Source organism: Neoarius graeffei, chromosome 6 (genome assembly GCF_027579695.1).
Source record: "Neoarius graeffei isolate fNeoGra1 chromosome 6, fNeoGra1.pri, whole genome shotgun sequence".
In the NCBI taxonomy this organism is placed as follows: Eukaryota; Metazoa; Chordata; class Actinopteri; order Siluriformes; family Ariidae; genus Neoarius; species Neoarius graeffei.
In genome coordinates, this window is record NC_083574.1 from 77,986,581 (window position 1) to 78,058,669 (window position 72,089).

Genomic DNA, 72,089 nt, shown 5'->3' on the forward strand with positions numbered 1-72,089 from the left:
CTACTGAACAGTGGCACTTAAATGATTGTTGTAGAGGTGGATTATTATTTTATGGATGCTTTTACTCATGCCTTTGTTTTTATTACATGTTGCTATGGGGTTTAGGTTGTCTTATTTTTGATTGCTTGATTATCTAGGTTGTTTTTGAATGGTATTATTTTATAGAGTTTATGGGCAAGAGAGCCAGGGCAAAGTACATTTCATTGCATTTTTATTGCACATTGTACTTTTTAAATGTATATGACAATACACTTGAAACTTGAAATTTGAAACCAATCTCCCATGGAACTAAGAACAGTGAAAAAGAATTCATGAACTGACCACTTAATAAAAGCTTATACCTTTTGACCCAGACTCAGCCTTTTTATGGACATCTCTACCATAGTTCAAATTCTAAAAAACATTCTAAATGCTCTTGTATTCAAAACGAATGTTGACCTGAATTGAAACAATGGAACACTGAGGAAATGTAAATATGTGAATATGCGCACACACACACACACACACACACACACACACACACACACGGTCACCACATTTTCAGAACAAAAGGGTACATATGTGAACAAACTTGTTTGTATCCTTACAGCTCATTGCAACAATGCTTTATTCCTCCTGAAAAGTAAGGAAATTAAAAGCTATTTTCTCATTGTAGCAGTTCGTACGTATGGGTGGAGCACAGAAGACGGCAGGACAGAGCTCAGGTTGGTAAAACCGTTTTTATTTTTCACTTTTCAGTGGACACTCAGCAAATTGCACACAGACAGACACACACACAACTGGCGTCTGGTGCAGGGAAGAGCTCCCTCTGCTCTCACTCTTCCTCCTTAAATAAGGCGCGGTCACTGGGGAACACACACAAACATTAATTCACACCAGGTGTAGTGATTCTGCCACTTACCTTCCCTGACTCCGCTCTCCGGTCACAGACTGATGCTTGACCATGCCCCCGCTGCCACATACCCCCACCGTCCGACTCAGGCCAGGCGGCCGTCCGGCCTGCAGCTGACTCCCCCCCCTGACGGGAAAGGAAGTCCGCCACGACCATCTGCGCCCCCGGCCTGTGGATCACCTTGAAGTTAAAGGGTTGGAGTGCCAGATACCAATAGGTGATCCGCGCATTGGCATCCTTCATGTGGTGGAGCCACTGGAGGGGCGCATGGTCCGAACAGAGGGTGAAAGGGCATCCCAACAGGTAGCAACGGAGGGTGAGGACCACCCACTTGATTGCCAAGCACTCTTTTTCAATGGTGTTGTAGCACCCCTCACGCACCAACAGCTTTCTACTGATGTATGAGACTGGGCGATCCTCCCCCTCCACCTCCTGGGACAAAATAGCCCCCAGCCCTCTGTCCGATGCATCTGTCTGTAACATAAAGGGGAGAGAAAAGTCAGGGGAGTGTAAAAGTGGCCCCCCACACAGTGCAGCCTTTACCTCAGAAAAAGCCCGCTGGCATTGCTCCATCCACTGGACCAGATCTGGTGCCCCCTTTTTAGTCAGATCAGTCAGTCTTGGGCCTCAGGCAGGCCGCAATTGCTGCTGTCTTGTTAATTTGGGGACGCACCTGCCTGTTGCCCAAGTGGAAGCCCAGATACCGTACTTCCACCTGCCCAATCGCACACTTCTTCGGGTTGGCTGTGAGACCCGCTCGCCTCAGCGACTTAAGGACGGCCCTCAGATGTTGGCGGTGCCTCTGCCAGTCATTACTATAGATAATGATATCATCGAGGTAGGCGGCTGCATAGGTGGTGTGGGGGCGGAGGACCCTGTCCATTAGCCGCTGAAACGTAGCGGGTGCCCCAAACAGCCCAAAAGGAAGTGTGACAAATTGGTGTAAGCTGAACGGTGTGGAAAAGGCCGTTTTTTCTCGGGATAATGGAGTCAAGGGGATCTGCCAATAACCCTTTGTTAAATCCAGTGTCGAATAAAAGCGAGCCGTGCCTAGTCGATCGAGCAACTCATCAATACGAGGCATTGGGTACGAGTCGAATTTAGACACCGCGTTGACTTTTCCATAGTCTACACAGAACCGGACCGACCCGTCGGCCTTGGGTACCAATACCACAGGGCTGTTCCAGTCACTGTGAGACTCCTCGACGATGCCCATTTCGAGCATGGTCTCAAGTTCTTCCCGAACCACTTTTTTTTGGTGTGTGTGTTCGGGTAGCCTGTAAGGGCGGCTACGCACTACCACCCCCGGGGGCATCTCAATGTGGTGCTCTATGAGGTTGGTGCGGCCGGGCAGGGGCGAGAACACATCCAAAAACTCGGTCTGCAACTGGGAAACCTCCGCAAGTTAGGTCGGGGAGAGGTGGTCTCCACAGGGGACCAGAGGTACGTGATGTCAATGTTCCTTTTTGAACCTCCGGCCCCAGCTCCGCCTTCTCCAAAACCACCGACACCAATGCCACGGGGACCTCCTCATTCCAGAGTTTGAGCAGATTGAGGTGGTAAATCTGTAGCGCCCCACCCCTGTCCGTTCGCCCCACCTCATAGTCAACATCCCCGACTCGCCGTGTGACCTCAAAGGGTCCTTGCCACTTAGTGAATAATTTGGAGCTCGATGTGGGCAACAGTACAAGAACTTTATCTCCCGGTGCGAACTCTCTAAGGTGCGTACCCTTGTCGTACAGGCGGGTTTGTCATTCTTGGGCCTGCCGCAAATTCTCCTGGGTTAGGTGAGTGAGCGTGTGGAGTTTTGCGTGCAGGTCCATAACGTATTGAATTTCGTTCTTACTTTGGGAAGGTCCCTCCTCCCAATTTTCCCGCAGCACGTCTAGGATGCCATGCGGCTTATGCCCATATAATAATTAGAATGGGGAGAACCCCGTGGAGGCTTGGGGGACCTCTCACACTGCAAACAACAAGGGCTCGAGCCATTTATCCCAATTACGTGCGACCTCAATTACGAATTTTTTAATTATATTCTTGAGGGTGCAATTGAACCGTTCAACTAAACTGTCCATTTGTGGGTGATAAACACTGGTGCGGATCGGCTTAATACCCAACAACCCATACAGTTTGCTCAGTGTACGTGACATAAACGAGGTGCCTTGGTCAGTCAGAATCTCTTTCAGGATTCCAACTCGGGAGATAATGCGGAAGAGTGCCTCCGCAATACTGCGTGCTGAGATATTGCAAAGAGGCACTGCTTCCGGGTATCGCGTTGCATAGTCCACCAGAACTAATATAAAGCGGTACCCTCGTGTTGACCGATCTAATGGCCCGATGAGATCCATCCCAATTCTTTCAAACAGGGTCTCGATTAATGGCAGAGGGCGCAAATGCGCTTTTGGAATGGCCGCTGGATTTACTAACTGGCATTCACGGCATGCCGTACACCACCTACAGACATTGCCGCGAATCCCTGGCCAATAGAACCGGGCCAATATTCGGGCTAGTGTTTTATCCTGCCCTAAGTGTCCAGCCATGGGATTAAAGTGAGCCGCCTGGAATACCAATTCCCGGCGGCTCTTCGGAATCAAAAGCTGCGTGACTTGCTCTTTAGTTTGAGTGTCCTGCGTCACTCGGTATAATCTATCCTTCATAATCACAAAGTAGGGGAAGGACAGGGTGGCATTTGGCTGGAGCATTTGACCATCGATTACTCTCACTTAGTCAAATGCATGCCGCAGAGTCTCGTCTCGCGACTGCTCTAATGGAAAATCCACGAGGGATTCTCCAAGAGAGAGAGGAGGGGCCGGCGGCTCCTCACTCTGACGCAGAGATGACATAGACAGCTATGTGACAGCTGCTCCCGCCAACGCGACACTGGGACCTCCCCCTGTTAAACTATGGCAGGACCCACTCTTCACTAAGTGTGTCATTAAATCCCAGCCAATCAGTCCCCAAAATTATTGAGTGGGTGAGGCGAGGATTAACCGCCGCCTTTACTATAAATTTTTCCCCTTGAAAAAAAATGTGGACCGACACTAAAGGGTAGTTGAGAACATCCCCGTGCACACACAACACCTTCACCAATTGTGCTCCCCCCAAAGCCTCGTCTTGCACCAGGTTTTGGTGGATTGAGGTCTGATTACAACCAGAATCCACCAATGCCTGATATGTATCCCCTTGGATACTCACCGGTATGCGATACACTCCGGCCCGATCGAGGGCAGCTCCTGGCACGTCGGGGATCCAAACCACTGCGCCCACCTCCATTACCATGCACTGCTGTTGGAGGTGGCCCGGCTCCCCGCAGTGCCAGCAAATCGGCCCGGGCTTCCTCTCTGCACTGGTGTTCTGGGGCTCACTCACCTGAGGGGGGGAAGAGACAGACACAGAAGGGATAAATGGGAGTGCACCGCGGGTGCGGCGGGACGGCTGGGGTGGCGCCGGCCCCCGCCTCCGCAGTGGGGGAATGGGGCAAGGATGAGACACAGGGGGAGAGCGGGGGAGAGAGAGAGAGAGAGAGGAGAGAAGAGAAGAGGCTGTCTGCTGTCCTGCCATTGGGACAGCCGCCAAATGGTCCTCTGCCAGCTTGATTGCCTGATCCAGCGATGCCGGGCGGTGACACTGGACCCGCTCCGCAGTTCCAGCTGGTAGGCATGCGATGAATTGTTCCAGTACCACCTGGTCGATGATCCCCTCGGCGTCGCGGTTGTCAGCCCTCAACCACCACCAGCAGGTGTCCCGGAGTTCCTGGCCAAATGCGAATGGCCGGCCGACTTCCTCCAAGCGCAAAGCGCGTAAACGCTGATGTTGCTGCTTGGGGGTGCATCCCACACGCTGGAGGACAATCCCGGTGAAGGTCCGCGTAGGCCAGCTGGCGGTTGGCAGGGAGCTGTAGCGTGGCCAGCTGCATCTCTCCCATTAGCAGGGGGAGGAGGCGTGCCACGCACTGTTCCATCGGCCACCCCGAGGTCTCTGCAACTTGCTCAAAGAGCGTGAGGAATGCCTCGGGGTCGTCCTGCAGGCCCATCTTTGTTAGGGTGAGGGGGGACGGGCCCACAGTGGGAGAGTTGGTAGACCCCGCCGACGCGAGGAGGTGCCGGAACGCCTGACGATCTTCTTGCTGGGCCAACACCAGGGCCTCGAACCACTTTTCCTGCTCCTTTCGGAGGGCGACTAGCGCCTGGTGCTGGCTTTGCTGGGCCGTGGCAAGGGCGTGGACCAGGTCGGCGAATGGGGAGGACTCCATGGGGCTGTTCTGTTTCTGCGCTCCAAAGTTCCTGGGTTTCGGGACCACTGTAGCAGTTCATACGTATGGGCGGAGCACAGAAGACGGCAGGACAGAGCTCAGGTTGGTAAAACCGTTTTTATTTTTCACTTTTCAGTGGACACTCAGCAAATTGCACACAGACAGACGGAGACACACACACACACAACTGGCATCTGGTGCAGGGAAGAGCTCCCTCTGCGCTCACTCTTCCTCCTTAAATAGGGCGTGGTCACTGGGGAAGAAACACAAACACATTAATTCACATCAGGTGTAGTGATTCTGCCACTTACCTTCCCTGACTCCACCCTCCGGTCACAGACTGATGCTTGACCATGCCCCCGCTGCCACACTCATGTACAGTATACTTGCATGCCTTTGGTATGTTGTAGAGTAAAGCAAAAAAAAAAAAGATGTATTGTTTATTTTACAAAATTATTCTAAAATATCCTGGACAGATTTGTTGGTACCCCTAGAAAAGATTCTAAATAATTTTATTATTGTGATATTTCAAACTAATTGCTTCACCTTAATTAGTATCACGATTGTCTTCAATCTTGTACTCAGTCATTCAGTCTATTTAAATAGCTACAGCAGTTTGCTCAGGAAGAGTGGACCAAATTGCCTGTTAGCAGATGCAGAATTCTCATTGAGAGCTACAGAGATTGCTTGTTAGCTGTAATTGCTGCTAAATGTTCTGCAACAAAATATTAAGTTAAGGGTACCATCATTTTTATCCAAGCCATTTTCATTTCAGATTTTTAAAAATGATCAATTCATTCGGGCGGCACGGTGGTGTAGTGGTTAGTGCTGTCGCCTCACAGCAAGAAGGTCCAGGTTCGAGCCCCGTGGCCGGCGAGGGCCTTTCTGTGCGGAGTTTGCATGTTCTCCCCGTGTCCGCATAGGTTTCCTCCATGTGCTCCGGTTTCCCCCACAGTCCAAAGACATGCAGGTTAGGTTAACTGGTGACTCTAAATTGACCGTAGATGTGAGTGTGAATGGTTGTCTGTGTCTGTGTCAGCCCTGTGATGACCTGGCGACTTGTCCAGGGTGTACCCTGCCCTTTCGCCCGTAGTCAGCTGGGATAGGCTCCAGCTTGCCTGCAACCCTGTAGAACAGGATAAAGTGGCTAGAGATAATGAGATGAGATTCATTCATTCTATTTATTTATTTATTTATTTATTTATTGTCATGGAAGGGTATCAACAAATTTGTCCACATCTGTATCTTTCTTAGTCAGAGAAAAGGACTTATTGCTAGACCAATGTGTTTTATTTGTTTGGATTTTCCTCAAAGGTTAGTATAAGGAGACACTTAGGCAATATTTCAGAGATCAGAATTCTTGTTTTGGAGTTGTTTGCCACAAGTCTTTCTTGAGTGTTGGCATTTAATCTACAATATTTCATCTTTTCTACAAATAATTTTCCACTGTCTTTTTCATTTTTGCTTGTATTTTCGCTTTCCATTTTTCTGCATTTTTTTTTTTTTTTGAGAGAACACCAAAGACCAGAAGTATTTTTTTTTCCCCTTCTGGTGCAAAGACTGCAATTGGAGGCCATCCACATCAGATCTGCCTTAATATGAACAGATCTTCAATTAAGGTATGTAAACCATTTTTCATGGCACACATTCAGGCTACATCCACACGACAACGGCAACGAGATGTTATTTAAAAATATATCGCGTCCAAATGGGCAACAATCAGTAAAATATCAGGTCCATATGGCAACGCAACGCTTGCTGAAAACGATGCAATACACATGCCACACCTCTAGGGGCGCTGTAAGACGGTCCCTTCGGAGACACCAGAACAATAGAAGAAGTAAGGATGCATATTAGCCACAAAGTCAGGAAAATCTGTTTGTAAAATTACATTATAATGACCAAATACAATGAAAAGTATTTTTCCAGTCTTACCTGTGAAAGGTAATCCCATGTGATCTCGTTTGGATGGCAAACCTGTTGGTACAGTTAAACGCAGCTAATCTTTATTCTCCGCTTTGACCTCTCCAAAATGGCGGCGAGGATGACCTATGATTCTACGCGGAAGGCGGTGTCTTTAATGGTCCGGAATAAATTGAATGCTAATTAAATAATGATTAATTTGCTCCTCTACGCCCTTTTTGAGGAATGTATTGTAGGACTTAAACCCACATCTGAAGAGGTGAGATTGCTCTTTTTTTCTCTATTTTTGCTGGCGGGATTGACTCTCTCTCTCTCTCTCTCTCTCTCTCTCTCTCTCACTTTGCACCATTACACAATAAATATTCACAGTGAAAATATTTTGTAAGTGCGTTTCATGAACCAAGTTATAGGATTTGTTGACAACTCGCATCGCAATGAGAAGCTCATTGGCACTACTGGTGTTAAGAATCAGACCATTTCATAAATGAATATTTTGCTGTAGAGCTGCAGTGTTTGTACAATTGCATGTTTTTGCTTCACTATTACTGTCACTATTCTGCTTCTTGCATTACTACTGTGAACTAACACTGAACATAATAATAATAATAATAATAATAATAATAATAATATCTAAGCTCGTGTTTCACTCTCACTAGTGCTCCGTAAGGCTTTTTCCTGGTGATATTCGTTACACTTCTACCCGGCGTGAAGCACTCACAGTCATGTGGTTGTGACGTCATCGTAAACAAATCCGTTTTACTCATCCAGACGACTTCACAACGGCAACGTTGCCAGATCTTTCCACTCTGGAACCCGTTCTCAAAAAGATTGCGTTTTGGGCACCCAAAACGCCGGTGCCGTGTGGACGCCAGGCCTAAATGATAAGCAATTGTATCGGAGTCACCTGAATCCGTTGCCGTGTGGACAGGGCCTCAGGTTGTTCAGTGTGCTGATTGGTCACCCTTTCTCTGTTGTTAGTGATAGCTTTATTTGTGTTAAGTATAGATGAGTCAGCTCTCTGAAGGAGAAGATTGCAACTTTAAAGGTGCACATCCAGACTCTAAGGAGAGTTCATGAGAAAGAAAGTAGTGTAGTTTCTGCAGGGGACTCTCAGGATGCCCTAGGTGGAGTTAGCAATCCTCACACTCCAGCATTAGAGCCCTCACAGCAGGGCAAATGGTTGACGACTCAGTGGCATAATCATGGAGCCAAAGCTGTCACTGAGGCTCGCTCATGAGAGCAATACTCTCCACTTCACGTGTCAAACAGGTTTGCTCTCGGTGAAGCACCCACTAAGAAACCTGAAAGAGCTCTCTTTATCGGAGACCCTATTTTATGGCATGTGAAATTAGCTAGGCCTTTAGGGGCACCAGCATCTTTAGTTAGGTATATACTGGGGGCCACGGTGCCAGACATAGCAGGTAATGTTAGGGTCTGAGGTCCTCAAAGATGGTTATCCATGTAGGAGCTAAGGATATATGCCTTCATCAGTCTGATGTTAATAAGAGTAACTTTGTAGAGGTGTTTAAATTAGCAAAGATGATGTCTGATGCTGTAGTATGTTCTGGCCCCATCCCAATGTGACGTGGCAATGTAGCGTACAGCAGGTTATGGTTGTTGAAGTGCTGGTTGTCTAGGTGGTGCTCTGAAAACAATGTGGTCTTGATAGATAATTGGAGTAGTTTTGAGGGCAAGGCTGGCCTTTTAGGGCAGGACAGTATCCATCCCACTCAGGAAGGTGCTGCTCTCATTTCATACAGCATAGCTCATAGTCTCAGAACAGGCCTAACTTGTGACAATCCAGAGCCAAGGTCAGGGAGCAAATGAACAGGCTAAACCGACTGTCTCCTAGCTACAGAGTTGTCACTCAGGTTCCATTATATCGAGACTGTGTCTGTTCCCCAAGTGATACAAAAACATAAAAATACTCAGTTTGTTCTAGGAATCTAATTAATATAAAATTGGATCATACTGACGGTATAGCCACTGCCAGCACCTTTGATTTAAAGGTAGGACGATTAAATATTCAATCTCTTACATCTAAAGTGTTAATTGTTAATGAACTTATTACTGATCAAGAGTTTAATGTACTGTGTTTAACAGAAACATGGATTAAACCAAAGGAGTATGGAGCATTAAATGATTGATTGATTGATTGCTTTATTCTGAACAGTAAAGAAGATATAAAAACAAACAAAAAACCCCAACAAAAAATAAAAATAAAAAATGCAATCATCAAAATATCATCATAAACAAACAGAATAGCATAGCCACAAGGCAATAACATAATAATGTTCGGAAAGGATTAGGAAGAAGTAAATAACTTATCAAGTCCTAACCCTCTATACCACCGTTAATCAAACGTCACTTTCCACCATAATAAACTATATATACATAAAAGAAAGCAAAATCAACAAAAAAAAACAACAACATACCAACATACCAAGACATACCAACATGGTATAATATTTACCAAATCAAATCATATATACAAATACTTATGCATATATACGCACATACAATACATATATATAGTACATACATATACGTACCGTACACATACCTATAATTATACACATCCATACATACAACAGCACTCATTTGCCGTGAGGTTGAGTAGGCTAACACTGATATCTGTGCTCTGAGTGAAGTTCGACATCCCGGTACTGGTAATGTTGTAGAAAGGAGTCACACTATTTTCTGGAGTGGAGGAAGTGAGAGAACAGCTGGAGTCGGTTTTGCAATCTCCAACAGACTTGCAGCTCAAGGGATTTGCCCAACACCAGTCAATGACAGGCTCATGCGAGTGCGTATTCCGTTGGCAAACGGTAACTATCTCACCCTGGTTAGCGTATATGCTCCTACCATGCAAAGAACATCTGAGGAAAAAGAGTTTTTCTACGAAAAGCTCTGTTGCTGCCTTGCTCCAGCTCAGAATGACCTTATTATTCTGGGCGATTTCAATGCTCACGTGGGACGAGACTATAAATCCTGGCCTGATGTTATCGGTAAACACGGTGTTGGAAAGATGAGCTACAATGGTCTCATGCTCCTTGAGTTTTGCACCTGACTTCAGCTAAGTATCATGGGCACAATGTTTCAATTAAGGGATAGCTTGAAGAATACATGGCAACATTTGCGTTCCAAGTACTGGCACCAACTTGACCATGTGCTAGCTAATCAAGCTGCCAAGCCTTTTATCAAAGTAACGAAAGTCAATCAAGCTGCAGATTGCTTCACTGACCACAAGCTGCTAGTGTCTAAATGTGTCTTCTCTGTGAAGCGGAAGAAGAATAGTACAAGACCCCTGAAAAAGTTAGACACACGTCTAAATGACGATAAGAAAGTGAAGCTTGTTCAGTTTTTAGATGAGAAGATCTCTGCTTGTAACACTGACTTCGCAGAACTGAAAGACATTCTTCAACAAGCTGCAACCCATGTTTGAAAAGAAGAAAAGGATCCAGAATGACTGGTTCAATGATCAAGATGATGAAATTCGAAATCTACTTCAAGACAAAGGCCTAGACAGGCACTCATTAAGAACGCATATCAGAGAACTCAAGAATGCATGGTTTCAAAAGAAAGCTGAAGAAGCTGAGCAGTACTCTCAAGCAAAGAACCCAAGAGAGTTCTATGCCACCTTGAATGCAGTCTATGGCCCTAGATCTAGAAGTTCACATCCTGTGCGCTCAAAAGACGGCATTCTCTTGTCTGATCCTGCAGAAGTCAAGGGCAGATGGGTGCAACACTTCGGTGATTTGCTAAACCTTCCCAGTGATGTTGACTTTACAGTTGTGGACAAACTAGATAAATTACCAATTATGCAATCTATGGATCATCCTATTGCAGATCAGGAGCTGGACAAAGCTATCTCTAATACCAAACTAGGGAAAAGCCCTGGCTCGGATGGTGTCCTTCCAGAAGTTATTGTTTATGGTGGTTGCTGCCTGAGGGCTTTTCTTCTTACCCTTTTTAATATCATCTGGGTGACTGAAATGATTCCTCAAGAGTGGAAAGATGCAATCATCACCATCTTATTTAAGAAGGGTGACAGAAGCAAGTGTGGAAATTACAGAGGGATATCTCTACTAAGCATTGTGGGAAAAATATTTGCAGATATCATCTTGCAAAGACTACAGTTGCTTGCTGAATTTATATATCCTCAGTCTCAGTCAGGGTACCGAGCTGGTAGGGGCACTATTGATGGAATATTCACCCTTCGTCAGCTTATGGAAAAGACCAGAGAGCAATGCAAAAACTTGTATATAGTCTGTGTAGACTTCGTAAAAGCTTTCGACACCATCAATCGTGAACTTCTCTTTATGATCCTAAGTAAATTGGGCTGCCTGCCCAAGTTCATAAGAATAATAAAGAAGATGTATTCTGATGTTCATGCCAGACTAATTGTAGACGGAGAACTAACCCAGGCATTCGAATACAACTGTGGTGTCAAGCAGGGATGCAAATTAGTACCAACTCTTTTTGGCATCTATGCAGCTGTCCTGCTCTGGCTAGCCTTTAAGAAAATCGAACATACCTGCAGTATTCAGATAAGATTCCGGTTTGATGGTGATCTCTTTGTCTTCACAGACTTAAAGCAAAAACAAAAGTCCTTACGGAATTTATCAGAGAAGCACAGTATGCCGATGATATTGCCATATTCAGCGATACCCCAGATGGCCTGCAGTCACTACTTACATCCTATAATCAACTTGCTAAAAGAATGGGGATTCGCATTAACACGACAAAGACGGAGACCATGTGTATTGGTAATACTGCTGACTTCTTTGTTGATGGCAAAAAGCTGGCCAATGTCACTCGCTTCAAGTACCTTGGTAGTTACCTGTCAAGTGACTGTTCAATGAGAGCAAAGTTCATATCTCGCATCCAAGCGGTATCATGTGCCTATGGTCGGCTCCGGAAAAGAGTCTTCGACTCATGAGATCTCACTGTACCAACCAAGATCGCTGTTTACAACCAATGCCTAATGCCACTCTTATTGTACGGTTGCGAGGCATGGACTATCTATCAGCATGAAGTTAGGGAGCTTCGTTCTCTGCAACAACGCCATCTACGTCTCATTCTCAAGATCAAGTGGGATGATTTTATAAGCAATGAGGAAGTCCTCCAACGTGCAAATGTCGAAGACATCGAAATCAAGTTAGTTAGGAGTTGTCACCGCTGGCTGGGACACCTCTGCCGCATGGATGATAACAGAGTCCCAAAACAACTATTACTCTCTGAACTAGCAAGTGGATCGTGACCTGTCGGCCGTCCCAAACTAAGGTTTAAGGACATTTTGAAAAAAGATCTGAAAAGTGGAAGCGTGTTGGGTACGTGGAATCTCTCTGCACTCAATAGAGAGAAATGGAGAGCGGTTACAAAGACCATCTGTAAGTCGTACTGCGATAGAAGAGTTGCAACGTACCACAAGCAAAGGGAAGCCCGCCGGAAGAGAAAGAAGAAATGAACTGTGAATAGCCCGTTTTGCGGGTCTTGGCGTGTACCATACGTACATAGACACCCATATCATAATTATGCATATTATGCTTATATTTTATATACAATTTTTAATATATACACACACAAAAAACACTCACTTTTTATATAATATATCCGTATGTACCCATACCCACATCTCATCTCATTATCTCTAGCCGCTTTATCCTGTTCTACAGGGTCACAGGCAAGCTGGAGCCTATCCCAGCTGACTACGGGCAAAAGGCAGGGTACACCCTGGACAAGTCACCAGGTCATCACAGGGCTGACACATAGACACAGACAACCATTCACACTCACATTCACACCTACGGTCAATTTAGAGTCACCAGTTAACCTAACCTGCATGTCTTTGGACTGTGGGGGAAACCGGAGCACCCGGAGGAAACCCACGCAGACACGGGGAGAACATGCAAACTCCACACAGAAAGGCCCTCGCCGGCCACGGGGCTCGAACCCGGACTTTCTTGCTGTGAGGCGACAGCGCTAACCCATACCCACATATACACTTATATTATCAATAGCATGTTATTCTAATTCCTCCTCCCTATACCTCATAAAGATCTGTTCCTTTTACCTTTTTTTGAACTGGTTTATAGTTGTACATTTCATGAGCTCCACATTCAAACTGTTCCATAGCTTTACTCCACAAATAGAAATACTGAACATTTTTAACGTTGTCCTGGCACTGCAAATTTTAAATTTCAATTTCCCCCTAAAATTATAGCCCCCCTCTCCTATCCGAGAACATTATTTGGATATTCCTTGGTACTTTATAATTCCTTACTTTGTACATTACTAAGGCAGTTTTATATTCTATAATATCCCTGAATTTTAAACATTTTGAATTAAAGAATAGTGAATTAGTATGATCTCGGTAACCAGCACTATGAATTATTCTTATAGCTCTTTTCTGAAGTATAGTTATTGCATGAAGTGAACATTTATATGTATTTCCCCATACCACTGAGCAGTAATTTAAGTATGGTAAAACCAGGGGACAGTAAAGAATGCGGAGTGAATTATAGTCCAGGACGTGCTTAGCTTTACTCAACACAGATATGCTTCTTGATAGTTTCATTAGTATGTATTTTATGTGTGACTTCCAATTAATTCTATCATCTATTATTACCCCAAGAAATGTATTATTAGAAACTCTTTCAAGATCAACACCATCTACCTGTACAGTTATTGTCCTATTGATTTTATAATTATTAAATAACATGATTTTTGTTTTAGAAAGATTTAATGATAATTTATTTCGATCAAACCAACTTTTTAACCTGCACAATTCTGAAGAGATTATGTTTTCTAACTCATGTAAATTTGTTCCAGAGCAAAACATATGTGTCATCTGCAAATAATACCATCTTAAATATCTTTGATACATTGCACATATCATTTATATAAAGAATAAACAGTTTAGGACCCAATACTGACGCCTAAGGGACACCACAATCAATATTCAAACGAGTTGAGACAGAGTCACCCAACTTCACAAATTGTGTCCTGTTGCTCAAATACAACCCCGATTCCAAAACATTGGGACAAAGTACAAATTGTAAATAAAAACAGCATGCAATGATGTGGAAGTTTCAAAATTCCATATTTTATTCAGAATAGAACATAGATGACATATCAAATGTTTAAACTGAGAAAATGTATCATTTAAAGAGAAAAATTAGGTGATTTTAAATTTCATGACAACAACATCTCAAAGTTGGGACAAGGCCATGTTTACCACTGTGAGACATCCCCATTTCTCTTTACAACAGTCTGTAAATGTCTGGGGACTGAGGAGACAAGTTGCTCAAGTTTAGGGATAGGAATGTTAACCCATTCTTGTCTAATGTAGGATTCTAGTTGCTCAACTGTCTTAGGTCTGTTTTGTCGTATCTTCCATTTTATGATGCGCCAAATGTTTTCTATGGGTGAAAGATCTGGACTGCAGGCTGGCCAGTTCAGTACCCGGACCCTTCTTCTACGTGGCCATGATGCTGTAATTGATGCAGTATGTGGTTTGGCATTGTCATGTTGGAAAATGCAAGGTTTTCCCTGAAAGAGACGTCGTCTGGATGGGAGCATATGTTGCTCTAGAACCTGGATATACCTTTCAGCATTGATGGTGTCTTTCCAGATGTGTAAGCTGCCCATGCCACACGCACTAATGCAACCCCATACCATCAGAGATGCAGGCTTCTGAACTGAGTGCTGATAACAACTTGGGCCGTCCTTCTCCTCTTTTGTCCAAATGACATGGCGTCCCTGATTTCCATAAAGAACTTCAAATTTTGATTCGTCTGACCACAGAACAGTTTTTCACTTTGCCACAGTCCATTTTAAATGAGCCTTGGCCCAGAGAAGACGTCTGCGCTTCTGGATCATGTTTAGATACAGCTTCTTCTTTGAACTATAGACTTTTAGCTCGCAACGGCTGATGGCACGGTGAATTGTGTTCACAGATAATGTTCTCTGGAAATATTCCTGAGCCCATTTTGTGATTTCCAATACAGAAGCATGCCTGTATGTGATGCAGTGCCATCTAAGGGCCCGAAGATCACGGCCACCCAGTATGGTTTTCCGGCCTTGACCCTTACACACACAGATTCTTCCAGATTCTCTGAATCTTTTGATGATATTATGCACTGTAGATGATGATATGTTCAAACTCTTTGCAATTTTACACTGTCGAACTCCTTTCTGATATTGCTCCACTATTTGTCGGCACAGAATTAGGGGGATTGGTGATCCTCTTCCCATCTTTACTTCTGAGAACCGCTGCCACTCCAAGATGCTCTTTTTATACCCAGTCATGTTAATGACCTATTGCCAATTGACCTAATGAGTTGCAATTTGGTCCTCCAGCTGTTCCTTTTTTGTACCTTTAACTTTTCCAGCCCCTTATTGCCTCTGTCCCAACTTTTTTGAGATGTGTTGCTATCATGAAATTTCAAATGAGCCAATATTTGGCATGAAATTTCAAAATGTCTCACTTTCGACATTTGATATGTTGTCTATGTTCTATTGTGAATACAATATCAGTTTTTGAGATTTGTAAATTATTGCATTCCTTTTTTATTTACAATTTGTACTTTGTCCCAACTTTTTTGGAATCGGGGTTGTAACTTTTTATCCAGTTTAATACAACTCCCCTTATCCCATATTGTTCCATCTTATTAATTAATATATCATGATTAATAGTATCAAAAGCTTTTTGAAGATCAATAAATATCCCAGTGACATATTTCTTATCTATAGAGTTACTGATTTCTTCAATTGATTCCATTAGTGCAATCTCTGTTGATCTATTTGCTCTAAATCCATATTGACTATCACTGAGTAGTTTGTATTTTTCAATGAATTTATCTAATCTGTTATTGAATAGTTTTTCAAGAATTTTGGAGAATTGAGGAAGGAAAGAAACAGGTCTATAGTTTGTGAAGTTGTGTTTGTCCCCAGATTTACATATACAATGGAATTACTTTTGCTATTTTCATATTGCTTGGAAATGTACTGGTTTGAAATGACAAGTTACAGATGTATGTTAATGGTTTAGAAATCCCCCCAATAATAGTTTTCACTAGTTTCATATCAATATCATTACAATCTGTGGATATTTTATTACTACATTTATTAACTATATCAATAATTTCCTTCTCATCTACTGGTGTAAGAAACATAGAACAAGAATTCCTCTTTATAATATTATCTATACAATCATCATTTGTTACCGGATCAGAGATATTTTGAGCTAATCTTGGTCCAACTTTAACAAAAAAATTATTAAAACTATTAGCAACTACATCCATGTTATAATTTTCAATACCTTTGTCATTAAAGTATTTAGGGTAATGTATTTGTCCAGAGCCATCTTTAATAATACTATTTAATATATTCCATATTCCTTTAATATTATTTTTATTATATATTCATTTACCATAATAATCCTTCCTACATCTCCTTATGATACTCGTTAACTTGTTTTTATATTTTTTATATTTATTTTCTGCCTCTTTGGTTCTTAATTTAATAAATTCTCTATATAGAGTGTTTTTCTTCTTACAGGTATTTTGTAATCCCTTAGTAATCCAAGGTTGGTCATTATAGTTTTGTTTTGTACTATATTGCTTCAGTGGGCAATTTTTATCATATAATAATTTGAATATACTTAAGTTATCTCATGCTCTATCAATGCTATTCTCTATATAAACTGATTCCCAGTCTTGCATTAATAAATCATTATTTAATGCAAACATGGCTTCCTCAGTCCTAACTCTTCTATACTTAAGTTTATGGTCTGTCACATTTCTCTTATGATTACAGTCATAAATTGTAAAAACTGGTAGATGATCACTAATATCATTGATAAATATTCCACTTATAATGTTATTATCTATATCATTGGTAAATATATTGTCTATAAGGTCAGTAATTCTGGTGGGTCTGGTAATTTTTGGGTGGAGACTCATACTGTACATGGCATTCATAAATTCCTCAGTCATACTGTACTTATTAGGGTTCAACAGATCAATATTAGTATCCCCACAAATGAAGGTAACTTTTTTATTATCCACTGTAAATGTCTGTTCTATCCAGTCCTTAAACGCCTCTATACTAGTTTCTGGCGCTCTATATATACACAGCTAATTTATAAATTTCTACTTTTTTCAACATTAATTTCGATTGTTAAACATTGTAATAAGTTATCAATCACCGTTTTCATGCCATCTATGAACTTATAATTCAAATTACAGTCCACATACACCGCCACTCCTCCTCCACCTTTATTTTTCCTGTTTATATAATTAAATTCATATCCAGCCAGTTCAAAATCCACTCCTTTCTCCAGGTCAATCCAGGTCTCCGATATGGCAATTATGCTGAATGGATGAGTAAACTGACTTAAGTATTTCTTGATGTGTTTGAAGTTAGTGTACATGCTTCTGCTGTTGAAGTGTATTATTGATAATTTTCCCACAGCCTGAGTGGACTGATTGTACTGTTCCTCTGTGTAATAGTGGTAATTGTCATTAATGGTTGAGAAAAAGTTATTGTCCGGGTCTATGTCATTTTCTGTATCCAATAGTTTATGGTCAGTGAATTCATGTGGTTTCAGTTTCAGGTTTTCATAATCAACAAGCATTTGCGTGAGCCGAGTAGTGTTCCGGGTAATGGATGAAAGAGTTATTTCGGTGTGTGTCATGGTTGAGTTTGGTGTCACGTGGGTATTGATTACCGTACAGTCCCGATAGCATCACTGGTATTTGTCCAAGTCCTCAATGTTTCGTATGACCAGAACTCTCGCCTCCTCCAGTGTACCGTTCAGCTTGATGAATACTTTGCAGTTGGTGATCCATGTAGTAGATTGAATTTTGTTTTCTTTCTTCAGATGTTGTGCTTTTCTAGCGATGTCAGCATTGCGTTTTGTCAGGTGCTCGTTGATGTAGATGTTTGTCCCTTTCAGTTTCCTTCCTTTTTTCAGCAGTGTAGCTTTATGTTTCTGGCTGACGAATCTCATGATGATGGCGGTGTTCTCCTTGTCTCTCCTGGGTAGAATGTGGCAGGCCTCGATGTTGTTGCAATCAATATCGATTCCCTTTGAGTGTAGGAATGCCAACACTTGTTACTCCATGGAGTTGCTGCCCAGTTCATCAGATTCCCCCTCCCTTGTCACTGCTTTTGCATATGACCGGTGTTTAATCTGAATCCCAGTGACAATGATGTCGTTCATCTTGGTGTACTGTTCTAAATCAGCAACTCTGCTCTCCAGGTGGGCAAGATGCCAGTCCTTCTCAGCGTTCTGCAGCCTGAGCAACTTCACTTCCGTCACCAGGTCCATGATGGTTTTCTGTTGCTGCTTAATAACAGAAACCTCTTCTGCCAGAAAGTCGAGTGACTTTTTAATGTCCTCGCCTTCCTCGGCTGTAAAGTTCTTTTTTGGTGGCATAATTCACCAAGGGCGGCACGGTGGTGTAGTGGTTAGCGCTGTCGCTTCACAGCAAGAAGGTCCGGGTTCGAGCCCTGTGGCCGGCGAGGGCCTTTCTGTGAGGAGTTTGCATGTTCTCCCCGTGTCCGCGTGGGTTTCCTCCGGGTGCTCCGGTTTCCCCCACAGTCCAAAGACATGCAGGTTAGGTTAACTGGTGACTCTAAATTGACCGTAGGTGTGAATGTGAGTGTGAATGGTTGTCTGTGTCTATGTGTCAGCCCTGTGATGACCTGGCGACTTGTCCAGGGTGTACCCCGCCTCTCGCCCGTAGTCAGCTGGGATAGGCTCCAGCTTGCCTGTGACCCTGTAGAACAGGATAAAGTGGCTAGAGATAATGAGATGAGATAATTCACCAATAAAGCCATCCAATTCAGTAAAATGTTTGGAGAGTCCTTTCCTCACCTCACCGCCTTTCTGAAATTTCCTGCCAGAGGAAGTGACGTGTGCAGAAGTTCTCAGTGTGTCAAGCTAAGCTAAGCTCCCTGGATCCAGTTATATAGTATACCAGCCTCATCTAACTGACAAAAGGGGAGGTGTTGTGGTTATTTATAATGATGATCTAGGCTTAACACAAAAACCTGGTGAAATTCAATACTTTTGACGTTCTTCATATGAACATAACATATGTAGCCACAAGAAATAAGTCTACCTAGTCAATTGATGTTACTTATTATTTACAGGCCCTCGGGGCCATATTCTGAGTTTCTTTCTGAATTTGCGGATTGATATCTGTTTATTTCCTTCAAGAAAGCTTTAGTTATTGGAGACTTTAATATTCACTTTGGTAACCCAGAAGACCCCCTAAAAACAGCGTTCATGTCCATTCTAGATTCAGTAGGGGTTAAGCAGAATGTCACAGGACCTACTCATAATGGTGGTCACACTCTTGATCTAATGCTAACATTCAGGTTAAATATAGAAAATACTGTCACACTTCCAGTCTGAAGTTACCTTAGATCATTATCTCATCTCATTCAAAATATGTTTGAACAGTATGTTCACTGGGCGGCACGGTGGTGTAGTGGTTAGCGCTGTCGCCTCACAGCAAGAAGGTCCGGGTTCGAGCCCCGTGGCCGGCGAGGGCCTTTCTGTGTGGAGTTTGCATGTTCTCCCCATGTCCGCATGGGTTTCCTCCGGGTGCTCCGGTTTCCCCCACAGTCCAAAGACATGCAGGTTAGGTTAACTGGTGACTAAATTGACCGTAGGTGTGAGTGTGAATGGTTGTCTGTGTCTATGTGTCAGCCCTGTGATGACCTGGCGACTTGTCCAGGGTGTACCCCGCCTCTCGCCCGTAGTCAGCTGGGATAGGCTCCAGCTTGCCTGCGACCCTGTAGAACAGGATAAAGCGGCTAGAGATGATGAGATGAGTATGTTCACTGTGTCAAATGTACTTTCAAATCAACTACTTCACAAAAGTTTTCTAAATAATCTCCCCAAGTTATCAACCATTGATTGGATCACTGTCAGGCCCCAAAGAACTTGATCAGACAACTGAATGCTTAGGTCAACATTCCACTATACTTTAGATAATGTAGCTCCACTTAAAAGAAAAAAAATATATTAGAGAGAAAAAACTAGCACCCGGGTATAATGATTACACTCACAATTTAAAACCAACCAATTAGCATTGAAGGAGAGCCTCCTGAAGTACAGAAAAGCTCTTACAGCTGCTAGATCAATGTATCTCTTTTCCTTAATAGGGGATAACAAAAGCAATCCTTGATTCTTATTTAATACTGTAGCAAAATTAAGTAGGAAATAGACCACCAGAGACACAAGCATACCTGCAATATGTAGTAGCAATGACTTCATGATTTTTTTCAATGACAAAACTGAAAATATACAACAAAATATTCAAACTACTATTTAAGGCCAGACAATTTAAGTATCCCTTTAGTTCACAATGTAACTATCATATCAGCAATCAGAATGTTTTACTTCCCTTAGAGACATTGAACTAACTTCATTAATTGCCACATCAAAATCTTCAACTTGTGTACTCGACCCCTTAAGGCCCGGTCACACAGCGCTTTACGGCTTTATCACGGCCAAAACCCGTCCAAAAGTGCTCTCCCGTGAAGCAGACGATGTTGTTCGTGTTGATGTCGAAGTTAAGACGTGTTACAGTCGATATACAGACGTGACAGGACGCAGGGGAAAATCGGAACGGCGTCGGACGCGGCAAAAAGTTTTGGACTGCTCAAAACTTTAGACCGCGGACAACCACGGCCGGCACACGTGGTAAAGACGTGCAACACAGGTGAAAAACACGTGATAATCAGTGTCCCGGCCGTTATTAAAACTTGGGGAGACGTGGTAAGACGCGAAAGTTTGGCGGTCTATCACGGGCAGAGCACGGTCATCGGACGGGTGTTACGCGTTGGTATCACGGGATATAGCGTGTGTTTAGCGGCTTATCACTGAGAAATGGATTTTTCCGCGTACATAGCACTGTCTAAGCCCGTTAAACGACGTCTCAAACAAGTTCTAAATTCGATTGATCACTGTCTAATCACTTCCGCATCACTTCTGATTTGCGGCATGTAAATACTGTAATTTTCTGAGACCTCGGCACTTGCAGTCTAGATGTCAAGGGGTGAACATGAACCCTCAACGCTGTGATGTCCTCATCTTAATGCTCCAGCACCAACAGAACCAACTGATACAGGCTCAACATATCCTACCGCTTTTATATGCGCAGCAAGCCGCTCTTCCAACGACGCTGAGCCGCGGTTACCCGTGATTTGGCAGTGCTGCAGCAGTGAAACAGCCGCCGACGGCCATACCCCGTACAAAGCACGGCAAAGCCAAAATTGACCAAAAATTACCACTTACGACCACGTCCACCAGATTTTTGTATCTTTTTGTACGTGATATAGACGCGGAGTGCTGTGTGACCGGGCCTTTACTTACATGACTCTTCAAACAGATAATACCAGAAGCAATTGAACCTCTTCTAAAAATGATAAATTATTCCCTTAGAATTTATGTACCCAAATTTTCAGGTATGCGAGGCAGGCGGATGTATGTGCATAAGTGTTCAGTTTAATAACAAGAGTGCAGGTATATACAAGGTGCAAGACTATACAGATATATACACAGGTAAACAGTCCAAATCGGCAGGCTTGATCAGAGATGAGAAAACAGGCAAAGGGTTGGTCGAGGTGCAAACAGAACATCAAAGGTTAGGTGATAACAATAACGAGAGACAGGCATGAGAATAAAGAAACCAGGAAAACAAGAACACGGAAAGAAAGGCTCGGTAATGCATACTTAATGTAGCGTAATACTTCGTATTGCATTTGCATCAGCACTGTCCTTAAATAGCCAAACACACAGTTATCTAATTGAGAACAGGTGCGCCTTGTTCACGGCGTGTGTGCTGGAGCTCACTTGGTGCATGCAGCCTGAAGCACGCCTTCAGGTGCACGCGCCACAGCACACAGGACTGACAGAACCCCCTCCCAAAGAGCTCCCTCCAGGAGCAAAAATCCATCATACTTGGCCCTGGTGGGGGTTCAAGCTCAGGCTCTGGACATGACTCAGGCTCTGGACTGGACTTGGGCTTGAGCTCTGGAGACAACTCGGGCTCTGGAGATGACTCAAGCTCTGGGCTCGGGCTCTGGGCTCGGGCTCTGGACTGGACTCAGGCTTGGGCTCTGGAGATGACTTGAGCTCTGGACTCAGGCTCTGGACTGGACTCAGACTCGAGCTCTGTAGATGACTCAAGCTGGAGTTCTGGAACTGGCTTGGACATATGGCTGGACTTGAGCTCAAGAGATGACTCTAGTTTTGGACTTGGCTCCCTTTAGAACTCTGGCCTTGGCTATGGTACAGGCTCAAGCTCTGTCAGCACACTGCTTTGGTCTGGGTTAGAACCTGGCAATGGGACAACGCAGATGTCTTCCTGGTGAGGTGAGGCAGAGGTCATTCCGACATCCTCTGACACTGGTTCAGGAACTGGCTCAGATTCTGGCCTTAACTCTGGCACCAGCACTGAAGCTGGCGCAGGTGCTGACTCTGGTGCTGACTCTGACACTGGCTCTGGAGTAGACTCTGACGCAGGTTCTGATGCTGGCTCCAGCGCTAGCTCCAGAGTAGATGCTGATGCTGGCTCCAGAGTAGACTCTGACACTGGCTCCAGCACTGGCTCTGGAGTAGACACTGACACTGGCTCCAGTGCTGGCTCTGGAGTAGACACTGATGCTGGCATGGGCCCTGGCACAGGCCCTGGCTCAGCCTCTGGTGCAGGCCCTGGCTCCACCTCTGGCACGGGAGCAGACACTGGCACAGGAGCAGAAACAGATGCTGGCACAGGTTCAGGCATGGATTCTGATACAGACACAGGTTCAGGCATTAATTCAGGTGCTAGTTCTGGCTGAGAAACCAGCTCAAAAGAGACAGCTTCCAAGAGGGGCTGAGGAACAACAGCCTCCTCTGCTGTCTCTATTTCAGCCACTGGAGGGAGCTCTGGAGTGATGGCCTCCTCTGCTGAGTTGACCATTGGCATGATTGCCCCTACCCAAAAATGTTCATGGGGTTCCTCCTTTTATAATGACTCGAAAATAAACTTGAGCATGGCAAAGAAAGTCTGTGAGTTTTGAAGGCATGGGTGTTCAACCCGAATCAGGTAGTCCATCCATCGGTGTGCTTGTCCAGCAATGAATGTCAGGATGAAGCTTACCCAGATGGGTTTGGGTGGCTTGGGCTCTTGGAAGTCATCATAGAGGGCCCCATACTGGATGTGGAATACACATGGGTGATACTCTCCATCGTAGGGTGTAGGAGGGTAAGCATTGGTACGCCGGCGGAAATACGAGGTTAGTGGCAGGGATAGGGAAACCCGGAAGTGGCATGGAATCATGTACTGAAACATGTCTGCAACATCCATTGTATGGTGAAGTATTCTGTCAGGTACGCGAGGGAGGTGGATGTATGTGCAGAAATGTTCAGTTTAATAACAAGAGTGCAGGTATATACAAGGTGCAAGACTATACAGATATATATACAGGTAAACAGTCCAAATTGGCAAGCTTGATCAGAGACGTGAAAACAGGCAAAGGGTCGGTTGAGGCGCAAACAGATCATCAAAGGCTAGGTGATAACAATAATGAGAGACAGGCATGAGAATCAAGAAACCAGGAAAACAAGAACACGGGAGGAAAGGCTCGGTAATGCATACTTAACATAGCGTAATACTTCGCATTGCATTTGCATCAGCACTGTCCTTAAATAGCCAAACACATAGTTCTCTAATTGAGAACAGGTGTGCCTCATTCATGGCGTGTGTGCTGGAGCTCACTTAGCATGTGCAGCCCTAGGCATGCCTTCAGTTGCACATGCCACAGTGCACAGGACTGATACAAATCCTTTAAACTAGCAATTATCAAACCCCTGATTAAAAAACCTGAACTCGACCCCTGTCAGCTGTCCAATTATAGGCCAGTATAAAGCCTCCCCTTTATATCCAAGTTCCTCAAAAAGGCTTTTCCTATCTACATACAAATAACATCCATGAAATGTATCAGGCAGGATTTACACCTCATCATAGCACAGACAGCACTGGTTAAAGTACGAAATGACCTACTATTGGCCTCTGATCAGGGCTGTGTCTCCTTGCTTGTATTGTTTGACCTTCTTTCAGTCTCTGACACTACTGATTATTCCATTCTCCTGGATTGACTGTAAAATGTTGTGGGAGTTAAGGGAATGACCCTTTCCTGGCTAAAGTCTTAGCGATCAGTTAAATATCAGTTTGTTGATGTAAATGGTGATTTCTATATGCATACTGAGGTAAAGTTTGGTGTTCTACAAGGTTCTGTCTTAGGCCCACTGTTTTGGTCTTGATGTTACCTCTGGGAAATGTTATTCATAAGCATGGTATTAGCTTTCACTCTTATACTGATGACACACAGTTATGTTTCTGCAAAGCCAGATGAGAGATAGTAGCTTAATAAAACTGAGAACATTACACACTGGATGCTTATAAACTTCCTTCAACTTAACTCTGACAAGACTGGAGTACTTCTACTAGGACTACATGCATCTAGTAGGTTTTCTGATTACGTAGTAACTCTGGATGGGGTTTCTGTTTCTTCATGTACAGCAGTAAAAGACCTCAAGGTGATAATTGACTCCAGTCTTTCGTTTGAAACTCATATCGACAACATTATACAGATAACTTTCTTTCATCTCAGAAACATTGCTAAGAGAAGAAATATAATGTCACTACATGATGCAGGGAGAAAAAAAAACTGAGTTCATGTTTTTGTTACCTCTAGGTTGGATTATTGTAATGCCTTACTGTCTGGATATTCCAATCAGTGCATAAACAAGCTCTCGTTAGTCCAAAATGCAGCAGGAAGAGTCCTTACTAGAACTAGAAGATATGTACACATCATCCCTATCTTATCCACATTGCACTGGTTCCCAATAAAATTTCGTATTGGTTATAAAATACTACTATTCACCTTTAAAGCACTGAATGGTCTTGCACCACAGTACCTGAGTGAACTTCTGGTCCTTTATGATCCGCCACGCCTACTTAGAAAAAAAGCTGCAGGCTATCTGTCGGGACCTCATATAGTGGAGTCTACATCAGGGGACAGAGCCTTTTCTTACAAAGCCCCACAGTTATGGAATAGCCTTCCAAGTAGTGTTTGGGACTCAGACACAGTCTGTGTTTAAGTTGAGGCTGAAAACATATATTTTTAATCAAGCCTTTTGTTAATAGTTTTTTTTTATTAGGTAAAGGAGTAGATCTGGAGGGTTCTCAGGCATAGTGTGCTTTGGTAAACTGGGATGTATGGATGCTGTTGCACCCCCCCCCCCCCCCACACACACACACACACATTCACTTGGGTTTGCTGATGGTGGAGTGGCTGACTCCTGTTAAGTACTCTCTGGATATTCCAATCAGTGCATAAACAAGCTCTAGTTAGTCCAGATAGTCCTAGGGCTCCCTCATGTCTGTGTTACCTTCTGGTTCTCCCTTTTAGTTATGCTGTCATAGTTAGTCTTGCCAGAGTCCCCTGTTTGCACTCGATGCAAATTGTATACTGTTCTTAACCATAAGGTGAAGACACTGGGCATACCTAACAACCCATTTTCTTTCTCTCTCTCTCTCTCTCTCTCTCTCTCTCTCTGTCGAGTTACATGTCAATCCTGGGACCCCAGTGATGCTGACCTCTTCTGCTCTTCAGACCTGCCTGATCCAACCTGATGCTCTACATCTGGCTGGATTCTTATCACATCACTCGTGTGGAGGATGGCTCCATATGGGCAGTCAAAAGTCGCACTTGGAAGATGGCTCTGGACACTTAGTTTTGCTATGATGGCTGAGGACTACAGTTGCCATAATAACTTTAGGACTGGAGTTATCATGAAGAGTCTAGCACTGAAGTCTCCATCAATGAACGGTTGATAGCTTCAACAAAATAGACTTCATGCTAAAACTATTAGGGTTTGCTGCCTTGCTCAAGGGCACTTTCTGCTCATCCAGGGAATCCCAAAGCTGCTTCTCTAACCTTGAGGCAATTTATATAAAAATTCTGTGTTTTATATGGCTAACTGCGTAGGCTACATAACAATAATTATTTCAAAAGTGCAATTTTGAGGTAATTTTACTGTATCAGATATACAAGTCAAAAATCCAGTACTATAATGACCCACTGAACCAGGCATAGACATTTTAAATCATGGAATGCCAGTACCCAACAGATTTTACATTCTGATATGTACCCTCTAAGTTTTAAAATCTCCTGGACACTTGTAATCCAGAATGGGAGTTGCCTAACCCTGTCAGGAATATTCATCTCATCTCATTATCTCTAGCTGCTTTATCCTGTTCTACAGGGTCGCAGGCAAGCTGGAGCCTATCCCAGCTGACTACGGGCAAAAGGCGGGGTACACCCTAGACAAGTCGCCAGGTCATCACAGGGCTGACACATAGATACAGACAACCATTCACACTCACACCTACGGTCAATTTAGAGTCACCAGTTAACCTAACCTGCATGTCTTTGGACTGTGGGGGAAACCGGAGCACCCAGAGGAAACCCACGCGGACACGGGGAGAACATGCAAACTCCGCACAGAAAGGCCCTCGCCGGCCACGGGGCTCGAACCCGGACCTTCTTGCTGTGAGGCGACAGCACTAACCACTACACCACTGTGCCACCCCTGTCAGGAATATTAATATAGAAAATAAAATTTAGTCCACCTGTAAAAATGCTGCAAGGCCATAACTTGCCAATAAACAAAATTAAAAATCAAAAGAAATGGCTACAACTCCCCCAAAATGGCACAGGCTATATTTGGCCAAAAATCTCTTTCAAATGTCACCAGTATTAGTCTGAAATTATGGGCGAATTCAAAGTCATTGCTATTCAAATGTAACCTATTTTTTGTGACTTAAAATGATTCTTTTATTATTTTAATTGAAAATGCTACAGAAAAAAGTAATCCAGAATTGCACTTCTGATACTGAGGCAGATGCTCTTTCACTTGACACTGGAGTTATTCATGCGTTATGGGAAAATTCTGCCTCACAGCAATTTCAAAAAATTTGATATCATTCTGGAATATTTACATCTTAAATTATATCAAAATTTTTGAAACACCCTGTGTGTATATATATATATATATATATATATATAAAAGTCCTTCCCACACCATTCATGGCACATTTGGCAGTGCCGATCTCTGTTTCGTAGCCCTCGGTCTCTCGTCTATATTACATAGCTAGGGTTACAGTGGGGGCCTAGTCCTCTGATAACTGTGAGAGTTTGACTCCCCACTCACATCTGTATTGCAGCGTGCCTTGCCAGAAGGCACCATTTTTATGATGGTCTTTTGGTATGACCCAATTGTGAGTAGAACTCATGATCTCCCGATCAAGAGACAGACACAGTAACCACTAGGCCACTCACGTCTGTCTGTGTGTGTGTGTACACACAGAATGGGGCTTTCTGCATAAATATGACCTAAAACATCAGATTTTCACACAGGTCCTAAAAGTAGATAAAGAGAATCCAATTAAACAAATGAGACAAATATTACACGTGGTCATTTATTTATTGAGGAAAATGATCCAATATTACATATCTGTGAGTGGCAAAAGTATGTGAACCTCGAGGATTAGCAGTAAATTTGAAGGTGAAATTAGTCAGGCATTTTCAATCAATGGGATGACAATCAGGTGTCAGTGGGCACCCTGCTTTATTTAAAGAAGAGGGATCTGTCAAAGTCTGATCTTCACAACACATGTTTATGGAACTGTATCATGGCACGAACAAAGGAAATTTCTGAGGACCTTAGAAAAATTGATGCTTATCAGGCTGGAAAAGGTTACAGAACCATTTCTAAAGAGTTTGGACTCCACCAATCCACCATCAAAGAGATTGTGTACAAATGGAGGAAATTCAAGACCATTGTTACACTCCCCAGGAGTGGTCAACCAACAAAGATCACTCCAAGAGCAAAGCGTGTAATAGTCGGTGAGGTCACAAAGGACCCCACACTCAAAAAAAACAACATGGGTGTCTATTACATGAACCGAAGTCTAACACGTAATGGTTGACATTTAGGTCACGCTCAACAAAATTGTTTCTGGCTAAGTTAATGCATTTTACTTGGGTGGAAATACTTTCATAATTTTATTACGTTCACTGAGCAAGTTATTTTTTGAGTGCAGGGTAACTTCTAAGCAACTGAAGGCCTTGCTCACACTGGCTAATGTTCATGTTCATGAGTCCACCAGCAGGAGAACACTGAACAACATTGGTGTGCATGGCAGGGTTGCAAGGAGAAAGCCACTGCTGTCCACGGTGACTATCCAGACACACACTGTAAGCTACATACTGTTCCATAGTCAGGCTACATTACACTGTGTGAGATAAAACAAACTATAATAGTTGGGCATGTAATAATTGTATAGTGTAGTTTACAATGTACAATGAATGAAATAAATCATACCGTAATGAATAAAATATTTGACATTGCTTAAACATTTTCTTAACATAGGCAAATATACCTGGAAAACAATGAATGACATGGTTATCAACCCACAGAGACAGGGGAAAGAATTCTGGTATCCCTACAACATAATACACCAGTTAGCACCCAGCCAAATGGCTACTCAGATAAACACTCGGCTTTTTACATGGAATTTTACAATGCTAATTTACATATTTGATGCAATGTTTTGAAACAGCAGATGTTTCAAAACTTTTTTGCATCAAAAAATAAACATCATGTCTTGGGAAAAATAAAAAAATGTATGTATATATTGGATGAATGAATATTGTCCCTGCAGGATTCACAAAGCCAGCTTACCCCTTTCCAGACAGCTCAGGCATGATAATGTCCACAAGTGTGTTACATTAATTAATACCCCATCAGAAACAATAGTGGAACCATGAATGAAACCGAACAAATTAACATATTTTACAATAGAAGGATTTGGGGAAGTTCACACACACACACCAAAAAAAAAAACTTTATTCATATGAAATTATGACATTACTACATGTGCTTGAAAGAAGAATCTGGAGACAGAAATCTTAGTTTCTCAGTCATTAGCCTGAGCTACTTGCTTTCGATAGCACTGATCTGATTGCTTTATTAGCGTTCGGTAACACTACTGATGAATGCTATATGGGCTGAAAGGTTACTTCACTGCTTTGCTAATGACGCCGGCTCACAGTTAAGCTTGCGGTGGCCTTCAAGCAGGCCTAGGGCAATAATTTTTTGGTCCCTCCCACTATAAATCAAAATTTGATTTGGTTAATTCATCTGCCACTTCTTACATAAACATATACTGCCATGGCCTTCTGTCCTGGCAATGAAGTCCTAACCAATGAGTGAGCCAGCTCTAAACTCTTCTCTGCCGAGAGACAACAAAGAAAACAACCTCACTGGATAACTATTTTAATGCCTACATGTCAACTTATATGGTTTCCCTGTATTTTGTATGGGAAAATGCAAATTTTTGGTTAATACAGCGTACACTGATTTTCATACGGGAAAATTACGTTTTGTATCATCCGAGATTTTTTCCGTTACTCCGAGAATTTTCTTAGCATCCCTCATTAATTTTTTTCAAACATGCATGCCCAATGAAACGTAACTATTTTCGATTTATGGTTTTCTAGTTGCACATGGTTTTCTCGGTCAATCAGTGTGTTTACATGCACATCCAAATCGAGCTACTGTCGGTAATCAAGCTAAGGGTCCCAGCAGGGGTGCCAGAGAAATCCAATCCTACATGCACACAAGTTAATCGAGCTATTGTGTGAGGTACATTGTGCACCCGAGCCACAGGTGGCGCTACGCGCCCCATCATGTTGGTACACTTCCGGTTGTTGTCATGAAGAAGAGTTATTCAAGAGTATAAACAAAGTTATCAGCAGTGTTGCCAGATACTGCTGACGTTTTCCAGCCCAAAACATGTTCAAATCCGCCAAAATGCACTTAAAACTGACCAATCTGGCAACACTGGCAGTTCTATGTTCACAAGTTCCACGTTCAAGCTGTTAGGCTTGCTCTAACAGACTGTATGGCTACAAACTGTCCTGCGCAGACCACTGTTTTGTAAGACAACTTATTTTGCACAATTGTATATTTTTCTAAAGTCCATTTTTTGCTTACAAAAAATATTTTTCTAAAGTCCATTTTTTGCTTACAAAAAATATTTTTCTAAAGTCCATTTTTTGCTTACAATTTAACTTATGTCTTAACACACAAAAAGTTCAATTGTTTTGTTTTTATTGACATTCTTCAGATATTGGACATCTATATATACACACACACACACACACACACACACACACACACACACAAATACAGTGACTTGTTTATGTACACAATTCACAGCTATGCAACAGCTGTACAGATGTATTTGGTGATATAGTAAGTGAGCTAAATTTTAACAGTGCAAACAATGCCACAAAAAGAAAAGATTCATGCCGTTGTCATGCCGACCGAGGCTGTTGTGTTTCCCGCTTGTGGTCTCGTCACTCGTCACTTCTGGAAGGGGCAGTGCTGAAGTAAGTAGCTCGAATACGTAGCTCAATAGGGTATACATGCACTAAGTAGCTTGGCAGAAATCGCATAATCTAGGTCATGTAGCTCGATTCCGAGAAATCAAGTTCAGTTCAATTTCAGCCAAATTAAGGTGTATACATGGCATTTTGAACTTCGATTTCAGTCGAGCAACGGCAGAAATTTGATTCTCTCTATGTGCATGTAAACGCACTGATTGATTTGTGGTTGAGCAGTCCTTGTGTTTCACGCATGCCCAATGAAATGGAACTATTTTTGATTTGTGGTTTTCTAGTTGCATGTGGCTTTCTCAGTCATTGGTTTGTGGTTGAGCAGTCCTAACACGCATGCCCAATGAAACGGAACTATTTTCGATTTGTGGTTTTCCAGTTGCACGTGGTTTTCTCGGTCATTTGTGGTTCAGCAGTCCTCGTGTGCACATCAAATTTGACAAGTTTTATCTTTTAAAAATGGCATCTGGAAATGCAATGGCAAAGAGAAAATATGCTGGAATGGGACATCTGAAAAAAATGGGAAACTCTAGATGGAGAATACAAAGGATGGATCCAGGCATCTTCGAATGGCACCCAGTATTTGCTCTGTGTTCCATGCAGAAAGCACATTAAAGTGGCGGCTTCAGGTTTTTATGACCTGAAATTGCATTTCCAAACCAAGGCACATAAAGACTGCATCATTAAATGCAAGACCTTCAAGTCTATGGAGCAGCATTTTGGCTCAAGTCCATCGGCTCGGACTGCCTAGAGTTCTGTGATGGCTGCAGAAGTTATGTTCTGCCAATTTCTCGTGGAACACAACATCCCCCCCAACTGTGGCTGACCATTTTTCGGAGCTAGCGAAAAAAATGTTTCTCGATTCAAAGATTGCACAGGTAAGCATTTGTGTGTTTTTTTTTTTAAGTTTTTACTGTTTGCATGGAGGAAAGCTTCCTCCATTATCATGATTAATTTAGGGAGGCATTACTGGGAGGCACCATTTATACAACAGCAACTGTAGTTACCCAGCGATTTCACTTCCCTAAACATTTTAATTGCTGATAGACATTTTATACTCCTGAGAATCAACCCATAGACTTGTGTCCTCTGTAGTTGCTATTTGTTTTACATGCACACCCTCTTACTCCTTCAAGCTATTCACTTGAATCCTGGTGTCTTGTAAAGAGTACATCCTTTTTTTTTTAAGAAAATCTAAATTGTAAGTTGTTTTTTTTTAACCCTACCTAGGAAGGAAATCACAAAAAAAGAGACATTGAGAGACCCATTTTTTCTTGGTTCCCAGGAGGATATGTAGACACAGATGACCAACACTCATTACTACCATCAGTCGTCAGTAAACTGGAAAAGTATTGAATGAAGAGTAATGGTGGTAATAACCATTGGTAACCTGTCTCTTACAACCCTGATTCCAAAAAAGTTGATACAAAGTACAAATTGTAAATAAAAACAGAATGCAATGATGTGGAAGTTTCAAAATTCCATATTTTATTCAGAATAGAACATAGATGACATATCAAATGTTTGAACTGAGAAAATGTATCATTTAAAGAGAAAAATTAGGTGATTTTAAATTTCATGACAACAACACATCTCAAAAAAGTTGGGACAAGGCCATGTTTACCACTGTGAGACATCCCCTTTTCTCTTTACAACAGTCTGTAAACATCTGGAGACTGAGGAGACAAGTTGCTCAAGTTTAGGGATAGGAATGTTAACCCATTCTTGTCTAATGTAGGATTCTAGTTGCTCAACTGTCTTAGGTCTGTTTTGTCGTATCTTCCGTTTTATGATGCGCCAAATGTTTTCTATGGGTGAAAGATCTGGACTGCAGGCTGGCCAGTTCAGTACCCGGACCCTTCTTCTACGTGGCCATGATGCTGTAATTGATGCAGTATGTGGTTTGGCATTGTCATGTTGGAAAATGCAAGGTTTTCCCTGAAAGAGACATCGTCTGGATGGGAGCATATGTTGCTCTAGAACCTGGATATACCTTTCAGCATTGATGGTGTCTTTCCAGATGTGTAAGCTGCCCATGCCACACGCACTAATGCAACCCCATACCATCAGAGATGCAGGCTTCTGAACTGAGTGCTGATAACAACTTGGGTCGTCCTTCTCCTCTTTAGTCCGAATGACACGGCGTCCCTGATTTCCATAAAGAACTTCAAATTTTGATTCGTCTGACCACAGAACAGTTTTCCACTTTGCCACAGTCCATTTTAAATGAGCCTTGGCCCAGAGAAGACGTCTGCGCTTCTGGATCATGTTTAGATACGGCTTCTTCTTTGAACTATAGAGCTTTAGCTGGCAACGGCGGATGGCACGGTGAATTGTGTTCACAGATAATGTTCTCTGGAAATATTCCTGAGCCCATTTTGTGATTTCCAATACAGAAGCATGCCTGTATGTGATGCAGTGCCGTCTAAGGGCCCGAAGATCACGGGCACCCAGTATGGTTTTCCGGGCTTGACCCTTACACACAGAGATTCTTCCAGATTCTCTGAATCTTTTGATGATATTATGCACTGTAGATGATATGTTCAAACTCTCTTTGCAATTTTACACTGCCGAACTCCTTTCTGATATTGCACCACTATTTGTCGGCGCAGAATTAGGGGGATTGGTGATTCTCTTCCCATCTTTACTTCTGAGAGCCGCTGCCACTCCAAGATGCTCTTTTTATACCCAGTCATGTTAATGACCTATTGCCAATTGACCTAATGAGTTGCAATTTGGTCCTCCAGCTGTTCCTTTTTTGTACCTTTAAGTTTTCCAGCCTCTTATTGCCCCTGTCCCAACTTTTTGAGATGTGTTGCTGTCATGAAATTTCAAATGAGCCGATATTTGGCATGAAATTTCAAAATGTCTCACTTTCAACATTTGATATGTTGTCTATCTTCTATTGTGAATACAGTATCAGTTTTTGAGATTTGTAAATTATTGCATTTCATTTTTATTTACAATTTTTTATTTACAACTTTTATAATTACAAAATGAGCACTAACGCATAATGCATATTTTCAGTGAAAATGACATCCCCTGGGTCAACATGGTTGGGTTTGCAAGTGACAACTGCAACACCATGATTGGCAGGAAAGATTGTGTTTTGACCAGGCTCCAAGCAAAAAGTTCCAAGATTTTTAGGTATGTTTCATGTGTCATAAGTTGATATATTTTATATATATAATATATGGATATATAATATGCACCAAAATTTTATCAGAATAGTTACAGTAGCTAACAGACCTATCATATCACTAAAACATAAGGAGCCTTTGAGAGTCTCTTCTGGTAGTCTTCCAGCTTTTCCTCAATTAATTGTTCTACATTAAATTCTAGGTAGAAGAGCAGCAGATCTTGAAGCACTGTCCTACCCGTTGGCTGTCCCTAGAGAAAGTCTGCAAACTGACTGAAAACTGACCACCTCCTGAGCCAACTGCTGGCCTTGTGAAGCTACTTTGCCAGTCATAAAGATGTTGAGAAACCGGGCAAAGTCAAGTCGATAAATGACAGGCTACAGGAACCCCTGACTGAGCTGATACTGTTGTTCCTGCAGTACATTATGCCAGTGCTCAATCAGTTTAACATCCTTTTTCAAGGGGAGGATTGCATGGTTGGCAGTCTCCTCCCTGAGATGGACAGGCTTCTACGGAAGTTTGCTGTGAAGTTCTTGGAGCTGAAGCATGTCAAGTCCTGCAGGAACCTTAGGGAATTTGATGTTGGCAACCAGGAGCTGCAGCAGTCCGATGACAAGCTGGCAGTGGGGCCTGCAGTCAGATATCACCTGGTGAACCTAGAGGAAGACCTGGATGCAAAAACTGTCCAGGTCTTCTTCTCCTCTGTCAGAGGATTGTATGAGGCTGCTGCCAGGAAGATGATGGATAAATTTCCATTTGACAATGAAGTGTTGGTCAATCTTGCAGTATTACTGTAGATCCATCTAAAAAGGATGACCTGGACTAGAGTACTGTTGTCAATTTAACTTCCTCTTTTGGCTTTTACCTGAACCTGGAGCAGTTGAAGGAGGAGTGGGAGGACTTTCAGCTTATGCCAGATGATGTTGTGCCATGCAGGGCAAATGATGGCAAAAAAGTACTAATAGATGTATATTGGGGAAAGGTCTTCAATGTAAAAACTGCTCTGGGTGTTGCCAGGTTTCCAGTGCTGAAACAACATTTTACTGCTTTGCTGTGCCTCCCACATAGCAATGCAGATAGTGAGAGGGATTTTTCATCTCATCTCATCTCATTATCTCTAGCCACTTTATCCTGTTCTACAGGGTCGCAGGCAAGTTGGAGCCTATCCCAGCTGACTACGGGCGAAAGGTGGGGTAGACCCTGGACAAGTCGCCAGGTCATCACAGGGCTGGCTTTTTCATTGGTTAGGAAAATTCATATGGAGTACAGAAAAAATATGGCTGCAGACACATTAACTGCATATCTGCAAATTAAAATGAACTGTAATGAGTGTTACAACTGCTGCCCAAGCAATGATTTTATAGCGAGTGCCAAATCTGGAACATCTTTGTACAACAAAGAACACTCTAAAAAGGAATAGGATTCAAATTCTTGTTATAAATTACTGGTAAGATTTTCAATTTAGCTTCATTCCTTATTAGTATTTTCACTTATCCTTGTTTAGATAATATAATTGATGTGGTTCAGTCATCTTTAGTTGACTTAATATTGATTTAATATTAATACATTTTATTTGCAAAATTTACATCAATAATTCTGTTATTACTGATACAATGTATATTAAATAATTAAGTATATAGTTCAGTCATTCTCTTTAGTAGATAATTGTTTACTTGACTGTACATATGTATAGTCCTTTTTAATTCAGTTGTTTTATCTGGGATCTAAAATTTATTTTTATTCAGTACATGCTTATTTGATCCCTTTAACTTGATGCAGTGTGATAAATAGATTAGATTAGATTAGATTAGATTAGATTAGATTAGATTAGATTAGATTAGATTAGATTAGATAAAACTTTATTGATCCCTTTGGGAGGGTTCCCTCAGGGAAATTAAGATTCCAGGAGCATCATTACAGATAAACAGAGAAAAGAAATAGAGAAAAACTTCTAGATAAATTAAAATAAATTAAGTATTTACATATACAAAAGAATAAGATATGGGGAAGAAAGGAAGGGGGGAGGGGAACGGGGGGAGAAGTGGGGTTAGGGTAAGTGTGTGTGTGTGTAGGGAAGCAGGAAAGATATTGCACATTATATTGCACATTGTCTGGTATTGCTTATTGTTAGGCTAGGCTAGGCTACTGCTCCTTCCCGTCCTCTGTCCTCCTGTTACCCCCCCCCAGAGAGGAGTTGTACAGTCTGATGGTGTGAGGGACAAAGGAGTTTTTGAGTCTGTTCGTCCTGCATTTGGGATGGAGCATCCTGTCACTGAACAGGCTTCTCTGGTTGCTGGTGACGGTATGCAGAGGGTGACTGGCATCGTCCATGATGTTCAATAGTTTGTCCATAACCTCTTCTCTGCCACCGTCACCAGAGAGTCCAGCTTCACGCCGACCACAGAGCCGGCCTGCCTGATCAGTTTGTCCAGCCTGGATGTGTCCTTCTTGGATGTGCTGCCCCCCCAGCACACCACAGTGTAAAACAGGACACTGGCAGCCACAGACTGATAGAACATCCACAGGAGTTTCCTGCAGACATTAAAGGACTGCAGCCTCCTAAGGAAGTATAGCCTGCTCTGTCCCTTCCTGTATAAGTGGTTGGTGTTGCAAGTCCAGTCCAGCTTGCTGTCCAGCCACAGCCCAAGGTACTTGTAGGAATCCACAGCCTCCACCTTGACTCCCTCAATCAGAACTGGTCGTGACCTTGGTCTGGACCTCCCAAAGTCAATGACCAGTTCCTTGGTCTTCGAGGTGTTGAGCTGCAGGTGGTTCCTGTTGCACCACACAGCAAAGTCCCTCACCAGGCTCCTATACTCCTCCTCTCTGTCATCACTGATACACCCATCGGCAAACTTCTGAATGTGACACAGCTCTGAGTTGTAGCAGAAGTCTGCGGTGTACAGGGTGAAGAGAAGAGGGGCCAGCACCATGCCCTGGGGTGTGCCGGTGCTGCTAATTATAGTGTCAGACGTGATGTCCTTCGGCCTGACGCACTGCGGCCTGTCAGTGAGGTAGCTGGAGATCCAGGTGACCAGGCAGGGGTCCACTCGCATCCTGTTCAGTTTGTCCTGAAGCAGTAGGGGTTGGATGGTGTTGAAGGCACTTGAGAAGTCCAAGAAGAGGATCCTCACTGTGCCATTTTCCTTATCCAGATGTGAGTGGGCTCAGTGTAGCAGGTAGAGGATGGTGTCTTCTACACCAACACCTGCCCGGTACTTAAACTGCAGACAGTCCTGGGCATGTTGTACCTGGAGTCTGAGAAGGCTGAGGAAGAGCCGCTCCAACGTCTTCATCAGATGTGAAGTAAGCACCACTGGTCAGAAGTCATTCAACTTGCTGGGCCAACTTTTTGGGAACTGGAACGATACATGATGTCTTCCAGAGGGTTGGCACTCTCCCCAGCTGCAGGCTGAGGTTGAAGATGCGTTGGAGTGGTTCACCCAGTTCAGCAGCACAGGTCTTCAGTAGTCGGGGACATACCTTGTCTGGGCCTGCTGCTTTCCTGGGGTGAAGCTTCCTCAGTTGACCTCTGACCTGGTCTGCAGTAATGTATAGAGGAGTCTGTGTTGAGGAGGGGGCCGCTGTGATGACTGGGGGGAGGTGTGTTGAGGGAAGAAGGAGAGATGGCTGCAGTGAGGGAGAGGGTGGGGGGACGTGGGCTGGTTAAACCACTTGAAGAAGTCATTCAACTCGTTCGCCCTCTCCACTGTCCCCTCAATGACTCTGGTCTTTGTATTGTGGCCTGTGATGGTTTTCACACCTTCCCAGACCTCCCTCGTGCTGTTCTCCTTCAGACTGTGAAGATTCTCAATCATCCAGGTCATAGTAAACTGTGGGTGGTAGAAAAGGGCAACTGGACTTGCTTGAAGATTCTTGAAAACGTTTCACCTCTCGTCCAAAAGGCTTCCTCAGTTCTGTCTGACTAATAGGGAGTATCAGATATTTATCCTCTCCTGGCTCAGAATCAGAATCAGAATTCTGATGACCAGCTCATCTAAGGTGTCACTGAGGCATCATGTTGGTGTGGGTCGCTGGAGGCTGGGTGTGAATGGCGAGTCATTAGGGTGATCAAAGGATTGCCCGTTAGGGTGATCAATGGCAATCTGACTCTCTCTGTCCTCCTGTGAGTCCCCGAAAACAGCTGGGTCCTGGCGTACACCCAGCCGTCTGGGAAGAGTGTCCAAGACCACCTTGTAGATGGTTGACAAATGATGTCTTAGACCCCCACCTCTGTTCAGTGATGGCCGTTCCAGGTTTACAAAAATGGCTTCTTTGACTCCTCGCTCATACCAACGATCCTCTCTGGCTAAAATGCGTACGTCACAATCCCGAAATGAGTGTCCTTCATTGTTAAGATGAATGTAGACAGCCGAGTCCTGGCCTGAGGAGCTGGCTCTCCTGTGTTGGGCCAAGCGCCTGTATAGCGGTTGCTTCGTCTCCCCAATATACGAATTTGTGCAATTCTCACTGCACTGAATTGCATACACTACGTTGTCCTGTTTGTGTCTGGGTATTCTGTCCTTAGGGTGGACCAGTTTCTGCTTCAGGGTGTTATTGGGTCTGAAATGTACTGGAATGTTGTGTTTGTAGAAGATCCTCCTGAGTTTCTCAGATAGACCACATTTCTGGTCTATCTGAGAAACTCAGGAGGATCTTCTACAAACACAACATTCCAGTACATTTCAGACCCAATAACACCCTGAAGCAGAAACTGGTCCACCCTAAGGACAGAATACCCAGACACAAACAGGACAACGTAGTGTATGCAATTCAGTGCAGTGAGAATTGCACAAATTCGTATATTGGGGAGACGAAGCAACCGCTATACAGGCGCTTGGCCCAACACAGGAGAGCCAGCTCCTCAGGCCAGGACTCGGCTGTCTACATTCATCTTAACAATGAAGGACACTCATTTCGGGATTGTGACGTACGCATTTTAGCCAGAGAGGATCGTTGGTATGAGCGAGGAGTCAAAGAAGCCATTTTTGTAAACCTGGAACGGCCATCACTGAACAGAGGTGGGGGTCTAAGACATCATTTGTCAACCATCTACAAGGTGGTCTTGGACACTCTTCCCAGACGGCTGGGTGTACGCCAGGACCCAGCTGTTTTCGGGGACTCACAGGAGGACAGAGAGAGTCAGATTGCCATTGATCACCCTAACGGGCAATCCTTTGATCACCCTAATGACTCGCCATTCACACCCAGCCTCCAGCGACCCACACCAACATGATGCCTCAGTGACACCTTAGATGAGCTGGTCATCAGAATTCTGATTCTGATTCTGAGCCAGGAGAGGATAAATATCTGATACTCCCTATTAGTCAGACAGAACTGAGGAAGCCTTTTGGACGAGAGGTGAAACGTTTTCAAGAATCTTCAAGCAAGTCCAGTTGCCCTTTTCTACCACCCACTGTTCTCCTTCAGGTTCTGCTCCACCTTTCTCCTGTAGCTGTCCTTAGCTTCCCTCATGCAGCGTTTCACCTCCTGCTGTGCTGCTTTCATCGCCTCCCTATCCCTGCTCCTGAAGGCAGCCTTCTTCCTGTTGAGGACAGCTTTGACTTCCTGTGTTACCCATGGCTTGTTATTAGGGTAAAACCATACCGTCTTAGCGGGGGAGACCATGTCTGCACAGAAGTTGAGGTAATCTGTCAGACAGTGTGTCAGCCCCTCTATGTCCTCACAGTGTGGGCTAACCAGCATATCCCAGTCTGTGATGTCATAGCAGTATCTGAGGGCATCTTCCATTTCAGGGGACCACCTCCTGATGGAGCTAGTTGTTGCAGGCTGCCTTTGAACCGGGGGGTGTACTTTGGCTGTAGAAGAACCAGGTTGTGGTCAGACTTCCCTAGTGGGGGTAGGGGTGTGACTCTGTATGCATCCCTCACATTAGCATACAGCAAGTCAATTGTCCTGTTGTTCTTTGTTGGACAATCCACAGCCTGGTAAAAAGCAGCCAAAGTAGAGTCCAAAGTCGCATGATTAAAGTCTCCAGAAATGATGATAAATGCCTCAGGGTGCTATGTCTGCAGCATTGCTGTGACAGAGTGAATCCTCTCACATGCAGCGGCTGCATCTGCCATCGGAGGGATGTAAACACAGATGGTGATCATGTGACTGAACTCCCTCGGCAGATAATATGGCTGCAGGCTAACGGCTAGCAGCTCCAAGTCCGGGCAACATAAAACTGTCTTTACAGAGATATGTCCCGGGTTACACCAGCGATTGTTAACATAAATGATGAGTCCCCCACCTTTGCTTTTCCCGCATGTGTTAGTGTGTCTGTCGGCTCTCACAGCAGTGAATCCTTGCAGGTCCACGTTACCATCTGGTACAAAGTGTGTTAGCCATGTCTCCGTAAAGGTAAACAAGCTGCTCTCCCGGTAAACCTGCTGGTTGTTCAGAGCGGAAAGCTCATTGACTTTATTTGGCAGTGAGTTCACATTCCCCATGATAACGGAGGGAATGGATGGTTTGTAGCACTGCCGGTTGTCCGCTAGCCTAGCCTTTAGCTTAGCTCCAGCTTTGCAGCCCCTGGGTTTCTTCCTCAGCTCTGCCGGGATGGGGTGTTGTATCCCGGCTCGTCCCATTGTTTTCAGGGCCAGCAGCTCCTCTCTCGAATAAGTGAGAAAACTGGCTCCTGGTTGCATGTTAAAGTTAAATATATCCATGTTATATAGTTAAACACATTGTCTTCGTAAGAAGAGCAAAAAAGTAAAAAAAGGTGGAAAAAAAAGAGGTTTAAAGAGCTAAAAACTACAGAGCTACTGGAAAGGCAGCCATCTCACAGCACCCATACACTCAGAGGTGGAAAAAGTACTGAAAATTTTTAATTAAGTAAAAGTATCTTTACTTTGTTTAAATTCTACTCAAGTAAAAGTACCCATCTAAAAATCTACTCGAGTAATAGTAAAAAAGTACTCAATTTAAAATGTACTTTGAGTAAAAGTTAATTAGTTACTTTCAATTATTTGATGTAAAAAAAGAAAGGACAAGTCATAAATCAAATTGTTTTTAATGAACTATTAGTCCACATAATAACCTTTCAGGCAGTATAATGTATAAAGCTTTGTTTGGACTACCCCATAAAACATTTTCAAGTACAAGTGGCATAACTTGTAAATTCTATCATCCATTTTTTTCTTTATTGACAAATGCCTGCTATTTTTATGCATACTATACGTATATAATAATTTATGTATATATGTGTGTGTATATATACACAGAGTCTACCTGTAATGTGCAATTTTTCCGAGCCTCTCAATAAGGCAATTTTTCTATACTTTTTCACGGTAGATAATGCAAATAGCCCTCTGTATTTAATCCTTCGTTTGTCTAATTTGTATTTCAGTTTTATTTGTTATCTGTTTGACATTTTCTTGCCACTGTAACATGTGAATTTCCCCAATGTGGGATGAATAAAGTGAATCTAATCTAATCTAATAAAAAGGTGAGTTGACACTGGGTAAGGAACTCTCGACACTCACTGTGCTTGCCGCCATACCTCTGTGGTGCAGGAAGGCTGGGTTCATGAGGTGAAGAAGGCAGCATGGCAGGAGGCACTGGAGCAGGAGCAGATGGTGGAGCAGGAGCAGAATCAGGCGGAGGAGATGGGGGCAGAGAAGTCAGCTGTGCCAGGGTTCTCCCAATCTGCTGAAGCAGTACCTCGTGGCGAGCAAGGGTCTCACATTGGCTTGCGAGAGTCCATCCATGAGTGTCCATGGTGGATCCGAGGCATGTTAACGCAGCCATCATTCCCTGAAGGTTGGCTGGGTAGACAGATGAAGAAGCCTCTGCTGAGTCGGTCATGACGGAGTCTTTCTGTTAGGGTTTTGCTGGGATTTGAACCTGGTTCGCTGGTGTGATAATCCAGCAAACCCCCACTAGGCCACCAGGGGGATGACTCAAATGCAGAGGCGTGAGGCAGAAGTAAAAAAGGTATCAAAAGGTTTATTTACAATATTTACACTATTTATAATCCAAGGCAAAAACAAAAGTATAATCCAAACGCTTAGAAGATAACCAGAAAAAAAAACAAAAGTTCAAAGAAACAAAGAGCCAAAAAAACAGAAAAGAAGAGGCAAAAATGCAAATGCTCAGAGGATCCAAAATGGTAAACACAAAGTCCAAAAGAAAGCAAAGTACAAAAACCACAAAGACACGGGCGAGGAAATCAGAACAGAGGCTACTGGAGCTAAACATAACAGCACAAAGGCTCCGTGACGAGAGGACTGAACTCAGGGGTATAAATACACAAACTAATTAAGGACAGGGTGGGGCAGGAAACAGGCAATAAGACAAAAACAAAACACAGAACACAGTGGTGACCTCTAGAGGCCCAAAACAAACATGACCAGAAAGGAAATAACAGTGGCCTCTAGAGGCCAAAACAGTCCCAGTCCTAACAGGACCCCCCCCCCCCCCCCAGGAGTGTCTCCTGACATTCCCAGGACGATCAGGATGGGCCAAATGGAAGTCCCGACAAAGTTCTTTATCGAGTATGTCCCGAGCTGGGACCCAGCAGCGCTCCTCAGGGCCAAAGCCCTCCCAGTCCACAAGATATTGGAGGCCCCCACGAACCCAGTGGGAGTCCAGCAGGCGGCGCACGGTGAACACAGTCTGACCCTGGAAGATGCGGGGGGGTTCCTAGGGGCAGGGGCATACGTGGACGTCAGTACGGGCCGCAACAGGGAAACATGGAATGTGGGGTTGATCCTTAGCGTACGTGGTAACTGGAGCCGGTAGGAGACAGGGTTAACTCTGCGTACAACCTTGAAGGGGCCAATGTAGCGAGGAGCAAGCTTGCGGTTCTCCACCCACAGCGGAAGGTCCTTGGTGGACAGCCAAACCTGCTGCCCAGGGCGGAAAGTGTGGGCAGGTCTCCTATGGCGGTTGGCCTGAGTCTGGTTGGTACTGGAGGTCTGGATGAGTGTCCTCCTGACCTTGCTCCAGGTCTTGCGACACCGTCTCACGTAATGGTTGACCGAGGGCACCCCAGCGTCCTCCTCCTGGTCTGGGAACAGAGGTGGCTGGAACCCGAATTGGCACTGGAATGGCGACAGCTTGGTGGCCGATGACTGCAGGGTGTTGTGGGCGTACTCTGCCCATGGCAGCCAGGTGCTCCATGATGTCGGGTTATCCATAGCCAGGCCTCGCAGGGTGGTTTCCATGTCCTGGTTGAGCCTCTCCGTCTGGCCGTTGGACTGGGGGTGGAACCCAAAGGAGAGGCTGGCAGTGGCCCCGATGCTCTTGCAGAAGCCGTGCCATACTCGGGAGGAGAACTGGGGCCCCCAGTCAGAGACGATGTCCTGAGGGAGACCAAAAACTCGGAAGACATGAGTGAACAGCAATTTAGCAGTGTCAAGGGCAGAGGGGAGTTTGCACAGTGGAATAAAGCGGCAAGCCTTGGAGAATCTGTCCACTATGACCAATATGACAGTGTTACCTTGAGACTCAGGGAGACCCGTGATGAAGTTGACCGCCACGTGGGACCAGGGACACCGGGGAATAGGCAGAGGATGCAGGAGACCCTGGGGACGCTGTCACGGGTTCTTGCTTCTGGTGCAGACCTCACAGGACAGGACGAATGACCTCACTTCCTTCTCCATGTTAGGCCACCAGAAGCGTCTTTTCAGGAAGTCCAGGGTCCTCCGAGCTCCTGGGTGGGCGGTGAGAGGGGAAGAGTGACCCCACTGGAGAACCTTGGCCCGGACTTGACGAGGGACGTACAGGAGGCCCGGTGGCCCCGTCCCAGGATCAGGGTCCCAGCGTTGAGTTTGTCGAACGGTCTCCTCAATACCCCAGCGGATAGGAGCCACAATCCGGGATATAGGGATGATAGGCCTGACTTCACTCTCCCTGTTAGTGGCAGAGAACAGCCTGGACAGTGCGTCAGGTTTGGTGTTCTTGGAGCCGGGGCGGTACGAGAGGGTGAAGTCAAGCCGACTGAAAAACAGGGCCCACCTAGCCTGTCGTGGGTTCAGTCTCTTGGCTTGCTGGAGGTACTGCAGGTTCTTGTGGTCCGTCCAAACCAGGAATGGATGTTGCGCTCCCTCCAGCCAGTGCCTCCACTCCTCAAGGGCCAGTTTGACCGCTAGCAGTTCTCGATCCCCCACATCGTACTGGGACTCCGCAGGACTCAGGCGGTGGGAGAAGTAAGCGCAGGGGTGCAGCTTTCCTTCCAAACATTGAGAGAGCACCGTGCTGATACCACTGTCTGAGGCGTCCACCTCCACAATGAATGGTTGGGAGGTGTCCGGGAGGACCAGAATGGGTGCCATGCAGAAGCGGTCCTTGAGGTCTTTCAATGCCTTTTCCGCCTGAGGAGACCAGACATAAGATCCACCTTTCCCTTTGGTGAGGTCCAACACGGGTGCTGCTACAGAACTAAAGTTCCTGATAAATTTGTGGTAGAAGTTAGCAAATCCTAAGAACCGCTGAACCTCTTTGATGGACTTGGGAGTGGGCCAGTCCCGGACGGCCAGGGTCTTGACTGGGTCCATTTGGAGTTGGCCTGTCCGTACAATAAAACCCAGAAAGGAGACCTCGGGAACATGAAATTCGCATTTCTGGGCCTTGGCAAACAGATTGTTCTGTAGCAGCCTCTGGAGAACCTGGCGGACATGGTGGAGGTGCTCCTGCATGGTCTTGGAAAAGATAAGGATGTCATCGAGGTAGACAAAAACTTACAGGTTAATCATGTCCCTCAAGACGTTGTTGATAAGGGCCTGAAAAACAGCTGGTGCATTGGTGAGTCAGAAGGGCATCACCTGGTATTCGTAGTGCCCAGATGGGGTGTTGAAGGCAGTCTTCCACTCGTCTCCCTGTCGGATACGGATGAGGTGGTATGCATTCCGTAGGTCCAACTTGGTGAAGACGGTGGCGCCTTGGAGCAGGTCGAATGCTGTGGACATCAGCGGAAGGGGATATCGGTTGCGCACAGTGATCTTGTTCAGGCCCCTGTAGTCAATACATGGTCGGAGCCCCCCATCCTTCTTGCCGACAAAGAAGAAGCCGGCACCAACGGGTGAGGTGGAGGGTCGAATGAACCCAGAGACCAGGGCGTCTTTGAGGTATTCCTCCATGGCCTTGTGTTCTGGCTGAGAGAGGGAAAACACACTGCCACGAGGAGGGGTAGTCCCAGGGAGCAAGTTGATGGCACAGTCGTAAGCACAGTGCGGAGGAAGAACGGCAGCCCTGCTCTTGCTGAAAACTTCCTTAAGATCCCAGTACTCTGTGGGAACTTGAGATAACTCGGTGAGATCAGGGGGCTCAGCAGGAGACACAGGAGAGCTAGAGAGCAGACAAGAGGCATAGCAAGCAGGACCCCACTCCACAACCTGGCTAGTGACCCAGTCTATACGAGGGTTGTGGCGGGTAAGCCAAGGGAGACCTAGAATAACTGGGAAATCAGGTGAAGGAATCAGGTGCAGGGATATTTCTTCCTTGTGACCTTGAGACTGGAGGAAGACTGGAGAAGTTACTTGGGTGACTCTTCCATCACCTAACGCTTGGCCATCGAGGGCAGACACAGACAGTGGAACTTCAAGAGGCGCAGTCGGGACATTGATGCTTTGGGCGAAGTGGATATCCATAAAGTTTCCAGCGGCCCCTGAGTCTAACAAGGCTTGACAAGAGTGGATGGACTCACCCCAGGAGATGGAGACCAGGATGTAGATTCCTTGGCCAGGGTGTCCGGGAGAGAGGGTAGGCCCCGTCACAACCCTCCCTCGGCTGGATGGGGTGGTCCTTTTCCCGAGAGTTCGGGACATGATGCTTGGAAGTGACCAGGCTTGCCACAGTAGATGCAGCACTTGTCCCTCCTTCTGCGCTCCCTCTCAGATGCGGAGAGGCGAGTACAACCCACTTGCATGGGTTCTGGACAGTCACTGGAGGAGGTAGACGGGCTCCAGGTAGAGGCATGGAGGCTCAGTACTTGGCGGCATTCTCTCATCCTGTTGTCCACACGAGTGGAATGTGAGATCAGTGTTTCAAGGTCACTTGGGCATCCGATAGAAGCCAGACCGTCTTTGATGAGGTCAGACAGACCATGGTGGAAGGCTGACACCAGGGCAGTCTCGTTCCATCCACTTACTGCTGCGAGCGTCCAGAACGAGATGGCGTAGAACGAGATGGCGTAGTCTGCGATGCTTCCCCCTTGCCGGATGGGTTCACGAGGTGAAGAAGGCAGCATGGCAGGAGGCACATGGTGGAGCAGGAGCAGAATCAGGCGGAGGAGATGGGGGCAGAGAAGTCAGCTGTGCCAGGGTTCTCCCAATTTGCTGAAGCAGTACCTTGTGGGGAGCAAGGGTCTCACGTTGGCTTGCGAGAGTCCGTCCATGAGTGTCCATGGTGGATCCGAGGCGTGTTAACGCAGCCATCATTCCCTGAAGGTTGGCTGGGTAGACAGATGAAGAAGCCTCTGCTGAGTCGGTCATGACAGAGTCTTTCTGTTAGGGTTTTGCTGGGATTCGAACCTGGTTCGCTGGTGTGATAATCCAGCAAACCCCCACTAGGCCACCAGGGGGATGACTCAAATGCGGAGGCGTGAGGCGGAAGTAGAAAAGGTATCAAAAGGTTTATTTACAATATTTACACTATTTATAATCCAAGGCAAAAACAAAAGTATAATCCAAATGCTCAGAAGATAACCAGAAAAAAAACAAAAGTTCAAAGAAACAAAGAGCCAAAAAAACAGAAAAGAAGAGGCAAAAATGCAAATGCTCAGAGGATCCAAAATGGTAAACACAAAGTCCAAAAAGTCCAAAAGAAAGCAAAGTACAAAAACCACAAAGACACGGGCGAGGAAATCAGAACAGAGGCTACTGGAGCTAAACATAACAGCACAAAGACTCAGTGACAAGAGGACTGATCTCAGGGGTATAAATACACAAACTAATTAAGGACAGGGCGGGGCAGGAAACAGGCAATAAGACAAAAACAAAACACAGAACACAGTGGTGACCTCTAGAGGCCCAAAACAAACATGACCAGAAAGGAAATAACAGGGGCCTCTAGAGGCCAAAACAGTCCCAGTCCTAACAGAAGTTTTGTAGACTGATAGCTCTGTACAGCGGAGCAGGCACATTTTGCTTTGCATTATTATGTTATTGCCTCGTTTGCGTTTGAATGCAAAGTACTGGCTGAGATACGGCCAAGGATTTCCCTCGCTGTCCGGCGCATCTGATCCACAGGAATTCTCTTCTTGGCAATCCTCAACCTCCTCCATGACCTCCTCTATCTCTTGCTCGGCTACCTCGGCACCAGCCATCATCCAACGATACATGTAGGCTAATATGGATATTCCATGTGCGCGCCTGCACCAGTTTCCTTTCAGTTTAGGCCAATCGGGTTTTTTTTTCCCCTGCATTTAATTTTTTTACTCAGTAACAGGCTGTTTTCGAATGTAGCGAAGTAAAATACTTGGTTCAAAATGTACTTGAGTAAAAGTAAAATTACCCATTTCAAAAACTACTTAAAAAATTACAAATTACACAAAAAAATCTACTTAATTAAAGTAACATGAGTAGATGTAATTCGTTACTTTCCACCTCTGCATACACTACACGATATTACAATTATTACTATTACTCCTATTACAGTAGGAGTACATAATGTGGAATAAAATAATCGGTGCTTTGGATCTTGGATTTTTTTCTTGTGTATAAGGGCTCATGGGTGTATGTCAGGGAAAAGTATAGATTTTGTAAGGGCATGGGTAACTAAAGGTTGACATGTAGAGTATGTTAATGTTTTCAGGAAAGTAACCCTTTTATTTCTGAAGCAAATTTGATAGAAAATGAGGCCAAATTAGAAGAGACTAATTATCATGAAATTATGAAAGATATTAAAGAATGAAAGGAATTAAGTACAAGAAGAAATCTATATCTATACATCTATATCCCCCACCCTATATACCAACTATATACCAAGTTTCAAGATATTATTTGCCATATTTTTCAAGTTCTGCTGCAGGAAGCCAACCTTATCTCTTTACACTGACCTCAGCAGCCCATGGCATAAGCCCACTGGACCTTTGGTCCAGGTGAGCTAAAAATTAAAATTTCTCACATTTCTTAGTATCAAATGGCACATTTACATTACTTTAATCAACACATACTTTCAAGACCATACCACTCATAGTTTTCAAGTGCTGCTCTGGAAACAAAAGCTATCCCTAAGACTAACCTGAGAGACTAAGTCTGAAATTGTTTCCATGGAAACATGAAAAATGTAAATTTATCAAATTTCTTAGTATGAAAAGACACATCTACATCGCCTTGTTAACATGTATACCAAGTTTCAAATCCATATAATGAATACTTTTGGATATGTGCTCCAGAAATGAACATTGCTCTGAGAAACTAAGTCAAAATCTATTTTTTATGTAAAAATTTTAAAAATACTTTCTTTCAAAAATCCAACATAGCAAAAGGCACCATTTCACATGTTGCTTGATATGTATACAAAGTTTCATTAAGATATCTTTGGTAGTTTTAAAGATATGGCCCGAGAGAGAAAACGTGACTGGATGGACAGCCGGACGGAGGGACGGATGGAACCCGTTTCTATGTCATAATAATAACTTTTAAACTGATATGTTTGGGCCTTTTCTGAAGGCCTAGAAGGCCCTGATGGTTCCCCTCTGATATATATATATATATATATATATATATATATATATATATATATATATATATGTGTGTGTGTGTATGTATGTATGTATGTAATCTCATCTCATTATCTCTCACTGCTTTATCTTGTTTGAGATATATATTCCATATTTTATTTTATTTTTTTGGATGGTTCAGCAACACGCTCTGCCATTTTGTTTTTCTGTACTCACGGTATATGTGCTGATATCCTAGTAGTAGAGTAGCCAATCAGAGGCTCATATCCAGTGAATTTGGATCGGGGGGGGGGGATTATATATATATATATATATATATATATATATATATATATATATATATATAATACAAGACAGAGTAAGCTCAGTGACCAGTGTGTTTTGAGGTTTAATAAGACAGATAAATAAATGTGGGCTCACTATTTGACAAGCAAGAGATCACTGTTGCTCTTTTTACCTCATGTGTTATAACAATTCATTAATGATTTAGAAAGTGTTCATAATGCAATTAATAAACTAATTATAAACCATTCATAAATCCTCAGAATCCTTGCCCTTCAGTCCATATTGTAAAGTGATACCAATCATTTTCTCGATTGCTATTTAACAGAATGAAAAGTGCATTTTTGCCTCTTGTGATAGTTATATAATGTGTCAAATTAAAAATAAGCATGTGATGTTCAGTAAGGTCCTACCCTTTTTATTTAATAATAGTGGGTGTCCCAATTTGGTCTTTTTTTTATTTTTTATTTTTTATCCTGTTTTCTAATGCATTGTCTGATTTGCTGTTTTGTCTCTGAATTTGGTGTGTGAATTTCATTGTTGTATTTTCTGATATCCTGTTGCATTAATGTGTTTTGCACTTACCATCATAGTTTTTTTTTTTTCCCTGTGGTGAAACTAACAACAAACTGATCTACTGGCTTTGGCCTGGCTGTACCATCTGCATGTGAATAAACAGTGTTAATTGCCACTTAGAGTTGCAAGAATTACAAATTTACAAATTTCAATATGTTTCAAAAATTCTAAATAATCTCCCCAAATCCAAATGCCATATGTGTTCATATCTGAAATCTATTTTTATATCTCAAATCCATGATTCTGTTCATGTTCTCTACACATTCAAGCATTCATACTTTTTCTGCACAAGAACTGTTTTTTTTTTGTTTGTTTGTTTTTTTACACAAAATGAATTTATCTTGCTTTGGTCATATCATAACCAGTCCCAGGAGAGGTGTTCTATTTAACCATGTCAGAAGCATGATTCCGTCCAGGGCAACACAATCATAATGGAGAAAGAGGGGGAAAAGCAGCTATGATGAGAAATAAATTGAATCTTTTTTTTTCTTCCTAAGAGGAACAAATCAGATTACAAATAATTTACACTATGGCCCATAGCTTGTCAAAAGCTCTATCTCGAAGCTCTCAGACTTTGCTCCTCCTTCTCAAGCGAGTAGGACGCTTCTTTGCTTTGCTCCTGCTTTGCTCCTGCTTGATCTTTATTTTACTTTACTTTCTCATTTAATTTCCACTATTTTTTCATTTTATTTTTCATCTTTATAAGATAAGTTAGCTTTTAAAGCAAAATGCCAGGGAGCAAAAAATCCAGGCGATCCTGCAGAAAATGCACAGAACTAGAACAGAGGATTTCTATCCTGGAATCAAAGATTGATGCTCTGCCAAAGACGGACGAATTAAGAGCGATATCTCAGGAAAGGAGTACAGAAACAGTGGCTGAGAATGCAGAGAATGCACCCCGACAGGCCGATGGCATTGCAGATCGAGTGGATGAATTCATCGATCTAACAGGGCAAAATGTGAGTACAGAAAACTGGCACATGATGGGTGGCAGGCCCAAAAATAAAAACAGAAGAGTAATTACCTCAACACCAGCTCGTTCTGATACTATGCAACCCATGCTCCACAGCCATGCTATTAGAAATAGAGCTAGGTCTACAAATTACAATAGGGTTTACAATCCTATGGAAAATCCACAGCCCATAAGGCTTCAGAACAAATTTGAATGCCTCAGGGATGTGGAAGCGGAATTTTCAGGCGGACAAACACATCATAAAAAGAGATCGCACCACAACCGAAGAGCTGTGGGAAGAGGCAAAAAGCAGCTCGTAACACCACCTGATCCCACAACCCTTGTTCTTGGTGATTCCACTGTAAGACATTTAAAAGGACATGGGATGATTATTTGCTGCCTTCCAAATGCATCCATCTCTGACACCAAAGACAGCATTTTGAAGCTCATGTCCGAGCATAAAACTATCAAACATATTGTTGTGCATGTGGGAGCAAATGATGTTTTCAGAGAACAGCTGTTTGTCCAAGATGATTTCAGAAAACTTTTTTCTGATCTCTATAAGACTGGAATACAATCTTTTATCAGTGGCCCACTCCCTGCAAGGGGAAGCTTTGCATTTACTCGACTCTTCAGTCTTAACACCTGGCTTGGAAAAACTTGTTTTTCATCTGGTATGAACTTCATAGACAATTTTAACCTTTTCTGGAATTGCAGAGAATTCTTCAAGCCAAATAGCACTGAACTCAGCTGGATTGGGACCAAAGTCTTAGCAGATCATTATAGACTTGCAATTTTCTCTCAGCCAACATTGAGGAAAATAGTTGATAAGATGTCGCAGACTGACCTAGTTACAAATATCAACAATACCTCTGCAAAGCCAAAACAATCATCTATGCAAGTCTTCACCAAGGACACACAGCCATCTGGGGCAGACTGCCAAGAACCATCTGGGGCAGACTGCCAAGGACATCAACAATCACACGGAGAATGTGAGCATGCGATTTTATCATGCAATTCCATCCAGATTGAGGACCTGACTAAAGATAATCATGTCAAGGCTGCATCATCCACATCTCGACCCCATGCAAGTATCACAGAGACTATCAGGGAGACAGTCATCACAGAGACAGTCATGGAGACACTTACAAAGACCTCACCAAAGTCTCGCTCTTCTGATTTTATTGTACCATCTCCATCTCCCCCCTGCATGGATTTCCCTAATAGTATGCAGAGACTGCTGCCAATGGCTACACTCTCTTTTTCCAGCCCAAATCTGTCGCGACAAGCAGTGTACCCAGTTCATCAAAAATTAACCAACAGACTGAACTGTGTTCGCCCAGGACTTTCAGCTGGCTACCAATCTTTTTCACCATCTAAAAGATACATGACATCTCCAATTCTTTCACCGTCAAACCAAATGGAACATACAGAAAGTCTTGTATGATGTGCTGTGGGTCCCTGCATTGGGTGTAGTTTTGAAAACAAGCTGGGACCCAGTATGCCTATGCCATTCTCTATTCCTGTGTTGATAAGAAATAGAAAACATAGAGCATATTTAACCCAGGGGGTAAACCAGTCTAGTCTCCTTCCTGTTTCAAAACAATATCAGAATGCCCAAGCGGATATTACTTCTAGACTTTCCATAAAGCTAGCTCTTCTGAACGTTAGATCACTTTCAAACAATTCATTTTTAATTAATGATCTTATCTGCAAACACAATCTTGATTTTTTGCTTCTAACTGAAACTTGGCTGGATCAAGCAAATAGTGCTACCACCCTTATTGAAGCAAGTCCCCCAAATTTTAATTTTATGAATGTTACCCGACAGGGGAAAGGTGGAGGGATCGCAAATATATTCAAAGTCTCTTTTCAATGTAAACAATCCTCACTTGGTGATTTTACATCCTTTGAACACTTATGTGCACTTGTTACATGCTCTCCTAGCATATTATTATTAACTATTTACAGGCCTCCGAGACATTCAGCCAAAGTTTTTCTGGAAGAGTTTGGTGAACTGTTGTCAGTCATTTGCTTAGAGTTTGACTGTCTTATTATATCTGGGGATTTTAACTTGCATGTAGATAATCCTGAAAACACTTATGCCAAAGAACTACTTGCACTTATTGACAACTTCAACCTAGTACAACATGTACAGGGGCTGACCCACTCTCGTGGTCATACCCTTGACCTCGTCATCACAAAGGGTCTTACTGTTTCTACTACTGTTGTTGACCTGGCCTTATCTGATCATTTTTGTGTTTTCTCTGATGTTTCTATGTCTCCTCACATTCAGAACAGCTCAACGACTGTGGGTAGGAGAGTCATAAACGACAACACGTGTTCTATTTGAGCAAGCTCTCTCTCGGCTCTCAACCAAAATGTTAGACTCTGTAGATGATTTACTGGAAATTTTTAATTTAAATATGACCCAAATTATGGATGATATTGCTCCATTCAAAATTAAAAGAGTCAATGATAAGCAGAAAGCACCATGGAAGCAATACCCAGCTGTTAAACTGCTAAAGAGAGAATGTAGAAAGACTGAAAGAAAATGGCGCAAATCTAAACTTCACATCCATTATCAAATCCATAAAGAGATGCTTTGTAAATATAATTATGAAATTCGTAAAGCAAGACAGTCTTTCTTCTCCAACATCATCAACAGGAATATGAACAATGCCCATGTGCTATTTTCAACAGTAGAGAAGCTAACTAATCCCCCACCACAATTAGCACCTGAACTTCTCTCAGTTAATAAATGCAATGAGTTTGCATCCTTCTTCAAAGGTAAAATTGATAAATACAGCAGAATATTGCTCATAATATATCTCAGTTGCAAATAATTGAAAAACTGCAATCACCAGTGACACAGACAGATAACTTCAACACAATGTCAGAATTTTGTTTAATTGATTATGAGACTCTTGAAAAAACTGTACAAAATCTCAGTTCCTCAACATCTGAATTGGACATTCTGCCCACCAACTTTTTTAAGTCTGTTCTTCATCTTATAATTACAGATGTGCTTCAAATCATAAATACATCCCTAGAGACTGGCATTGTTCCTGTGTCCCTGAAAAAAGCCGTTGTAAAGCCCCTACTTAAAAAGAATAATCTGGATGCTTCAGTATTAAACAACTACAGGCCAATATCAAATCTACCATTCATCGGGAAAATCCTTGAAAAAATTGTCTTCAATCAATTAACTGCCTTCTTGATATCAAACAGCTGTTTTGATAACTTTCAGTCAGGATTTCATGCCAATCATAGCACTGAAACAGCGCTGATTAAAGTTATAAATGACATACGTCTTAATACTGATGCAGGCAAAACATCGGTCCTGGTATTACTGGACCTCAGTGCAGCTTTTGATACTGTTGATCACAACATACTGCTATATAGACTTGAACACTGGGTTGGGTTGACTGGTAAAGTTATCAATTGGTTAAAATCATACTTAAAAGATAGAAGCTTCTTTGTTACCATGGGAAATTGTTCCTCAACATCAATGTCCTTGACCTGTGGTGTCCCCCAGGGGTCGAGTCTTGGACCATTACTATTCAACCTTTATATGCTCCCACTTGGGCAAATTATCAAGAACAATTCAATTTTGTATCACTGCTATGCAGATGACACCCAAATTTATTTTGCTCTATCACCTAATGATTATGCCCCCCTTGAATGTCTCTACCAGTGTATTGATCAAATCAACAACTGGATGTCACAAAATTTTCTTCAGCTGAACACAGATAAAACAGAAGTAATTCTATTTGGAAAAAAAGATGAAAGACTCAGGATTACCACTATTCTTGACACAAAGGGGATTAAAACAAAAGAAATGGTTAAAAATCTTGGTGTTTTCATTGACAGCGAGCTAAACTTTGACAGTCACATGAAAGCAATCACTAAAACAGCATTTTATCACCTAAAAAACATTTCCAAACTAAGAGGACTTATGTCAAAAAATGATCTGGAAAAACTTATACATACCTTCATCACTAGTAGGGTTGATTACTGCAATGGCCTTTTCACAGGCCTGCCAAAAAAGACCATCAAACGACTTCAGCTGGTTCAAAATGCAGCAGCTAGGGTTCTCACACGAACAAAAAGAACAGAGCACATTACTCCAATTCTAAGGTCCCTTCACTGGCTTCCAGTAAGCTACAGAATTGACTTTAAAGCATTGCTGCTGGTGTACAAATCTCTAAATGGTACAGGGCCCAATTACCTCTCTGATATGTTGCAGCAGCCTAACTCAATCAGATCTACCAGATCGCAGCAGAAAAATTTACTGTTAAAACCTGTTGTTAAAACAAAGTGTGATGAAGCAGCTTTTAGCTACAATGCAGTACAGCTATGGAACCAACTGCCAGAGGACATCAAAAATGCTCCTGCTGTTGGCAACTTCAAATCTATGTTAAAGACCAAGCTGTTTTCAGATGCTTTCTGCTAAATTATTAATATTGTCATCTCTACATGTTTTAAACTCTTTACTTTTTAAATTTTACTTAACTTTTATTCTATTTTATTCTGCTGTTTTTTTTGTTTTTTTAATTGAACTTTTACTTCATTTTATTATTTTATTTCTACTATTGTTTAATTCTTATTATTTTTCTTCCCCATTTATTTTATGTAATTTTATTTTCTATTGCTTACTGTTTTGCTTTTACTTCTGTAAAGCACATTGAACTGCCACTGTGTATGAAATGTGCTATATAAATAAACTTGCCTTGCCTTGCCTCAGTGAATAACTTCCTGTGAATAACAAGACATTAAATGTTATGTTATAATTAATAGGTGAAATCTCTCATCCTGACAACTACACTTTTGTATGTATAAGCTGTAATTAAACCTCTTGCAGCCATAATTATTAAATGTGATTTATGGGCCATATTTCAATTGGGTTATGGATTCAGACGATCCCACATAGAGAAGCTCATGAACCTGCTTGTTAGCAATGAATTTGAAGTGTGTTGTCACACTTTAGGGTCAAATCTGAAGGAAGATCCTTACTTCATCAAGATAGATGGAGCTTAAAATTGCCTTTGAGGCATGAACTCTACTGAGCAAAAGGTTATAATTAAGTTTTTTTTTTTTCCCCAAAATATGAATCATCTTTGAAGACAGTATTGGAGCATTCATATCAGGCAATTTCTCAGTGTATTATTTTTCCTCTCTTCTTCAAGGCAGTCAATTATGAAGTCATATTTCAAATTAGCCTGAAATTATGGTTTTGTTTTGTACGTACATGGTTGCAGTTCAACTGTATTTTTGATAATCCCTCATTAGCAGCCTAACTGTCAATGCCCACCCTTCCTAATTACTTTTAGATTGGGTAATTATCAGGAGACTGTTAATTATTACCCAAGACACCATAATGAAGAACACTATGTATAGAAATGATTTACTGAGGATGCTTGAAAGTGTGGGTCTCCAGGCAAAACTTATTACCTACTATATTTTGTTGGAGCAGTTTAGGGACTAGCTTCTGTAGAACTGCTTTAATCTTTTGTGATAGTCCCCATCATCCATCCATATTCAAATAATTTTGTTGTGTGAAACTTTGTCCAATCTTCTGCCTTAGCTGTTAAAGCATTAGAAAATACAGCATATTTGGTCACTATCTCTGGATGGGAAGGATAGGTTTCTGTTCTGGATTAGAGTGACACACTGGACACTCACATTCATCTTTTGCATAGTAGCATAACAAATCCACCTACTGCCATGCTTTAGGACAGTTGGAGGAAACTAGAAGACCCAGAGGAAACCCAAGCATGCACATACTTCCCCATTATTATTACAGAATAGAGTGGTTTGCATTATAATTCCATGTTCAGTTTTTCCCCCAAACTTCTCAATGAAGTTATATAATCATCAGTTAGAAATGATATGTTTCTAAGCAGAAGCTGGTGTTAGACTTCATCTTATCAGATTGGTTATTGTCATGCAATAAGACAGACATAGCTAGCTGGTCATGAGAAGAAAATCCAGAATACTTTTTAAAAAGCAAACATCAAGGTATGTCAAACTGTAGAGTGATGATGGAAAGTTTGTGAACCCTTTAGAATTTTCTATATTTCTGCATAAATATGATCTAAAACATCATCAGATTTTCACACAAGTCCTAAAAGTAGATAAAGAGAACACAGTTAAACAAATGAGACAAAAATATTATACTTGGTCATTTATTTATTGAGGACAATGATCCAATATTACATATCTGTGAGTGGCAAAAGTATGTGAACATTTGCTTTCAGCATCTGGTGTGACCCCCTTGTGCAGCAATAACTGTAACTAAACGTTTCCAGTAACTGTTGATCAGTCCAGCACACCGGCTGGGAGGAATTTTAGCCCATTCCTCCATACAGAACAGCTTCAACTCTGGGATGTTGGTGGGTTTCCTCACATGAATTGTTTGCTTCAGGTCCTTCCACAACATTTCAATTGGATTAAGGTCAGGACTTTGATGTGGCCATTCCAAAACTTTATTCTTCTTTAAATATTCTTTGGTAGAACGACTTGTGTCCTTAGGGTCGTTGTCTGTCTTGCTGCATGACCCACCTTCTCTTGAGATTCAGTTCATGGCCAGATGTCCTGATATTTTCCTTTAGAATTCACTGTTATAACTCAGGATTCATTGTTCCATCAATGATGGCAAGCCTTCCTGGTCCAGATGCAGCAAAACAGGCCCAAACCATGATATTACCACCACCATGTTTCATAGATGGGATAAGATTCTTATGCTGGAATGCAGTGTTTTCCTTTCTCCAAACATAACACTTCTCATTTAAACCAAAAGGTTCTATTTTGGTCTCATCCATCCACAAAACCTTTTTCCAATAGCCTTCTGGCTTGTCGACATGATCTTTAGCAAACTGCAGATGAGCAGCAATGCTCTTTTTGGAGAGCAGTGGCTTTCTCCTTGTAACCCTGCCATGCACACCAGTGTTGTTCAGTGTTCTCCTGATGGTGGACTCATGAACATTAACATTAGCCAATGTGAGAGAGGCCTTCAGTTGCTTAGAAGTTACCCTGGGGTCCTTTGTGACCTCGCTGACTATTACACGCCTTGCTCTTGGAGTGATCTTTGTTGGTCGACCACTCCTAGGGAGGGTTACAATGGTCTTGAATTTCCTCCATTTGTACACAATCTGTCTGACTGTGGATTGATGGAGTCCAAACTCTTTAGAGATGGTTTTGTAACCTTTTCCAGCCTGATGAGCATCAACAATGCTTTTTCTGAGGTCCTCAGAAATCTCCTTTGTTCGGGCCATGATGCACTTCCACAAACATGTGCTGTGAAGATCAAACTTTGATAGATCCTTGATCTTTAAATAAAACAGGGTGCTCACTCACACCTGATTGTCATCCTATTGATTGAAAACACCTGACTTTCACCTTCAAATTAAATGCTCATCCTAGAGGTTCACATACTTTTACCACTCACAGATATGTAATATTGGATCATTTTCCTCAATAAATAAATGATCAAGTGTAATATTTTTGTCTCATTTGTTTAACTGGATTCTCTTTATCTACTTTTAGGACTTGTATGAAAATCTGATTATGTTTTAGGCCACATTTATGCAGAAATATAGAAAATTCTAAAGGGTTCACAAACTTTCAAGTACCACTGTATATTATTGAGAGGATTTTAAAAGCATTTATAATTTCTATGTCCTACTCATTTTGTTATGTTTGTCATAAGAATACACTTAGCATGATTCTCATGAGTAATTATAAGAGGCTTGATGAATACAAACTCTCAAACTGATGCTTAATGTTTTAAATTGGATAACTGTAACCTGGTTCATAGGGCTGACACTTCAAATTCATGTTCAAGTCTTCCTCACATGCAAAGAGCTATGCAGTGTATAATTTTTGCAGTGAAAAGCTTGATTGCAAGTTACTGAGCTGTGCAAACATCATAAAGAGCATAGACATATAAGGTACCTAAGATAAATAAGAGACGTAAGACCTAAAGTGCACAACAGTGCATGGCAAGTCATTGTAGAGACAGTAAGAAAACATATCTTTGTATATAATACCCATTGCAGTATGCAAGTGTATCTGATATATGCTATACATATTATGTATAAGTATGTCTTGATTTGGTATGCATTGTGTGTGTGTTGGAAAGAATGATATGTTAGATCAGTCCATGTGTTCATAGATACAGATGGGTGTGTTTCCAGAAAACAGATATAAAGGAAATAATGCCTGATTGGAGGTCCTGTTCAGAGCTGTCATCACATGGGGAAAGTAGCTCCTCCTGAAATGCTCTGTTAGCACTCAGGATGCAATAGCATTTGCCTGAGTGCAGTCGTGAGAACAGACTGTCCTCTTTGCCTTCTCTCTCTATTGCTGGATGTAGGTGTCTTGCAGATCTGATTGATGTCCATCAGTGGTAAGCTTAGCCTATAACATCACCCTTTTCAGGGCTTTGCAATCCAGACCAGTGGTGTTTATGTTGCACACAATGATATTGCCTGTCAGTATGCTTTCCATGGGGCACCTCTAGAAGGAGATGAGGAGGTAAGAGGGGAATTTGAACTAGCTCAATCTGTGACAATGATAAGGGGCTATGGTGCTTTCTTAATCATCATCTCAGTGTGTGGAGACCAATTCAAGTCCTTGGAGATTTGAACTTCAAGATATGTGAAATGTGGGACTCTCCACAGTGATCCCATTGATTGAGAATGTGTTGTAACTCCTCCTGCAATTCTTCCAAAGTCAACTGCAAGCTCCTTCATATTGCCAGTGTTCAGGATTTTTTTTTTTTTTTTGAGCTGACACCACTGTGTGCGGTAAAAGATGGGTAAAAAAAGACAGCTAAAGTTAACATTTGTAGAGCTAATACTTTCTAGTAATTTCAAAATTCAGTCAATTTTATTAACATTGGTACCTTTACAGGATTATAGGAACATAAACCTAAAAGGTATTAGACTGTAAAAATTCTTAGAGCTGCCTACACCAGTTAGAGAAGTTAAGCCAGTTAACCATAAAACATCAAAACCTCTCTGTACTGACCAACATAGCAGCTGCTAACCTGATCTTGCTCTGCACCCTGCATAAGTACCCTGCTGTTTGTATGCAACCTAATGTGGTTACTAGAACCCAAGCTTGATAAGAGGGGCCTGCAGGATCTGACTTCTTTCTACATCTGCTTTGAAGGAGACAAAATCATTTGCTACAGTCTTTATCTGTATGTATCTGACTTTATTACCATTTATTACTTTACTTATTATCATAATTTTGCATTTATGTTTTTCACTTTTCTCCAACAGTTAATTGTGCAGACACCTTAATGAAGTCATAAGATACAAAATTGAGACCAAAAAACCATAATGTTTATGATGGATATAGACCATTTTTTTCATGCTTTCAATTTGCATAGCTTAATCATTAAATTAACAAAATTTTGTTGATTTGATGTGTTTTCCTGAAGAATCACTGAAGATCAATACCTTAAAAGACAAGTTGAGCACATTCTCACTGCTACACTTTAAGTCAGTGAATTTTGGAATTTTATCTATAAAAAAAAGACAGAAACATGCAGTGTTTCAGATAAAGATGCATATTTTCCATTAACATCCATGGAAAAAAACAAACAAAAAACAAACAAGCAAACAAACAAAAACACCCAAAACTGTGAACCTTAAAGGTACTATTAGTTAATTACAGTCTCATCTCATCTCATTATCTCTAGCCGCTTTATCCTGTCCTACAGGGTCGCAGGCAAGCTGGAGCCTATCCCAGCTGACTACGGGCGAAAGGCGGGGTACACCCTGGACAAGTCGCCAGGTCATCACAGGGTTGACACATAGACACAGACAACCATTCACACTCACATTCACACCTACGATCAATTTAGAGTCACCAGTTAACCTAACCTGCATGTCTTTGGACTGTGGGGGTAACCGGAGCACCCGGAGGAAACCCACGCGGACACAGGGAGAACATGCAAACTCCACACAGAAAGGCCCTCGCCGGCCATGGGGCTCGAACCCGGACCTTCTTGCTGTGAGGCGACAGCGCTAACCACTACACCACCGTGCCGCCTATTAGTTAATTAATACTGTCATATTTATGCATTTAGTACTGGCCTTGAAAAGCAACCCATAGTTTGATGTATTTATAGCCAAAACATACATTTCAGCCTATTGTGGTTACATGAAACCGTCAGACAGTGGTGCTGGACTTAACGCTGCTCCTTGTCTGAGCCAAACTTGCACAAAAATTGGACTTCAGTCTGAGGCCAGAACTGCATGTAACTGAAATGCATCTCTATTTTTACTCAAAATCTACCAATAACTCGAACATAAATTTATGATTAATTCTTCAGTCTGGAAGAATTCCAGTCAGCATTGGAATTACTAAAAATGTATATAGGCGAGTAGAATCACTACTTGTAGCTGCATATTTCCTAGTTACCTATAAAAGGGTTCTCAAAACTTTAATTACTGGAGCATAGTGTGTTTTCATGGTGAAAGCACAAATTAAAGGCATCAGAAATATGGAAGAGCAAGATAATAGTTGATAATTACTGTACCACTATTTTGACTGGAAATTGCCTTATAGTGAAAGAAAACATGAAAAACATGATACGGTCATATTTAATGCTATAAACACATAAGGGATTTCAGTCAGAAATGTTGATCTTATACCTCACCAAATTTAAGTGTAAATTATTTATTAAAATAACTCCTAGGCACAATCATTATGAGTAATTCCATCCAGAACTAAAAACACCCAGAAACTATGATAGCTATCCATCCATCCATTATCTGTAGCTGCTTATCCTGTTCTACAGGGTCACAGGCAAGCTGGAGCCTATCCCAGCTGACTATGGGCGAGAGGCAGGGTACACCCTGGACAAGTCTCCAGGTCATCGCAGGGCTGACACCGAGACAAACAACCATTTGCACTCACATTCACACCTACGGTCACTTTAGAACCACCAATTAGCCTAACCTGCATGTCTTTGGACCGTGGGGAAACCGGAGCACCTGGAGGAAACCCATGCAGACACGGGGAGAACATGCAAACTCCACACAGAAAGGCCCTCATCAGCCACTGGGCTGGAACCCAGGACCTTCTTGTTGTGAGGTGACAGTGCTAACCACTACACCACCGTGCCGCCCATGATGATAGCTAGCTAGTATCAAATTTGTGTCCACCCCTTTAACATTTTAGAGCTTCATAATTTTGAAGAAAATTACATTGTAGTCTTGAGATGTCAGGACAAAATATTATGATGATTTGACTCTTTGAACTCCATCAAACAGTGGCAAGGGTCGACTATGTTTTCTAACAGGATGCATTATGTACACTTACAAAGACAATAAATATCACTGTGTCTAAGAGACACTAAATATGTCCATCCATCCATTATCTGTAACCGCTTATCCTGTGCAGGGTTGCAGGCAAGCTGGAGCCTATTCCAGCTGACTATGGGCGAGAGACAGGGTACACCCTGGACAAATCTCCAGATCATCACAGGGCTGACACATAGAGACAAGCAACCATTCACACTCACACCTATGGCCAATTTAGAACCACCAACTGGCCTAACCTGCATGTCTTTGGACTGTGGGGGAAACTGGAGCACACAGAGGAAACCCATGCAGACACATGGAAAACATGCAATCCCCACACACAAGGTCCCTGGCAGCCACTGGGCTCGAACCAAGAATCTTCTTTATGTGAGGCAACAGTACTAACCACTACACCATGGTGCCCCCCACTTAATATGTCATTGCGCCAGTAGGGGTGTGGCCAAACGTCAGTTTGTGAATGGAGAGCAGGGTCAGGGAAGGTGAGTGGCAAAGTCAATGCACCTGTTGTCAATTAATGTTGTGTGTGTGTGTGTGTGTGTGTGTTTGTTGCAGTGACAGCAGGGGGTAGAAAAGGAGGAAGAGAGTGGAGAGAAGGGAGCTCTCCTGACCAGAACATGTGTGTGTGTGTGTCTGACTAGTGAGCGAGTAATGGCCCTTTTCCACTACCCTTTTTCAGCTCACTTCAGCTCACTTCAGCCCGACACGGCTCGCGTTTCGACTACCAAAAACCAGCACGACTCAGCTCGTTTCAGCCCTGCTTAGCCCCTGAAACTCGCACCATTTTGGAGTGGGGCTGAAGCGAGCCAAACCGTGCCGAGTGAAGCTGGGGGCGTGAGCAGACACTCCCCTGTGCACTGATTGGTGAGGAGGAGTGTCCTCGCATGCCCACACACGCCCCGCGAGCGCGCTGGGATCTGTAAACACCGCAAACCCGGAAGGAGAAGAATTACGAATTACGAGAATTTCTGAAGCCTTATGCGCCTCGCCTCATCTATACGCTCTTGCCAGTATCTGTCCGCGTTGTCGGTGACAACAAGCCACAGCACCAAGACCAGCAACACTAACGACTCCATGTCCTCCATGTTTATTGTTTACTATTCGGGTCGTGAGACTACCGCTTAAAAGCTCACTGATGTCACTGTTTGCGCTGCTTAACGACATCACCTGACGTCCATCCACTTTCGCTAACTCCACCCAATGTGTCCACCCACTTCCAGCCAGCACGGTTCAGCGCGGTTGTAGTCGAAATGCAACTCCAACAGCCTCACTCAGCTCGACTCAGCACGGCACGGCTCAGCCCGACTCAGCCGCATTTGTAGTGGAAAAGCGGCATAAGTGAGCAAACGAATGAAACTGAAAAGCAACAATCATAAGAATAAAGTTGTGTGTGAACATCATCTTCCACCTGCTGTGCTTCAGTACTCCACCCACATCAGGGCTTACTACAATCATGTAATATATTGTAATTCATTAGGCAAAACATTCACATTCTTTTGCAACTCAAGCCCCAAGCTCATGCTTTGCTTTTCTACCACTGAATCTTTGATTCAAATTGGTCTGTCATCCTTTAGGCTTTGGGAAAAGCACTTGGCAGTCAGTGTAGATTTATTCACAGCTTAGAGAACTTGTTAAGTCCAAATCAACTACAATAAGGCTTAAACTGCTGCTGCATGTGTGTGTGTGTGTGTGTGTGTGTGTACCATGAACACTGCCCAGGATGACACAAATCTACACACACCTCAAAAAAAAAAAGATATCTTCTATCAAAGTGATGACTCTAGAATTTTATACTTACAACAAAGTATTGCCCATGAGAAGCTTATCAATTATTCAGGCACAACAAGAAAAGCCAAGTCAGGCGCGCGGGAACACATTTTAGGTCAGGGGTGCTGCATATTAAGTAGCCTAGTTAATGGGGGTCATGGGTTTATATATATATATATATATATATATATATATATATATATATATATAATATGCCATTATAACGCACTTTAAGATTGATACCTTGACGTCGCTGCAGCGTGGTACCCAACGTTCCATAATCTACATGTAACGCATGTAAGCAGAACCAACCTGTGATTTTGGCCAATATGTCTGAAGACTTCCTGAGGCACATTAACTGAATATTTTCCATCATTAACAGATTGTTTTAACTACATGGTGATGGAAAGATATAAAGACTAACTATTATTTTAACATATCCTGAACCTTCCCAGAAAACTTAAGCTGCTTGGTTGACAGGGTTTGTCAAATCCTGTAGTTGGTGGTGGCCCTTCAGCTAGCCGAGTTGCCCACTCTTCAGCTGCTTCTCCTGCTCCAACGGAGTTTACTGACTGTTGTGACTCAACAGCAGCTGAAGATAAAGCAGCTGTATTACTGTTTGTAGACAAATTTGCTGAGACATTTTCACTGGCCACCATCTCTCCTGCAGTCCGTTTATGTCAGGGGTCCTCAAACTACAGCCCGTGGACCACATCCGGCCCGCCTAAACAATTGGAGTGGCCCACTTAACAATCCCAAACAATTCCTCTAAACATGGCCTATTTTTTAAAATTGCATTTTCCTATTATAAAATATCCGCACTTAATGATTAAGGTTGCCATTCCAATTAAAATTTACCTTATTTACAAACTATTTACAGTAGTAGCTAATTTTCACCCCCCCACACACACACAATCGTATTATTCCGACATGACTTTGCTCATGATCAAGCGTCAAGTGCGTGCGGGCGAGGCGAGCTAACGAAAGAAAGGCAGAAAACAAAATGTCGAAACAGAAAATAGATTCGGAGTGTAGAGTTTTTAAACAGCAGTGGACGGATGAGTATTTTTTTTGTCCAGTGCAAGGAAAAGGCAGTTTGCCTAATCTGCAAGGAGACAGTGGCGGTGTTCAAAGAATTTAACATTTGCCGGCACTATGAAACTCACCACAGAGGGCAGTATGCTAGCTTGTGGGGCCAAGTGAGGAGAGACAAGGTGGCTAGGCTAAAAAGTGGATTAGCTGCCCAGCAGAGTACAGTACAATGCTACGCCAAACACAGATGAACCTGTCATCTGTTCGGGCCAGCTTCAAGGTAGCTAAACTGATAGCAAGCTGTGGAAAGTCATTCAGTGATGGGAAGTTTATCAAGAAGTGTTTGAATGCCGTCGCAGAGGAGGTGTGTCCGGACAAGAAAGATGCCCTGAACGCAGTGAGTCTGTCCGCATCTACAGTCACCAGGTGAATTGAAGAAATGGGACGTAATGTACATGTCCAGCTGAAAGAGAAAGCTAAAGATTTTGAGTGTTTTGCATTGGCAATGGATGAGAGCAATGATGCGCAGGACACAGCACAACTGCTGATTTTTATTCGAGGAGTTAATTCAAATTTTGAAGCGTCCGAGGAGCTGGCAGCTCTACAAAGTCTCACCGATACTACGACAGGAGAGGATATTTTTTGTAAAGTACGCCAAACGATGGAAGAGTTGGATTTAGACTGGTCTATGCTGGCTAGCATCACAACGAACCGTGCTCCGAGTATGATTGGTGTGTCGAGGGGACTAGTGGGGCGCATAAAAAGCAAAATGTAGGGACGAGGTCTCACCCCCCCCACTACAAGTCCACTGCCTGATTCACCAGCAAGCACTGTGCTGCAAAGTTCTGAAGTGGGAATCTGTCATGAAGGTGGTTGTGTCCTGCATAAACTTCATCAGAGCAAATGGACTTAAACACAGGCAGTTCCAAGCTTTTCTCTCCTAGCTGGAGTCTGCCCATGGAGACGTGCTTTACCACACTGAAGTCCGATGGTTAAGCCGGGGCAGAGTTTTGAAGCATTTTTACGACTTGCTACCCAAAATCAACGCCTTTCTCCTGACAATGGATGGAAATGGGACCTCGCGTTTTTAACAGATGTGACAGAAAATTAAATGGCCTCAATTTACAGCTGCAGAGCAAGGGAAAATTAATCAGTGACATGTATTCCCATGTCAAAGCATTTGAGGTTAAACTGGCGCTGCTTGTTGGACAAGTGCAAAAACTCTTCACCAATCTCCCTGCTACTCGAAGCCTCTCAGCTGAGAAACCAGCGGTCCCGTTCCCAACCGAGAAGTGCAAGGATGCACTGGAAACGCTGAGGGCGGAGTTCAGTGTGTGGTTCCGTGAGCTTCATGACCACATTAAAGAAATTCGCATATTCCAGAACCCTTTTGCTGCCGACATTAATGACACCCTGCCTTCTCTTCAATTTGAACTGGCTGAGTTGCAGACCTGTGATGTGCTGAAAGACGCATTCAACCCCAGCTGTCTCATAGAGTACTATGCTTCCCTCCCAAACAAGACCTACCCCAACATAAGAAAGCATGCAATGAAGATGTTCACAGTTTTTGGAAGCACATATATCTGTGAGCAAACTTTTTCTCGCATGAAGCTGATAAAAAAATTCGATGAGATCAAGACTCTCAGATCAACACCTGCATCAGTCTCTGAGGCTGGCTGTAACTGGGATAGAACCTGCCATCGACCTCCTCACTAGTCAGAAGCAAGCCCATAGCTCACAGTGATATGGTAAGCCTGCTGATTTCATTAACTATGAATATGAAAAAATGTCAGTATAGTAATGCTCTTTTTATAGGCAACATGTTTATTGACCAGTGATGTCACAGAGAAAATGAGACTGCAGCATGTCATCTGCTGATGGGCTGCTTGTGTTTTTTATCTGCCATTCCTGAAGGGCCTGCATGCTTCCAGCACCACCTTGAAGTGAGGAGGAGAGATTGTGGTTGACCGCTCCCACCCTGGAGCCAGGATCCTTATCCTCATCATCACAGCACAAAAACCTCATCTAAGGGTCATGTAAATAAAAAATCAGATCACCTTATATACCTGTTTATTACAATTATTCTGTATTAATGTTATTTCACTGTAGCTTTAGTAAACACATATACCTGTGTAGACAAATACTTAACTATTGTTAACTCACCTTTACTTTACTCTGTACATACAAAGTCAGTTCACCTAGATAAGACTACTTCACCTGATTTTTACTATTATTCTATATTAATATTATTTCACTACCTGTAAAGACAAAATACCTACCAATTGTTAACTCACCTGTACCTGTTACAAAATCACATCACCTCATTGTTACCTGGCATCAGCTTGTGTTTTTATTTTCTATAAATAAAAGGAGTATCTGTGTTACTTCAAATAAACACGTGAAGACTTTTTATTACTTTTTTTTCGCAAACCAACAGGTGGTGCCAAGGCCAAGTGAAGTGCAGCTGCAACAAATAATCATTATAATCTCCACAATAATACTGGTTGTCACTTTGGTCCATATCATTTCCTGTTATAGACTGACCCCGGCCCCCCATCACAGAAAGGAAAGTTGATGTGGCCCCCACCGAAAAAAGTTTTGGAACCCCTGGTTTATGTCGATGTGGTGCGAAAAACTCATGTATCCATTTCTGTGCCATTATCAGATGCTTTGGCGTACATGCTAGGCCATCTCCATAGTAATGAGTATTTACCTTTGACCTTACAATGTAGCCTACATAAAAACGAATTTTAAATACACATCAGTTATTTTTATGCATTATTATGTTTATATTCTGATATGAATTTCATTGTGTGATATTTTAAAATTGCTCAGATGGCGAAATTAGTAATGATTTAAAACATTTTATCCCTGTTCAGTTGGGGTGTGCAGCACCCTCAGTACTCCAGTAGAGGGCGCTGCAGCGCCCTCAGCACCCCATTTCCCGCGCCCTTGAGCCAAGTTTTCTCTCCCAGTTATGATGAGGAAGGAGAGATACTCTTCAAATCCATACTGCCCTCCACAGGCAAGCTAATATAACAGCAAAGAATATCTGTATTCACTGAATGTAGTAGACCTGCAACCCTGTAGAACAGGATAAGCGGCTACAGATAATGGATGGATGGATGTAGTAGACAGGAATTTGATAAAACAGCACATGAACCTTGATACATACATTACATGAGCTTATTTGTAATATAGGATTACACAAGGACACAAATGAGCACAAAGCTTACAGGTTGGTGTAACCTCCTGAGAACCAACCCATAGACTTGTGTTCTCTGTAGTTGACATTTGTTTTACATGCACACCCTCTTACTCTTTCAAGCTATTCACTTGAATCCTGGTGTGTTGTAAAGAGTACATCCTGGGCTTTCCAATGATATAGGAGGGTGACTAGGAGGGTTGCTGGGAAATTCCTAGTAAGGAAATCACAACAAAAGAGAAATTGAGAGACACATTTTTTCTTGGTTCCCAGGAGGATATAGCATCCACATACCTGCTGATAATTCATGAAAGGACACCTAAAATTTCAATGGCTGTCATATCAATAGGATATTTTGATGAATATTCGATTTGATTAGAGTTGGCTACCACCATTCTATAATACCTAATATATTACTGTCCTTGAACAAATTAAATTTACAACCCAAATTCCATAAAAAAGTTGGGATGCTGTTTGTAAAGCATGAATAAAAATACAATGTGTTGGTTTGCAAATCATGGAAAAACTATATTTCATTGAAAATAGTACAAATACAGCATATCAAATTTTGTAACAGAAATATTGTTTTTTGAAAAATATAGGCTCATTTTGAATTTATGCCAGCAACATGTTTCAAAAAAAGTTGGGACAGGGCAACAAAAGAGTGGAAAAGTTGTGTAATATTACAAAAATAATGATTTGGGGATCATTACGGTACATAATATCATTAAAAGATTAAAATCTTCTTCTTTTGGCTGCTCCCGATTAGGGGTTGCCATAGCGGATCTTTTGTCTCCATTGCTCTCTGTCTTCTGCATCCTTATCTACCACACCTGCCACTTTCATGTCCTCTCTCACCACATCCATGTATCTCCTCTTTGGTCTTCCTCGTTTTCGTGTGCCTGGCAGCTCCATCCTCAACATTCTCCTTCCAACACGCTCTGCATCTCTTCTCAGGATGTACCCATACCATCTCAGTCTCATCTCTCTTAGCTTAATTCCCAAGCTCTCCACATGTCCTGTCCCTCTGATGTGCTCGTTCCTTATCCTGTCCAATCTTGTCACTCCCATCGTAAACCTTAACATCCTCAACTCCGCCACCTCCCACTTTGCTTCCTGTCTCTTTGTTAAGGGTACTGTCTCCAATCCATACATCATAGCTGGTCTCACTACTGTCTTATACATCTTACCTTTCACTTTTGCTGGGACTTTCCTATCACAAATGACTCCTAAAATCCTTCTCGACTGCTCCACCCTGCTTGCACCCTCTTTCTCACCTCACTATCGCAGCCCCCATTTTCCTGCACAGTTGACCCCAGGTTAGACCCCAAAGCCGTTTGTTTTCAGGATAATGGCTGGCTGATGAAATTATTGGCTGGCTAGCTGACTCAGCCAAAACCTTAATGGCTGCTGCAGCCACCAAAATGTTTATGGCTACAAATGGCTGATACTGGACGTCACTGTGTGGCATATATCCGGGCGAATGGATCAAACAAATGGGGGGAATAAATAGCAAATTACCACAGGTCCCCTGGTCTCTTACTTCATTGTAAATATAAATCTAGCAAGATTGTAGTTCAATGCTAATAATAAGCTAATCTGGATTGTTTGAGGAAGGCATCTAGCTATCTACTCTCACTAGCAATGACCAGTGAAGGACTGGCAGCTATCTTACTATGATGAAAGTAGAGTGGTGGAGTACTTTTTTTTATCAATCTCGAAGTATGTGAAACAAACAAACAAACAAAAAAATACCTTTACACTTTCCCTCAGCAGCGGCAAAGAATGCAGCCATCTCGTCGATATCGGAGTCGATTGATGCTCTGGGTGGGTTCCCGGGTTCCCCAGTGTATCGTGGTAACGGTGTGAGGGGCGGGAAGCCAGACAGGTAGTCACAACGGCAAGCTTGTGGTGGCTCTCTGTGCTGTGATATCAGTTCTAAATCTCTACAGTGTATGCCTATACGTCTCTATTGTGTTACTACTAGTGTGTACAGTTGATCATGTTTGTGTCACTTTTCTTGTAGCTCATGATGTGGATAAACCCATTATTTGATGTACACAATTCTTAGTGGCTCAGCCAAATTTTATTAGATAGCGGCTCAAATTGGCTTACAAAATTATTGGCTGGCGGCGGCTCAAATTCTAAATGGCGGTTTTAGCGGTGCCTGGCGGCGGCTTCGGGGTCTACCCCAGGTACTTGAATTCACCAACTTTCTTAACATCTACTCCTTGCATCTTCACTACACTACTACTAGCTTTCCCTGTACTTCTCCATTACATTCTTAAAGCAAAAATTGCATCTGACATGCTCTTCCTTGGCATAACCCCTTACTGCTGTTCACAGATTGCTACCTCTCTTCTCAATCTCGCCTCCAATACCCTTTCCCATAACTTCATGGTGTGGCTCATCAATTTTATCCCTCTGTAATTACTGCAGCTCTGTACATCTCCCTTATTCTTGTATATTGGGACTAGCACACTCTCCATTCATTTGGCATTTTCTCATTCTCTAGGATCTTATTAAACAATCTTGTTAGGAACTCCACAGCTGTCTCACCCAAACATCTCCAAGCCTCAATCGGGATACCATCTGGTCCGACAGCTTTCCCAGTCTTCATTCTTTTCATGGCTGCCCTCACCTCATCCTTAGTAACCAACTCTGCTTCCTGATTTGCTGTCTCCAACGAATCTGACCTTTTCTCTCTTGGATTCTCCTCATTTAATAAATCCTCAAAGTACTCTTTCCACCTTCTTAATACACTCTCTTTGTTTGTCAGCACATTTCCATTTACATCTTTCATCACTCTTACCTGCTGTACATCCCTCGCTTCCCTGTTTCTCTGCTTTGCTAGTCTGTACAGGTCTTTCTGTCCTTCCTTGGTCTCCAGTCTTTCATACAACTCCTGGTATGCATCTGCTTTCGACTTTGCTACTGATCTTTTTGCCTTCTGTCTCATCTCTCTGTATAACCGCCTGCTTTCCTCATCTCTCTGATCATCCCAATTCTTCTTTGCTAGCCTCTTCTCTTAATACACTCTCTTTGTTTGTCAGCACATTTCCATTTACATCTTTCATCACTCTTACCTGCTGTACATCCCTCGCTTCCCTGTTTCTCTGCTTTGCTAGTCTGTACAGGTCTTTCTGTCCTTCCTTGGTCTCCAGTCTTTCATACAACTCCTGGTATGCATCTGCTTTCGACTTTGCTACTGATCTTTTTGCCTTCTGTCTCATCTCTCTGTATAACCGCCTGCTTTCCTCATCTCTCTGATCATCCCAATTCTTCTTTGCTAGCCTCTTCTCTTTTATAATTTCCTGCACTTCTTTGTCCCACCACCATGTCTCCTTATCTTCCTTCCTCCTTCCCAATGACCACTCTAGCACCTTCCTTGCTGCCTCTCTTACTAGTTTAGCAGTAGTATCCCAATCTTCTGGCAGACTTCCATTACCACTCAATGTTCATCTCATTTCTTCCCTAAACTCCTTCTGATGTTCAACCTCTTTTAGTTTCCACCACTTAATCTTTGGCTCCACTATTTCACGCTTCTTCTTTTTCACTTTCAAGCTCATCCTGCACATGACCACTTCATGTTGTCTAGCTACACTCTCCCCTGCCATCACTTTACAGCCTCCAATCTCCTTCAGGTTACCCCTTCTGCAGAGTAGAAGTCCACCTGTGTAGCTCTTCATTTTTAAACATCACCCTGTGCTGCTCTTTCTTCTCGAAGTATGTATTGACTATTGCCAAATTCATCCTCTTTGAAAAATCAACCACCATTTGCCCTTCCACATTTCTCTCTCTTAGGCCATATCTGCCCATCATGTCCTTATCTCTTCTGTTTCCCTCGCCAAAATGTCCATTGAAATCTGCTCCTATCAGTACGTGCTCCTCCCTCGGTATACTTTCTACCACTTCATCCATCTTTTCCCAGAAAGATTCTTTCTCTTCATTCTCACATCCATCCTGTGGGGCATACGCACACACAACATTGATTACCACTCCTTGAATCTCCAACTTCATGCCTATCACTCTATCTGACACCCTCTTCACATCAATCACACTGTTGACCAACTCTCCCCTCAAAACAATACTGTCATGTGTCGATGTTAATAAAAGGAGGAACCAAACGGTCGTGCTGGTAAAGAGCTGTTTTTTTATTATCAGCTTGAGTTGCTACAGCTAACTCCCCATAACACAGGTACGTACCCCACAACGTCCTCACGTACACGCCACGTCGTGACGTCACTAAGCAACCTGTAGTTACTTATCACAACATCTCCCTTTTTCCAAAAGAATAAACTCAACAATTAAACCAGATGTACATCACATCAATTAAAGGTAACATGAATATAACAGTCTCACTCTAGGACTTTGGGGTAGACTGCCCACCGTCCACAACAACGTGGGGTTTATTCTGCCCCCGATAGTTGCTGTTCCTATGATGTGTGAACAGTTTTTCAGAACAGTCTCTGGGTGGTCAATTAGTACCTCCGCATTGCTTTTGTGATCTCAGGCGCTTATGTAATTCCAATTCCTATTTATCTTGTCAATTATCTGAT